The sequence below is a fragment of the Cajanus cajan genome, chromosome 9 (assembly GCF_000230855.2).
Source record: "Cajanus cajan strain Asha chromosome 9, NIPB_CcT2T_4, whole genome shotgun sequence".
In the NCBI taxonomy this organism is placed as follows: domain Eukaryota; kingdom Viridiplantae; phylum Streptophyta; class Magnoliopsida; order Fabales; family Fabaceae; genus Cajanus; species Cajanus cajan.
This window is the reverse complement of record NC_138525.1, coordinates 54,156,420-54,228,508: the sequence shown is the minus strand read 5'-3', so window position 1 is coordinate 54,228,508 and position 72,089 is coordinate 54,156,420. Positions and strand designations below refer to the sequence as shown.

General features: G+C 32.8%; 7 protein-coding genes across 9 annotated transcripts; 1 reads left to right on the top strand and 6 right to left on the bottom strand.

The window, feature by feature from the left end:
- Positions 1–19,085: 19,085 nt before the first annotated feature.
- On the bottom strand, positions 19,086–19,613 carry LOC109809412 (uncharacterized). Its single transcript, XM_020372723.2, has one exon. It carries the CDS (start codon positions 19,611–19,613, stop codon positions 19,086–19,088), a length of 528 nt encoding a protein of 175 aa, XP_020228312.2.
- Positions 19,614–19,670: 57 nt separating this feature from the next.
- On the bottom strand, positions 19,671–20,306 carry LOC145952179 (uncharacterized). Its single transcript, XM_083064402.1, has one exon. The coding sequence runs from the start codon at positions 20,304–20,306 to the stop codon at positions 19,671–19,673; it is 636 nt and encodes a 211-aa protein (XP_082920528.1).
- Positions 20,307–29,563: 9,257 nt separating this feature from the next.
- Positions 29,564–34,664, bottom strand: LOC109795242 (O-fucosyltransferase 7). Of its 2 annotated transcripts, XM_020354686.3 has the most exons (12): positions 34,324–34,664; positions 33,841–33,915; positions 33,524–33,623; positions 33,379–33,446; positions 33,038–33,126; positions 32,760–32,940; positions 32,527–32,655; positions 32,277–32,410; positions 31,965–32,178; positions 30,913–31,097; positions 30,716–30,811; positions 29,564–30,169 (listed from the first exon to the last, which is right to left on the bottom strand). In XM_020354686.3, the coding sequence occupies exons 1-12, from the start codon at positions 34,471–34,473 to the stop codon at positions 30,019–30,021; spliced, it is 1,572 nt and encodes a 523-aa protein (XP_020210275.1). In that variant the 5' UTR covers positions 34,474–34,664; the 3' UTR covers positions 29,564–30,018. The 2 variants fall into 2 exon arrangements, with proteins under 2 accessions (XP_020210275.1, XP_082919839.1); XM_083063713.1 differs by lacking the exons at positions 33,841–33,915; positions 34,324–34,664 and adding an exon at positions 33,723–33,749.
- An 8,700-nt stretch (positions 34,665–43,364) lies between these two features.
- On the top strand, positions 43,365–49,843 carry TL29 (ascorbate peroxidase 4). Of its 2 annotated transcripts, XM_020384671.3 has the most exons (11): positions 43,365–43,588; positions 43,839–43,943; positions 46,811–46,895; positions 46,989–47,023; positions 47,170–47,235; positions 47,328–47,368; positions 47,974–48,104; positions 48,291–48,397; positions 48,599–48,736; positions 49,283–49,417; positions 49,534–49,843. In XM_020384671.3, the coding sequence occupies exons 1-11, from the start codon at positions 43,499–43,501 to the stop codon at positions 49,642–49,644; spliced, it is 1,044 nt and encodes a 347-aa protein (XP_020240260.1). In that variant the 5' UTR covers positions 43,365–43,498; the 3' UTR covers positions 49,645–49,843. The 2 variants fall into 2 exon arrangements, with proteins under 2 accessions (XP_020240260.1, XP_020240264.1); XM_020384675.3 differs by lacking the exon at positions 43,365–43,588 and having other exon boundaries at positions 43,852–43,943; positions 46,795–46,895.
- A 1,439-nt stretch (positions 49,844–51,282) lies between these two features.
- LOC109806419 (uncharacterized) lies at positions 51,283–54,950 on the bottom strand. The gene is made up of 5 exons (XM_020368816.3): positions 54,791–54,950; positions 53,455–53,730; positions 53,261–53,343; positions 53,095–53,176; positions 51,283–51,555 (listed from the first exon to the last, which is right to left on the bottom strand). The coding sequence occupies exons 1-5, from the start codon at positions 54,830–54,832 to the stop codon at positions 51,502–51,504; spliced, it is 537 nt and encodes a 178-aa protein (XP_020224405.1). The 5' UTR covers positions 54,833–54,950; the 3' UTR covers positions 51,283–51,501.
- Positions 54,951–61,092: 6,142 nt separating this feature from the next.
- On the bottom strand, positions 61,093–63,315 carry LOC109809388 (uncharacterized). Its single transcript, XM_083064401.1, has 2 exons — positions 62,715–63,315; positions 61,093–62,051 (listed from the first exon to the last, which is right to left on the bottom strand). Exons 1-2 carry the CDS (start codon positions 63,313–63,315, stop codon positions 61,093–61,095), a joined length of 1,560 nt encoding a protein of 519 aa, XP_082920527.1.
- A 269-nt stretch (positions 63,316–63,584) lies between these two features.
- LOC109809379 (uncharacterized) lies at positions 63,585–63,896 on the bottom strand. The gene has a single exon (XM_020372678.1). The coding sequence runs from the start codon at positions 63,894–63,896 to the stop codon at positions 63,585–63,587; it is 312 nt and encodes a 103-aa protein (XP_020228267.1).
- Between the last annotated feature and the right edge of the window lie 8,193 nt (positions 63,897–72,089).

Below are 72,089 nucleotides of genomic sequence, written 5' to 3'. Positions count from 1 at the left end.
CCAGTGGCTCTCTGTCTCAAACGCGCTTAGCGCACGAGTCTACACGCTGAGCGCATATAGTCATAGGCTGAGCACACGTGGTGACGCGCTGAGCGGGCAAAGCCTGATAGGCTCCCAGTTTTAGTTACGCTGGGCACAAATACCACTATGCTAGGCGCATGGTTTCTTTGAGGAAAACGTTTTATAATTGAGTTTTTATGAAACTTTTAAATGTTGAATCATATCATCTTTGATGTTATATATTTGGTATGAATGTGGCATGGTTTTGGAAAAGATTGCATGTAATTATGGAATGTGCTTATGTGTGTTTGGTTTGGAAAGCTAATAGGACTTAGAGGAGTAAGGTTATGGTATGGATTGGAATATCTCTTAGTGAGATTTGGATATAATCTTTGGAAAAATATGGAATTTGGGAGTCCCATGGTGAGGATTCCAATATGGAACTTTTCCAAAGATTATATAATAAACCACTTCAGATGTTAGGTGGATTCTGAAGTACTCCTCTAAGTATTCTATTTGCTACCAGTATGGGGCAAGGTCGAGTCATACCGATGGATGAAGTGGCCACGATCACCAGGGTTACGTGACGACGTAACCCAACTGTATATTTTCCATAAGAGGTTAGGTGTGTGACATGAGCAGCTGACATGTTTACAAATTCAACACTTGGTTTGGATGTGTTGAGGTCAACATTTGGTTTGGATGTGTTGAGGTCAACATTTGGTTTGGATGTGTTGGCTACTTCATGGGATTATACAGTGGTGTGACTTTGGTTTGGATGTGGAATATGTATGCATTTGGTATGGATTGTATACATTGGTTATGGATTCTTTATTATCATCGAATATGTATGCATTGGAATGGATGTGTATACATTGGATTTTGGATTGGTTTATATTTGGCATGGAAATGACTTGTTATAATGTAGTCATTTCCTTGGTATGGATACATACTGTTGATGAATATCTAGTTTAATGATATTTCATTTTATAGTACTATGGTTGGTTTTATACGTGCTAACCCTTATATTTCCATGATGTGGACTGTGATGATCTCACTATGTGGGGGAGCAGATCAGGTGTGAGGCTTTGGAATGACAAAAAGTCTTTTTGGGTAGTTGCTTTGAGAAGTGGCTAGGCTTAGAGCTTGACCAGCACCTAGGGTGTCTTATTTTGATGTCTTCATGACGTTGTATATTCATTATCTTTTTGAATGATTGTATAACCTTACAAATGATGACTCTTTTATAAAATTATGTTTTATATTATGGAAACAATTTATACGTTATTGTATATTTACGCTCTAGTGTAGCTGGCCTTTGCTCTTTTTTCTTAATTATATATTATTTTATTTTAGTTGTCATATTGGTTATTGATGTGACGGCCTACGGCGGGTCGTTACACTTGTTGGTATCAGAGTTGGTCAAATCTCTTTAGGGTTTGTGGGAAATGGTCTTTTTATGTTTCTGTTGTGAGGAAATGGATTTTGGAAAGGAATTTATTATGTGTTTTGGTGTAAACTCATGGGTTCCTTGATCCTTTATCTTGATTAGGATGGTTGGTAGGGGAAACCATTCTAATCCTTCTTCAGGTGTGGATGATCGGCAGATTGCTCAGGCTATGGAGCTAATTGCTGCTGCTATTGGACAACAGAATACTTTATTGGCTCAGATGGAGACCAACCGGGATACAGCTGAAGCAGCTAGGGCTGAGGTACCTGATGAGTATAGGGACTTGTCAGAGTTCAGAAAAGGGAATCCTCTTCAATTTACAGGTGTTGATGAACCTGAAGTTGCTGACCAGTGGATTGAGGAGATGGAGAAAATCTTCATGGTGATGCATTGTCCTGAGGAGAGGAAGCTAGTTTATGCTGTTTATATGCTGGTGGGTGAGGCTAGCTTCTGGTGGAAAGATGCTCAAGCTATGATGGAAGCTAGAGGGGAAGTGGTGAATTGGGAAAATTTCAAAAAGGTATTCCTGGAGAAATATTTTCCAGATAGTGCCAGGTATGCTAAGGAAGCTGAGTTTTTGAGACTGCAGTAAGGAAATATGTCAGTGCAAGAGTATGTGGTCAAGTTTGAACACTTGGCTAGGTACTATTCTCAAGCTATCACTGAAGCCTGGAGATGCAGGAAGTTCAGTGAGGGTTTAAGGTATGAGCTGAAGAAGACTATTGTTCCTATGGGGATTGTGGAGTTCCCAGTTGTAGTTGAAAAGGCAAAAATAGTTTAGAGGTTTGAAGGAGGAAATAGAGTGACAAAGGGTCCAGAGAGGTCATCTGGATTTGGAAGGGGGAAACATCCCCAAAAGAGACCATCTCAGTTTCATAAGGGGAATGCTAATAAGAAACCAATGGGGACTACTACTACAGGAGCTGTTCAAAGTTTTAGATGTTACAGATGTGGAGGCCCACATATGATGAGGGATTGTCCTACAAAGGACTGTGTGTTTTAAATGTGGCAAGGTGGGTCTCATGGCTAAGGATTGCAATGTAAGAAATACTCAAGCTAGAGGAAACCAGAAAGTGGATCGGCCTACTGCAGCAGGTCGTGTTTTTGCTTTAATAGGTGCTGAAGCTGAAACGTCATCTGAGCTGGTAAAGGGAAAGGGCAAAGCTGATGGTAATGATATTTCTATTCTATTTGATTCTGGTGCTTCACATTCTTTTATTTCTTATGAATGTGTGGCAAGGTTAAATTTGGTTGAGTTCCTTGTGTGTGGATCTAGTCGTTTCTACTCCAACCTTAGGTTCTGTTTTGACTTTTGAGGTTTGTTTGAAATGTCTAGTGGAAGTGGAAGGGCATTTTTATAAAGTGAATTTGTTTTGTTTACCTCTATCTGATTTGGATGTAATTTTAGGGATGGATTGGCTTTCTGCCAACAGGATTTTGATAGATTGTTCAAAGAAGAGATTAATCTTTCCTACTGTTGAACAGAAGAGATTTATTTCTAGTGGACAGGTGGATGGGTTGTTGAAGGGTGGAGCTCTTGGGTTTATGATCCTATCTTTTATCAATGTAGAGAATGAAAAATTGTTGAATAGTATTGATGTTGTTAGAGATTTCCCAGAGGTTTTTCTGGATGATGTTCCGGGGTTACCACCAAAACGAGAGTTGGAGTTTAGTATTGATCTTGTACCAGGGGCAGGACCAGTGTCCATTCTCCTTATAGAATGGCACCAGTGGAGTTGTTTGAATTGAAGAAGCAGGTTGAGGAACTTTTGGAGAAGCAGATGATCAGACCTAGTGTGTCTCCGTGGGAGCACCCATGTTATTGGTAAAGAAGAAGGATGGTGGTGTGAGGTTATGTATGGATTACAGGCAGTTAAATAAATTGACAATCAAGAATAAGTATTCATTGCCAAGGATAGATGATTTAATGAATCAATTGAGGGGAGCTTCTATTTTCTCCAAGATTGATTTGAGGTTTGGGTATCACCAGATTCGGGTAAAGGAGGAGGACATACCAAAGACTGCTTTCAGGACTCGGTATGGCCATTATGAGAATGTTGTTATGCCTTTTGGAGTGAAGAATGCTCCAGCTATTTTCATGGATTATATGAACAGGATTTTTAGACCCTTTCTGGATAAGTTTGTTGTGGTGTTCATTGATGACATTTTGGTTTATTCTGGATCTATGGAAGAACATAGAGAACATTTGAGGATAGTTTTGTAGGTATTGAAGGAGAAACAGTTATTTGCAAAGTTGTCAAAATGTGAGTTTTGGCTATCTGAAGTTAGGTTCTTGGGTCATGTGATTTTTGCACAAGGAATTGTAGTTGATCCTACGTACTAAGGTGGAAGCGATTTTGAGGTGGGAGCGTCTGAAATCAGTTACTGAAGTTAGAGGTTTTGTGGGATTGGCTAGCTATTATAGAAGATTCATAGAAGGATTTTCTTAAATAGTTATGTCTTTGACACAGCTGACCAGGAAGAATCATCCTTTTGTATGGAAGGAGGAGTGTGAGAAGAGTTTTCAAGAGTTAAAGGAGAAGCTAACGTCGTCTCCTGTGTTGATTCTGCCAGATCCCGATAAATCATTTGAGGTTTATTGTGATGCATCTAATCAAGGTTTAGGATGTGTTCTTATGCAAGATAGGAAGGTTGTGGCCTATGCATCTAGGCAATTAAAGACTCATGAACGGAATTATCCTACGCATGATCTAGAGTTGGCTGCGGTGGTATTTGCTTTGAAGATTTGGAGACATCATCTCTATGGAGCAAAGTTTGATGTGTTCAGTGATCATAAGAGTCTGAAATATTTGTTTGATCAGAAAGAGTTAAATATGAGGCAAAGGAGGTGGATTGAGTTTTTGAAAGATGATGACTTTCAGTTAATGTACCATCCAGGTAAAGCGAATGTGGTAGCAGATGCTTTGAGTAGAAAATCCCTTCATATGTCTTACATAATGGTTAAAGAGATGGAGTTGGTAGAGAAATTTAGGGATATGAATCTTAACGTTGTGGTTGCCCAAGATTTTATTAGTTGTGGTATGACTACCATTACTAGTGATTTCTTGGAGATGGTGAAACAAAAACAAGTTCAGGATACGGGTTTGAATAAGGTTAGAGAGTTGTTGGGTTCTGAGAAAGCTGAAGGATTTGAACAAGATATGGATGGAGTTTTGAGGTACAAGGGCAGAATTTGTATTCCACAAGATGAGGAGTTGAAGAAGTTGATACTTGAGGAAAGTCATAAGAGCAAGTTGAGTGTACATCCGGGTATGACAAAAATGTATCAAGATTTGAAGAAAATGTTTTGGTGGAATGGTATGAAGAGGGAGATAGCCGAGTATGTTGCATCTTGCATTGTGTGTCAAAAAGCTAAAGTAGAACATAAAAAACCAGGAGGTTTGTTACAAATGATGGAAGTGCCAGAATGGAAATGGGATAGTATAACCATGGATTTTGTTGTTGGATTACCAAGGTCTGCTAAGAATTGTGATTCTATTTGGGTGATCGTGGATAGATTAACTAAGTGTGCTCATTTTCTTCCAATGAATTTAAAGTGGTCCTTGGAAAAGTTAACTCAGTTGTATGTCAAGGAGATTGTTAGATTACATGGTGTGCCCTCTAGTATCATCTCTGATAGGGATCCTCGTTTTCCCTCCCGATTTTGGCAGAGTTTGCACCAGGCGTTAGGGACTAAGTTGAGACTTAGTTCTGCTTATCACCCACAGACTGATGGGCAGTCTGAGAGGACTATCCAATCTTTGGAGGACTTGTTGAGGGCTTGTATTTTGGATCATCTAGGGAGTTGGGAAGAAATGTTACCTTTGGTCGAGTTCACTTATAATAACAGTTTTCATGCAAGTATAGGAATGACACCATTTGAGGCTCTGTATGGGAGGAAGTGTCAAACACCTTTGTGTTGGTTTAAAGAGGGAGAATCAATGATAGTAGGGCCAGAGATCATCTTATAGACTACCGAAAAAGTGAAACAAATTCAGGAAAGAATGAAAGCTGCTCAGAGTCGGCAAAAGTCTTATGCAGACAAGAGGAGGAAACCTTTGGAGTTTTCAGAGGGAGAGCATGTATTTTTGACGGTGACTCCTACTACAGGTGTGGGAAGAGCTATTAAAGCTAAGAAGTTAAATCCTAAGTTTATTAGGTCGTATCAGATTCTCAAGAGGATTGGACTAGTGGCATATCAGATTGCATTACCTCCATTCCTGTCTAATCTGCACGATGTGTTCCATGTTTCCCAGCTGAGGAAGTATATTCACGATCCGAGTCATGTTTAAGAATCAGAGACAGTGCAAGTTAAGGAGAATTTAACTTTTGAGAAACAGCCAGTTTCAGTGGTAGATAAGAAAGTTAAACAGTTGCGGGGTAAATTTATCAATTTGGTAAAGGTTATTTGGGATGAGGTTACTAATGAAGCCACTTGGGAGTTGGAAGATAGGATGAAGGATCAATACCCATATCTCTTTTTGAGTAAGTGAATTTTCGGGGATGAAAATTTTGTTGTTGGGGAGAGTTGTAACGCCATGAAAATACCGAGCTATTTGGTAGATATACTCTCTCTATATATATATATATATGTATGTATGCATGTATGTATATGTTGTTTAGATGTGGATTTAAAATGTACTTACCTCTGTGCATGTTGTATGTTGATGTAGTTTTTACTAGTTGTTTAAGCATAGTAGTGATTTTGTAGTATGAGATGAGATGTTGATGTTTTGAGATGTTGATATAGGCATGTGTGCGCATGAATTTAGTGAATGATGCATTGTACACCATTATACTGAATTGGTACTGAGAGGGAAGAAGACTGATCACCTTCCTTCTCATCTTGGTTAAGTGAAGTATTATGGCATGCAACTCATTATTCCAAGCATATGTATTTGAAAGTGATCTTTGTTTGTGTGTTGATACATGTTGCATTTCATATGGTGGTGAGTTGTGAGTATTGCATGGAAAGGAATAGGATGGGTAGGAGATTGAAGAATAGGAACATAAGATAAATATGGTCTTTTTGAGTGAATTTGAGGTTGTTTTAGAGCTTAGGGAGTTGAAATACTTCAAGGAATAGGATATTTGAGGTGAATAGGTGCTAAGGGTGAAATTTGGAAATTTTGGAAAATGGCTATATATAGGGACTTAGGACCGGAGGGTCTCATTTGTCAGACAGGGACAGTTCTAGAGAGAGAAAGTACAAAGAGGGGCTCTGGTCCGGAGGGAAGTTGAGGACACATTTGGGAAGCTTATCAAGCCAGGATCAATCTTCACAACTAGAGTATTAAGAGATTTAGCCTCTAGAAGCTTGAAAAGTGAGATTGAAGTTTGAATTGGGAATTTGAGGGTTTTGTTCAAATCTTGCATTTCTGAAGTTTCTGAGGTAAGGGTAGTACTTATAAGACTTAATATAATATGTATGGAGTTGAAATATCACATTGATTCCATGTTTTATGCATGATTGAGGCTGGATTGAGTTGGAGAGGGTTTGGTTAAGGTTCTTCATGATTTCCTACGATTTTCATGGATTAATGGTTAATAATTGTTTTTATCACTTAATATGTTATTTTTGGATGGTGTTTATACTCTATAATGGTTCAGAATTGTATAAATTTGGTTTGGGATTCATTTGGGATGGATTTTGGGGGTGAAAATCAGAGTTTTCGAACTTATGATGCACTGTCTGATGCATGCGCGCTGAGCGCACGCGACGACGCGCTGAGCGCACTAAAGAACAGAACTTTCTGTCAGGATGCGCACTGAGCGCATGCGACAACGCGCTGAGCGCATTGAAGAACAAAGCTTTATGTTTAGAGTGCGCTGAGCGCATTTTAAAAGGGTTGAGCGCACGAGTCTACGCGCTGAGGGGGCTGTTTCCAGTGGCTCTCTGTCTCAAACGTGCTTAGCGCATGAGTCTACGCGCTGAGCTCATATAGTCATGGGCTGAGCGCACGTGGTGACGTGCTGAGCGGGCAAAGCCTGATAGGCTCCCAGTTTTAGTTGCACTGGGCACAAATACCACTGCACTGGGCGCATGGTTTCTTTGAGGAAAACGTTTTATAATTGAGTTTTTATGAAACTTTTAAATGTTGAATCATATCATCTTTGATGTTATATATTTGGTATGGAATGTGGCATGGTTTTGGAAAAGATTGCATGTAATTATGGAATGTGCTTATGTGTGTTTGGTTTGGAAAGCTAATAGGACTTAGAGGAGTAAGGTTATGGTATGGATTGGAATATCTCTTAGTGAGATTTGGATATAATCTTTGGAAAAATATGGAATTTGGGAGTCCCATGGTGAGGATTCCAATATGGAACTTTTCCAAAGATTATATAATAAACCACTTCAGATGTTAGGTGGATTCTGAAGTACTCCTCTAAGTATTCTATTTGCTATCGGTATGGGGCAAGGCCGAGTCATACCGATGGATGAAGTGGCCGCGATCACCAGGGTTACGTGACAACGTAACCCAACTGTATATTTTCCATGAGAGGTTAGGTGTGTGACATGAGCAGGTGACATATTCACAAATTTAACACTTGGTTTGGATGTGTTGAGGTCAACATTTGGTTTGGATGTGTTGGCTACTTCATGGGATTATACAGTGGTGTGACTTTGGTTTGGATGTGGAATATGTATGCATTTGGTATGGATTTTATACATTGGATATGGATTCTTTATTATCATAGAATATGTATGCATTGACATGGATGTGTATACATTGGATTTTGGATTGGTTTATATTTGGCATGGAAATGACTTGTTATAATGTAGTCATTCCCTTGGTATGGATACATACTGTTGATGAATATCTAGTTTAATGATATTTCATTTTATAGTACTATGGTTGGTTTTATACGTGCTAACCCTTATATTTCCATGATGTGGACTGTGATGATCTCACTATGTGGGGGAGCAGATCAGGTGTGAGGCTTTAGGATGACAAGAAGTCTTTTTGGGTAGCTGCTTTGAGAAGTGGCTAGGCTTAGAGCTTGACCAGTACCTAGGGTGTCTTATTTTGATGTCTTCATGACGTTGTATATTCATTATCTTTTTGGATAATTGTATAACCTTACAAATGATGACTCTTTTATAAAATTGTTTTATATTATGGAAACAATTTATACGTTATTATATATTTACGCTCTAGTGTAGCTGGCCTTTGCTCTCTTTTCTTAATTATATATTATTTTATTTTAGTTGTCATATTGGTTATTGATGTGACAGCCTACGGCGGGTCGTTACACTAACACACAAAGGTGCTCTGTCTCATTCATGTTAGGCATGAGTAGATTGACATCAAGTGTGGGCGAGTCAAAGGCTCTCTACCTCAATGACGTTAGGCATTGGGAAAATGGTGTCGGGCGTGAGTTGTTGAATGAAAAATGGTTGATTATTTGACTAAGTGTTGAACAAGTGAATTGTAGAATGAGTTACTCACATGTTGTATGTTGTTTTATGATTCTAGTTCATTGATTATTGATCTAAGAGGAGGTATTTTGATAATTAAGTTGCTTAAAGTTATAAGTTGATGAAAGTTGAAAGTAGTAAAGTAGTAAAGTTGTATGTTGTGTAGTGTTGAAATAGTTGTTAAGGCATGAAGTGGAGTTGTGTTGGTTGACTTAGGATTAGAGGAGAGATGTTTTAAAATATGAATATCACATTGTGAGGATATGGCATTGTGGTGTTTTGCAAGCCTAGTTATTGAAAACCCTTCTTAAGAAGTTGACTCTTGAAGTGAAGTGTTGAGTCTTATCTAGGTTCTTAGTTAATACAATATGAGAGTCAAGTTGAGTCATACTAATTATAAAGTGACCAATATAAAACAATATAGGGGTTAGGTTGAACAATACTGATTATAAGATCGAGTTATACATGTATGAAGTGACTAAATCGAGTAAGGTATAAAGTTGAAGGCCAAAATTCCTAACTAAGTACTGGAACATGTGTTGTATTTGGAGAGTAATCAACAAAGTAATTCTATAATAGACTTAGTTATACATGCTAAGGCTATGGTAGACTCACACCCAAACTAATTTATCTCTGATAGGAATACTATATTTTCCTAGTTTAAGTAGTGAAATATGAGAAACCATGTTATGTTGTGGATTTTTATCCAAATTTGTCGTTAATCTAGCAAGCCCAAAAAGATTGTGTTGTTAAGTTCGTTCGGTAGGGTTAAACAACTTAGATTGCTCACTTGTGTTTTAAGAGATCTCTTAGTTGAATTGTGTGATTAGGCATTGTGTTATTGTGTTGGTGAGTTATGAAGTTGATATGTGTTGATATGTGGTAATGTTGCTTAAGTTGTTATGTTATGCACAAGATGTGTAGGAAAGGTGTATACTGTGTTGTAAGTTAATGTGTTGTTGTGTTGTTTAAGTTGAAAAACATGTATGGCTTGTATGATGTGGTTTATATGTTGTGTTGGTATATTGAAAGTTGTAATTTGAATATTTTTGTGCTGATTTCATAAATGTTGTTAGGTTGATGTTGATAGTAAAATTGTACTTTACTTCTATACTTGTTGTATTGTCTTTTGTAAGCTTACCTTTACATGTTTCTTTGTGATTGAACTATGATAATTATACTTGTTATGAGAGTAAAGAAAGAATAGACTGGAGGAGTACATGTTGAGAGTCATGTTCGGAGATGGCGATGTTACTTGGGCTATCCTAATATAGCTATTTTGTAATAGTTATTTGACTGACAACCTAAATTTATATTTTCAATTCTAGATTATTGTTTTTATATACATGTATAGTTATAATTATAATCCCACTAAGGCATTTACTTGTCATTTCAATTGATGATGAAAATTTATATATATATTATAACATGTATATCCAAAGATTGTTTACATATTAACCCTAAATAATTAGATGTATGTTTTTTACTGCTTAGTTATTGAGTTAAAAAATGTAGAAACCTATCAAATCGTTATAACAAACAAAAATATTCATTATTATTCTTTAAATATATATATATATATATATATATATATATATAATTACTATATATCATTAGAGATATTTACCATATGTATATTAATTTAGTTAACGGATCTAAAACTAGAACATATATATAAGATTATTACATTTAAAATTTATATGTTTTGTGTGTGTGTGTGAGTTTTCTTTTATAAATGGAAAATATTATAATCAAGGATGAACACGGCTCAGTTCAAATTGGATTTGTGTCATTTTTTTATTGGATCGATTAAAATTAATGGGATTGATTTGGATTAAATTTTTCTAAATTTTTATTAAAATGTAATTAAATAAATTTAATTATAATTAAATTGATTTAGATCGAATTGTTGGATTTATTATTAAAAAGTTTAAAAACTAAAAGTTAAAAAAAATTAAAATTAATGTCATATTCATTTTGATGCATTATAAGTATTTGGCATACCTACATTTAAAATCTAATCCTAGCAAATTGAAATGGATCAGTAAAAGTATAGGACTGTAAAACAATGTGCAAATTATGAACAGGACCGTATTTAGGAATTTCGGGGTCTTAAGCAAAAATTAAGACAGGGGTCTATATTAATATAACCTAATAATTTTTATGTTATTTTTCTGGCTTTTTGAGTTGTAAAATTATTTATTAAAGTTTTATAATCAAGTAATTATAACATCTCACTCTCAATAGATAATATAGCTAACCCATTCAATCTATCTTATAGCATATATAGCTAACCCATTCAAAATTCTCCATCTCATAAGTTGCTAAACACATGGCTTCACTTTTTATCTTAGGATCTTCACTAGTTTCGATAATTGAACAAGTGCAACCCTTATTTTTGGTGATTAAAACTTTATGGCTTTAACGTTTTCAGTTCTACATTCCCATCTTGTTTGAGATAGTGATTTAACTGAAAACTTATATACATTTTCTTGTAAGATTTTCCACCGTTTGATAGAAGAAGCAAACAAAGAATAAATATGTTGCAAAACTCCAAAAAAAGAAATATCTCTAGTACATGAATTTGCCATATCACCTAGAACTAAATTGAAATTATGGAAACCGCAAGGAGTATAATATGCTCTAGGGTTTATGTCCAGCAATCTCTTTTGTACTCCTTGATTTGTACCTTTCATATTAGACCTGTTATCATACCCTTGCCCCCTAATATCATTAATATCAAGGTCATATTTTTTCTAATACATGAGTAAGTTCCTCAAAAAGACCTTTTCTTGTTGTGTCATTGACTTGTAAAAACTCTAAAAAAATATTCTTCTATTTTGATGGGACAACTCAAAGTATCAACACATCTCAAAATAAGAGGCATTTGCTCTTGATGACTTATATCTGGAGTACAATCAAGAATGATAGAAAAATATTTTGCATCTTTAACTTTTTTTAGTATAATATTTTTTATTTGAGAAGCTAACAATTCTATAAGTTCATTCTGTATAGTCTTACTCAAGTAATGATTATGAAGTTTACCATTCTTTATACGCTTAACATGCTCTTACATAACCAGATCAAATTCCGCTAACATCTCAATCAAACTCAAAAAGTTTCCATTGCCTTTTTGGTATATTTTTTCATTTGTCCCACGAAAAGCTAAATTGTTTTTAGAAAGATATTTAACTATAGCTATAATCCTTACCAAAACCTTCTCCTTATTAATTTGTTCTTGGATCTCCTTATCAATTGTATTTTTCTTTCTCAATCTTGCTTCTAATTCAATCCATTTATCCATATTAGTTACATGTTCATAACTTGTTTCATGACTCTTAAGCTTGGACCCATGACAAATTCACAATACAATAGCTTCTAGAATCGATTTCATAGTTCAACTCTTATCTTACTAACTGGAATCAAAGAATTAGTAGATCTGTTCCACCCAAAATGGGAATGTGCTAGGGTTATGAACTTATAATCTAAAATCCGATGATCGAGTCGATTCCATGATTATAAGTTCATTCCATACTGGAGCCGGCCAGGGTTATATACATCATGCAAGAAGTGCACTACAATAGGTTGTCAATGGTGATAACTAAGAAACTGTGTTGATGTTATTTAACCAGCACCCAGAATTATACTAACTTAGTAGCTTAAAGAATCTTACAGAGTAGGAATCAACCAAGAAAAAATGGCAGAGTATGATTGTGTTGCTCCCAATGAAGCTCTCAAATTAGACAAGAAGAAGGAATTGAGAATGAGAATGGAGAGAGAATGAGAAAGAGATAGACTATAGAGAAAATAAAGAGGTTGAAAATCTATCATCTATAAAAGACAAAAGTAAGTAGTAGTGATTGTTGAGTGTTGAGTGACTTTTCATTTAATGGGTTGTGGTCTTTTAAGTAATTTTAATAATAAAAAAATAAGAGATATAAAAAAAGTAAGATATGTGTCTTATAAAATATTGGGCCTTATATCAAATATTATTAATTTTTTAAAAATTAATTTATATCAATTACTATTATTAAAAGAATTTGGAGACCTTATAAATTTGGGAGTTGTAGGCATTAGCCTTAGTTACCTTATTGAATGTTCAGCCCTGATTATGAACTGTTGATCGAAGTTTTATAATATTAAAATAATGAATGAAAAATTTAACTATCATTTTAGTTCAAACTCTAAATATTTTAAAAAAATATGTGTACTAATTATTAATTACTTGGATTAGATTAAATTGAATTTTCAAACATTGAAATCCGTAATTCGATAATAAAAAAATTAATTGAATTTATAATTTTTTCAATTCGATCTGAACTGATGATTTAAACTAATCCAAATTTTTTGATTTTTTAAAATGATTCGGATTTGTGGCCACCTCTAATTACAACAATGAAAATGATGATGAAACCCAATCATACATCTAGTTACCAACTAAGGCAACTCTTGCAAATATTTGTTGTTTTACTCATGTTGTTATCTTGTAAATACAGTTTTTTGTTGTTGTGCGAATTCAAATTACAATATTTTTTTGGTACGACTTGTATATATTACATACTAGGAAAGGAGTATTAAGAATATAGAAATAAAAAATAATAACAAGTTAAAAAATTTTCATATGCCTTGAATATTTTCATTATAATTTTTATCAATAATTATTCCTCAATCTATACCTAATGTACTCCAAGCAAAATCTTAGTAAATAATACAGTATTATTAAATTTTCTTGCTCGTTATAGCTAATCTGAAGTTTAAAAAATAAAATAAAAAGTAGGCCATAGTGGCGAATGACTTGGAATGTGATAGAAAAACTGATATTTCTAATTAGCAATAGAAATAAGTGAAGCCTAGGATTCTAAGAGTATGAGTATGACCAAATGGGGTCTGCTAAATCAACACGGACTAAAGTTAATTTTTGACGGATTCAAGTCTAGATTCGTTTTGTTTGGATTTCAGTTGTACCTTAGTCCTTAATTCTTAGTCATCTCAACACAGTTTGGGGTCTTTTATATATTTTCTTAAAAATAATAATTTTTTTTGACAATTATTTGTCGATAATTAAATGTTTTTATTTAATAGATAATATTCTGTATAATATAATATTTATAATTATTATACATTTTAAAATATATTATAAAATATAACTTAATTAATTTACATTTTGTACTTTTTGTATAATATATTAACCTTACATAATGTTAATATTAAATTATTGATATATTTTATTAGAAAGTTATAACTTAAGTTTTTATTCTATATATGCTAATTATTTGATAGACTTGATCTCAAATTAAGAAGGGAAAAAAAAAAAAAAAAAAGGTTAAGACAAGACTAAACATGTCTCATCTTCTCCCTTGCTCACCTCTAATAAGACCATCTCATATACTTATGGCTTAACTTACATCAATTTTATATCAAGTAAACAACTATATTAGGCTTTTATAACATCTAACTTATTTATGTACCTCTCATCTTATGTCTTTAAGTAGTAGTGATTTTAATTTCTATAGTTTATACCTTGTTTTTTATAGAGATTTTTTACATTGACCGGCTAATCAATTAGTCTATTTAGGGTTACGACATATTTACTAAAAGCTTTTAATTATATTACAAAGTCAAATCAAATTTTAAAAAGGATTAAATTTGACAAAAAAAATATTTGTGAAAGATAAAAAATTACACTTAGATCTTAAATATTTAAAATAAGGAGTGAATTGAATTGAGATTTTATAAGATTTTTTTAATATAAAAAAGTCTTGTAAATTTTAAAAGATTTTGTAAGAATTTAATGATTTTAAATATTTTTTTAGAAGACTTTGTAAAAATATAATAACTTTTGAAAAAAAAATTAAAAGACTTTCTTAATCAAGATTTTATAATATGAATTTTAATGAATTTTTATCTTAAGAACTTATAAGATTTGAAAAGATTTTATTAGATTTTAAAAGATAATATGAATTTTTTTAAAAAATAATAATACAATTTATCTACATACAAAAATGACAAGGTCTGGATAAATAAAATAAAATAAAATTTTCAATCTTTTAATAAATAATTGATTGTAATTTCATATCCTTTTAAGTAATATTTATTTGTATACAATTTTTATATATTTATATTTTCTCATTTATATTATTAAATTTGAATAATATATTTAAATTTATGATGTTCATTAACCAGTAAGATTATCAAAATATATTTTAATATATGTTTAAAATTTGGATATTTTATTATTAAATTTTATTGAAAATAATTATTTATTTAATTTTAATAATTTAAAAATTAAAACATTTAAATTTAATATTAAGGAATAATTTTAAATATTTAATGATTAAAAAACAAAAAATAATAAATTATACATTAATATTGATAGATAAAAAATGTAACAAAAAAATGTTGACAGATAACAAAAAGATAGGAGAAAAAAATAAAAAGAAGAAAAAGTAGAAGAAGAAATAAATGAGAAGGATGAACATGAAGAGAAAGAGAATATGAGATGGAAAATATATGGTAAAAAAAAAAGAGAAAGAAAAGAAGATGAGTTAAGGAAGAAAGAGAAAAGAGAAAAGAAATGAAGAGAGAGAAAGAGAGAGGGAGTTAGAGAGGAAAAAAGGGAGAAGAAAACTAGGCAAGGAAAAAAATATAAATAAATAAATAAATGACATGTAAAATTTTAATATTTTTTGTAAAATTGTTGGATAAATAAATTATATATAAATTTCATTAAAAAATCTAACAAAATTCATCCATCAAAATAATTTAATTGAAATATCTATATTTTTTAATATAAATAAACTTTTTTTAAACGAAAAAAGTTTTAATTGAATATTATCAAATTTTTACATATTTAAAAAAAATTATAATTATCTTAATTGAATATCACTAAATTTTAAAATACTGTTAAAAAATTGAAATTATCTTAATTAAATACATATAATTTTTTATATTAAAAAATTCTTAATTAAATATTATAGAAAAAGTTATAATAAAAAAATTTTAAAATCTCATTCTTGATTCAAACTTATTTAACTAAAGTCTTGTTCGTTTTTAGTCATTTCCACTTTTATAACAAATAAAGACTTGTACTGTTCCTGTATTCGGATACACACTTTATTTATTTTTGTTGTTGCGGGTCTGATCTTTGGTCTAGGTCTTCTCGTTCCTTTTTGGGTAGTCTTAAGTGAGGGAGGTGCCTGTAAAGACACTCTAACGCTCAAGTAAGTGTTCGGCGTATTAAATGCGGTAGTCGAAAATTAGTTACGTACCTTGTTGAGGTCCTATTTATAGTGATTCTTGTTAAGTCGTGATTAGGAACTGGCCCCGGAAAATTAGGAGACTAAACCGACACATTACATAAATTAATCTCTCTTTAATTGTTTGGTTTAGTTCCATGTTGTTATATGTTCGGAACAAACTGGTCGTTTAGCCGGCTTAGCCGGTCACTCGTGAACCGAGACCACCTGTTTATGGAGGATTTCGTTCGTAGGTTCTTTTATTCGAACTAGCACGAGTTCACGTTTCAATTTATGCGTGTTCGTGACAGGACATAATCGAAGACTTTTAGTGAAAGAATAAATCATATAAACAGCAAATAGAGTTAAATTAGGGTGTTGTTTTAGCACGTCAGAAGATCTATGCTCATTATTCGAGCACTTCAGAAGATCTATGCTGGTTTTAGCACTTCAGAAGATCTATGCTCATGTTTTCGAGCACGTCAGAAGATCTATGCTATTTTTAGCACGTCAGAAGATCTATGCTTATTTCAGCACATCAGAAGATCTAGGCTAATTGTATAATCAAATTCATGCATATAAGAATTAATGTGAATCGAATAGATGACATATATATTGACTGCAGAAATCATATCCTTCATTAAATGGTAACAGAATTACCATTCGTAAGGATAACGAAACATGTTCAGAATGACTACACTACACTAGGCTAGATTATGCTATGCTACGCTACTCCTAAAAAGGAAAAAGAAAAGTGGTCAAGAAATCGTACCCAAAGCTGTCTCGTATGCACAGTATGCCTTATGCGTAGGCTGCGGAGTGCGTGTGAGGTATTGTGGGAATTAGATTTCTGACCCTTTGCTACGAGCATGGCTCGTTTAATTTATAGACAAAGATTTGGGAAATGTAATTGTTTTTGACGTGCCCCGGAAGTGCATAACCGATCTAAACTTCCGCATCGTGGCTTATTCCCGGGCATGTCTTTGGATAACTTTTGGAACTGCTCATTAACTTCCCCAAACCGTTCTGCAGCCTTTGACACTTATCCCATGATTTACTTCAACCGCTCTTAAATCATGTCTCCTTTAAGCTCTTCATTCTGAGAGGTTACGAAGTGTATTCGTGTATGTCCGGATCCTTGAGATTTCGAGTAACCAACAAAAAATATACTTGAGTGTTTCTTGATTTTCCTTGTACTTTGAGAGTTTGCGAGGTTGTGAGCCTTTCTCTTGAGCAGCATCCTTCCCGGTTCGAGAATTTCGAGAGTTTCACGAAACATGTCTTCGCATATCTCTTGATTCTCTTCAAATTTCGTATGCCTTCTTCAGAAACTCCTTTGCCATTTTTCGATCACCTTAGATTTCGAGCACCCCTGTATTTCGAGTATCTCCGAATTCATTTTCTGGTACTAACAAATGCCCATGGAAAACATTTGTTTCGAAGTAACTGAGAAAGAATGTTTTTCAACGCCTCAATTCTCTTTCTCTGATAGGACCCTAGAGCATTGTACTCTTCGCGAGAATTAAATACCCCTGACATCTTTTAATTCCAAATTTCTCCTTTTCGTACCTGCTGCTCCGTCTTCTCGAGATATTATCGAAATTCGTGAATCAGCCTCTCCTCCTGAACATCCTGAGGTATGTTTTATTGACTTTTGATTTCACTTTTCTAGTCGTTCTCGAACCTGTGCATTGTTACAATGCTTTTCATAATAAGCAGTTTCTTCCAATGTTCTCACGGCCACTGTTCCTGTCACTGTGCCAACTGTTGAACCTCCCCCCCGGGTTCTGTGCAAGGTGATGCACCTTCCTTCAACTTCGACACAGGGTGTCCTCTAGACAAGGTGGGTAATTATTTCTTGGACATCATGTCATTCCACCAAAGAATACCTTCGACTTAACAAAATATCCCTTTTTCGTGCAGGCCTAGAGGTAACCTCTGAGGATAAACAAACTCCTCCCTCCGGTCAACCTGCGAGTTCGAATGATGTTGTCCCCTCCGACACTCTACTAGCTTCTATTCCTCCTGATGACATAGACCTCATAAGCTTCTTTGATGACGAAGCTGCTCAAGATGACATTTTCGAGGTGTTGGAGAATTGGGCTAGCGGGACTTCGACTTCGGGGAAGACCCAAGAAACTGTTGCGAGCTTCCAACCTCTATTATCTTCCTTCCTTTCGAAGGCCTATGTGGATCATCTCGGCCAAGCTCTCATGGACTCCCAATTCAAACTGGAGATTGAGCAGATGGTTGATGATCTAAATGCATATCCTGATCTTCCTCCGGAAGTAACCATAGAGTTAAATGAATATGCTCATACTTTTGTTGCAGCCTCCGAATTGCACACGAAGTGGTCCACTTCGAGTCAGGAGATAGCTCAAATTGAGGCTGATTCCTTGCTGTCCTGCAGTGAGAGCTTGATTCGATCAAGTAAACATGTTGCTTTGAAGCTTCAAAGCCAAGAGATTATGTTAAAGCAAAAGGGTTTGCGGGATGAAGGAAAAGGCATATCTCTTCGACTTTCAAAGTCGTTGGATCAAAAGAGAAGATTGGAGGTATTATGTGCTTCGCGGAAGCAAAGTCTCGACCAAGCCTACCTAGCATATGAAACACTCAAATCCAAATTCTGCAAGTGATCGAAAACCTGATGCCTATTTATAATTTAATGTTTATCCGCTTGTACCTTTATTGCTTATCTCTTTGAACATTCTTCTCAGTACATGCTACTTTCATGGAATTTCTTCAAGTATTTTCCGTTGATCACTTTACTTGCATTTCTCGAATTTAACTCTTTGATCAAGTATGCATTGTTCGAGTAGAGTCTTTCGATGATGAACGGTCCTTCCCAATTATAGGTCCATTTACCCCGATCTCGAGATTTTTGGTCCATTGGGAGGATGACTTTTAGGACTAAGTCTCCACTCGAAAATTGTTTGCTCTTAACCTTTTTGTTATAAACTCGAGCTATTTTTTCTTTCTAGTGAATGACATTTTGCATGGCTGCCATTCTTTCGTCATCCAGTCGAATTAGTTCATCATACATTAAATTCCAGTAATCCTCGATTGGCAACTCATTTTGCCTTTGCACTTGAACAGATTGTAAATTGATATCAATAGGCAAAACTGCTTCGTGACCATAAACCAACTTGTATGGCGTAGTTTGAGTGGCATTCCTGGGTGAATTTCTGTAAGCCCACAATACTTGCAGTAATGTTTCATGCCAGTTTTGAGGTTTCCCCGAAATATGTTTTTTTATCAAAGCTATGATCACTTTGTTAGCAGCCTCGACTTGGCCATTAGCTTGTGCATAGTAAGGTGTCAAAGTAATCATTCTGATTCCTCTCGACTGGGCATACTGGACCACTTTTCGACCTGTGAACACCGTTCCTTGATCTGTAGTTATTGTCTGGGGTATTCCGAATCGAAATATAATATGGTCTTCAATAAAATTTATCACCTCTCTCTGATCAACTTCTTTTACAGGAATTGCTTCCACCCATTTCATAAAATAATCGATGGCTACGATTATGTACTTATGGTTTTTTGCTGACGGAGGATGGATCTAGCCAATTACGTCAATTGCCCAACCTCGAAAGGGCCACGGCTTAACAATCGCATGCAACTCGGTTGCTGGTACTCTATGTATTGGGCCATGTTTCTGGCACTCTTCGCAACCTTTTGCGAATTCGATACAATCTTTGAACATACTTGGCCAAAAATATCCTTTTCTAGACAAAGTCCATTTCATTTTCTCTCCCGCTTGATGGGAACCACAAATCCCTTCATGTACCTCTACCATGACTATGTAGCTCTCATGATTTCCGAGGCATTTAAACAAAACTCCATCGAAGCCTCTCTTGTATAATTCATCATTCAATATCACATAATTGAGAGCTCGATATTTAACTTTTCTTTCAGCTTGCGAATTTGGATTTTGCAGATATTCGATTAGCTCTTTCCTCCAGTTCTGAATGGTTGAGGTATCAATGGTGAGGCATTCGTGCTCGTCACTCAACTCATTCCTTATACAAACAAGAGATTCGAGACATTCCCTGCTTATCTTGTACCCGGATGTAATCTGAGCTAGTTCATTCGCAATTTCGTTCTCGTTACGAGAAATATGTTCTAATTGGACCTCATCGAATGAATTTAACAAAGCTGTAGCTCGAGAATTGCATTCGAGTAACTTTTCATTCATGCATTTATATTCTCAAGTTAATTGTTTAATCACGAGTTACGAGTCACCTCGAATGATTATGTTCCTTGCCCCCAAGTCCTTAAGCAATTTTAGCCCAGTAATCAATGCTTCGTATTCAGTTTCATTATTTGAGCATTCGGATTTCGTTCTCAATAAGAATTTGGTGGGAATCTCACCCGGTGAAATAATCAGTAATCCGATTCCTGCTCCTAACTCGTGTTTCGATCCATCGAAAAATAGTTCCCATGATTTCGTGGTTAAATAATTAACCTGTTCAGTTAAATTCGAGTGATCCACGAGAAAGTCCACGATTACTTGTCCTTTTGTGGCTTTGAGGGGAACAAACGTTAACGAATACTCTATCAATGCAAGAGCCCATTTCCCAACTCGAGAGTGCAGGATAGGTTTAGATAACATATATTTAATCACATTATTTCGACAGAACACGAATACATCGTAAGGTTTAATATAATGCTTCAGCTTTGTACAAGCATAATACAAACTCAGACATAACTTCTCCAAAGGAGTGTATCTAATTTCTGCCTCGACTAACATCCTACTGATGTAATAAATGGCTCTCTCGATGCCATTTTCGTCATCTTGCGACAGCATGCCTGCAATAGTCGAATCATTGGCTGAGACATACAATTTTAGCTTTCCTCCTTCAGAGGGTGGCACCATCACTGGAGGGTTGATCAAATAATTCTTGATCTCCTCGAATGCCTTTTGATGATTTTTGTCCCATCAAAATTCTTCCTCCTTTTTCAATCGTAACAAAGGGGAAAACACCTTAGTCTTTCCTGATAAGTTCGAAATGAATCTTCGAAGGAAATTTATCTTACCTAACAAACACTGTAACTCCTTCTTATTCGAAGGAGGCTTAGTTTCCATGATGGCTCGAGTCTTGTTCTTATCTATTTCAATGCCTTTCTGGTGTATGACGAACCCTAGGAAATCCCCCGCTGAAACACCGAAAGCACATTTCAATGGATTCATTTTTAGCCCATGTTTCCTCATTCTTTCGAAAGACAATTTCAGGTGTTGTATGTGATCTACTTTTCGTTTCGATCCAATCACTATGTCATCAATATAAACCTGCATGAATTTTTCGATCAAGTCATGAAAAAATAAGTTCATTGCTCTTTGATATGTTGCACCAGCATTTTTCAAGCCAAAAGGCATTACTACCCATTCGTAAGTTCCCAAGGCACCTGGGCACCTAAAGGCAGTTTTCGACACATCATTGTTAGCAATATAAATCTGGTTGTACCCAGAATAACCATCTAATAAACTCAAAATTTCATTACCTGCGACGACATCAATTATTGTTTCCGCAATAGGCATGGGATATGCATCCTTAGGCGTGGCTGCATTCAAATCTCGAAAATCGATACATACCCTCATTTTTCCATTCTTTTTTATAACAGGCACAATGTTTGATACCCAATCAGTGTACCTCGAAGTACGAATGAATTTGGCCTTCAGTAGCCTCTCGATCTCTTCTTTGATTTTTTCAATCACCTGCGGAGCAAACCTTCGTGGGCTTTGTTTCACTGGTTTCTTCCCCAAAATCATAGGCAACCTATGTTCTACTAAATTTTGATATAAACCAGGCATTTCTTCATAGTCCCAGGCGAAGCAATCTTTATATTCATGCAAGACCTGCACGATTTGTTCTTTAACACTCTTCTCCGCTAGTTTGCTAACATAGGTGATTCTCCTCTTTTCGATTGTACCCAGATTGACTTCCTCGAGAGGATCCTGAGATTCCACTTTAAGCCCATCATTCTCCATTTTCTCGAATCCTAGAGGAGCATCGTCAAAGACACAATCAAGTCTTTCTTTGATTCCTTCTGAATCCCTTTTCTGCTCATCCTCGAGTCTTACTCTGAGAGACTCTTTCTCAGCTGTTCCGATTACCTCTTTTTGGTTTTCTGCTTTTTTTCTCGGCCTGCATAGCCATTATAGTTTTGATCTTCATCGAATGTGTGCCCCCTTGGGCTCTTTCGACTTCACTATCTTCCTCGGTCTCGTTGGCCGTTCTCTCGGCCATGTAGGCCGAAATTCGAGCTAATAATCTCGAAAAATGATCTTGTCTCATCATTCTCGCACTTGAGCCGACTCAATTTCAGCTCTGTGGATAACAAATCCTCTTCGAACATCCCAACAGAAAGTCTTCTTAACACCTTCTTCTGCCTCCATGACATATAGGTCTATGGCATTGAAAGGCTTAATTTTCGCGAATGCAGTAATTTGTTGATCCGCGAAATACATTCCCGTCTCATACTCTTACTGATCTTCATCCAACACTTCTAGATGTTCATCATCATTCCAGAAAAATATTTTCTGGTGCACTGTCGAAGGTACTGCTCCCATTCCGTGGATCCATTCTCTTCCTAACAGTACATTAAAGTTAGCTTTCGAAGGAGTGACAATAAACATGGTGGTCCTTCTCACACTACCAATTTGCACATTTAGCAATATCATCCCTTCTGGTTGAGAAGATTTTCCAGCATAATCAGAAATAAGGATATTGTGAGGTTTCAGATCTGCCAAAGTCTTCCCAAAACATTTCAGCATCGTCTGTGGGAGTATATTTATAGCAGAACCTCCATCCACTAGGACTTTGTTGATTTCAACTCCTTCGATCATAAGAGTCAACAATAAAGGTTTCAGATGGTCCTTCATTTCTGTGGTAGGCGAGTCGAACACTGCTGAATTAAACTTTGGAATGACTCGAGATATTTGATTCACCCATACTATTTTTGATTCATAGTTGGGGTCACCGAAAAAATCTTCACGGTGTATGTCTTCCTGTTCATTCACAGATTCCATTGCTTCAACGTATTCGGAAGGTAGGATCGATACCACTCCACAAATATCTTCGAGGGAATCCTCGAAACCACTTTCAAAACAATCCATAATCAAATCTTCCTCATCCTCTGCGAATTTCTTAGATGCCTCACTTTCGTAAGGTACAAGAATCGAAAATTGATTACCTTTGCGTCCCTCAAAAGTTGCCTTTCTCATTCTTTGTTGCCTTCTCCACTGAGTCTTGGTGAGGTCATTAAAAGGACATTTAATTCCTCTTCCAGAACCCCCTTGCATGTTTGACACAAATCTGGGTCCTCCAGAAAATGGGTTTTTCGAGTAGTTCACAATTTGCTTTCCTCGACCCATTCCAACATTGGGCCTTTGCGGAGAAGTCCACTTCCCAATGGGAACATGCGCATTTGGCAGGTATGCATTACCAACTCGGGAGGAGTTGTACACCTCCATCTTTCCGATGGGAGCCATAGGAGCATTGCCTTGTGGCATATGAACTTGACGCATCACTATGCCAGTATTCACTTTCGACTTTCCTCGAGCCTTCTCAGCTTTATAATTTTTCATAATTTCAGATTCCTCGAAAGCCTTAGCCACTGATCTATCGAACACAGCGCTACATCTCGGGCAAAGCATAACTTCCCGATCATCATCTTTCTTCCTCGAAAGGAAATCGAACAAACTATCCCCCTCTTTCGGATAAATGGGCTCCTGTTCTTTCGCGAACTCCTCTAAGAGCTCTTCCAGCTTTTCATCCGTAATAGGTTCGACAACTTCCTCTTCGTTCACAACCAGGTCAACCATATCAATTTCAAGCACATTGATTCCCATGGGTTCCACATATCCTGCTTGTGCAGCGAATGGATCAGTATCAACTTTCATTTCTTTCTCCTCGAAAGCCAAGCGACCATCAGTAATCGCCTTCTCGATCATGTCCCTGAAACGTACACAATTGTTAGTCCAATGACCATACATGTTGTGATACTTACAAAAATTTTTCCCTTTTCTTTGTTCAAAAGGAGAAATTTTGTGATTTTTCGGAAGTATAATTTGTTTATCTTTCAGTAAAATATCGAATATTCTATCAGCTTTCGTTATATCGAAACTATATTTTCTATTCGATCCGACCTCTATATTATTTTTCCCAGGTTTTAATAATTGGCATTGATATGTTGGCCCGGGTTGCAATTTGCTAAGTTCACTTCCATTTCTTCATTTAGACATTTGAAATTATCATCATTAAAGTCCATATTGTCTAAATATGCCACTTTTTCTTTTTGAACGAACTTGTCAAATTTTTTCAACCTTTCTTTCTCTGCTCGAATTTGTTCAATTTGTCTCACTTTCTCTACTAGTTGAGCCATATCTCTCAATTGTTCATTCACAAGTTTCTTGCGAATCGAAAAATCCAACCCAGTGGCTGCAATTTTTACCAACTCATGCTCTGGAATATTCGTGTAACATCGAGACTTTAGTTGCCTAAATCTATTCAAATATTCGTCCAATGTCTCATGATGTTGCCTCTTTATATTCATCAAATCAACTATGCTCACCTTGGTTTCCTCTCGAAAAAAGTTTTCATGGAAACTCCTTTCTAATTGTACGTGCCCAAGTAATAATCGAATTAGGTGGCAAAGTCGTAAACCACGTAAAAGCATGTTTGGTTAGTGAACTTGGAAAATATTTCATTTCCAGATATTTATTACCCACTAGGTCTCTGCACTCAACTAGATATCTCGCTATGTGCTCTACGGTGGATTCACTTAACTTTCCTGCGAATTTCGAGAATTTCGGGACTTTCATCCCCCTAGGTAGCTCGGATTGGGTAATATAGTCAGGAAAGACAGATACAAAGTATGGGTGCTGATTTCGCCCTGTTTCAAATTCATGCCTATTCAGTACCCTCTCGACTATATGATCCAAATTTTCCTCGACATTTCTCAGAGGTCCCCCTTGATTGAGATTGATACGATTTCTAATCTCTCGAATATTCGTCTCATTGACGGTTGGATTTTCGAGGCCGTTCAGATTCACACTCGTATCTCTCGAGAGCCGATTATCATTAATTTTATCACCTATTTTGCTCATCAGCTCGTATAGGGGTGTGAGTATGTTGTGCATTTGTGTAGACAACAAATTCACCATATCGTGGTTACTATGATCCATTTGTTGTCGAAGGGCTATCATGGCTTCATTGCTTATACATGTGGGTATATAATTACTTTGTCGAACCAACGACCCTTCATGCTAGTGAGGATCGTGCATGATAAAGCCCATCCCATTTGGGGCTGCATTATACCCATATGATAATATTTGCATTTGAGGATTGTGCCCAGAATATGGTATTGGCATTTCTACGCTCATGGGTTGGGTACTTCTCCAATTCGGAGGCATCCCCCATGGGTATTCGCGGGTAGCGTTCACCATTTCTTGTGACGCATTCAAAAATCCCGCGTAGTTCGGAATATTTACAGGAGGTGGAGACATTGCCCCCCTAGTCTCATTTGGCACATTTTCTTGATTTGTATTCCGATTTTCTCCATTACCCTGTTCTTCATTAAGCGCATCTCTTCTGCTGGATGTAGACATAGTTCTCCCACTTCTAAGTCTTATAAAAATTAAACACACACAAAACTAGTTCACTTAGTTCGATTAAGCTCACCAAACAAGTCCCACCGGGCGTGCCAATTTGTTTATGGAGGATTTCGTTCGTAGATTCTTTTTATTCGAACTAGCACGAGTTCACGTTTCAATTTATGCGTGTTCGTGACAGGACATAATCGAAGACTTTTAGTGAAAGAATAAATCGTATAAACAGAAAATAGAGTTAAATTAGGGTGTTGTTTCAGCAGGTTAGAAGATCTATGCTCATTGTTCGAGCACTTTAGAAGATCTATGCAGGTTTTAGCACTTCAGAAGATCTATGCTCATGTTTTCGAGTACGTCAGAAGATCTATGCTATTTTTAGCACGTCAGAAGATCTATGCTTATTTCAGCACATCAGAAGATCTATGCTAATTGTACAATCAAATTCATGCATATAAGAATTAACGTGAATCGAATAGATGACATGTATATTGATTGCAGAAATCATATCCTTCATTAAATGGTAACAAAATTACAATTCGTAAGGATAACAAAACATGTTCAGAATGACTGCACTACACTAGGTTAGATTATGCTATGCTACGCTACTCCTAAAAAGGAAAAAGAAAAGTGGTCGAGAAATCGTACCCAAAGTTGTCTCGTATGCACAGTATGCCTTATATGCGCAGGCTGCGAAGTGCGTGTGAGGTATTGTGGGAATTAGATTTCTGACCCCCTTTGCTACGAGCATGGCTCGTTTAATTTATAGACAAAGATTTGGGAAAGGTAACTATTTCTGACGTGCCTCGGAAGTGCATAACCGTTCTAAACTTCCGCATCGTGGCTTATTCCCGGGCATGTCTTTGGATAACTCTTGGAACTGCTCATTAACTTCCCCAAACCGTTCTGCATCCTTTGACACTTATCCCATGATTTACTTCAACCGCTCTTAAATCATGTCTCCTTTAAGCTCTTCATTCTGAGAGGTTACGAAGTGTATTCGTGTATGTCCGGATCCTTGGGATTTCGAGTAACCAACGAAAAATATACTTGAGTGTTTCCTGATTTTCCTTGTACTTTGAGAGGTTGCGAGGTTGTGAGCCTTTCTCCTGAGCAGCATCCTTCCCGGTTCGAGAATTTCGAGAGTTTCACGAAACATGTCTTCGCATATCTCTTGATTCTCTTCGGGCTTCGTATGCCTTTTTCAGAAACTTCTTTGCTATTTTTCGATCACCTAAGATTTCGAGCACCCATGTATTTCGAGTATCTCCGAATTCATTTTCTGGTACTAACACCACCCAAGCGGTCGTGCTCGGCGTGATCGTTCTGATCGGCCAAGCCTTGTAATCGGTCAGGTCGGTTACCTCCCAGTATATGTACATTTTCTCCCTTACAAAATGTGAATGTCGTTTGGGTTTTAAAAGAATGTTCTCGAAATCAATCTTCGAATCTAATATGCGACTGCAACATCAAACAAAATTTTCTCCAGGTTACGAATTTCACGGTGACTTTGCAGTAATTTTAAAATCTTTGCTCATTATTTATATACTTGGTCATGATTCGTGAATTTATTGTTAGAGGATGAGCCTTTAAAGTGTCTTGGCTCAATTATGATTTTATTCAACAACAAAAAAAAGAAAATCTTGATCTTTCTATATGAACACTCACTGTTAATTTTTTCTAAGTAATAAAATATTTTTATCAAATAGTTTAGTTTTAGAATTTAATTTTCATTTTTTATTCCTTTAAAATGTATTTGAAGTTTTTTCTTTTAATTTTATATAAATATTTCAATGTTATAAGTTTCTTACTTAATATTTTTTATCTTGATATAAACTACAAGTATCTTATAAATATAAACCTTATATATTAAGTGATTACGTGTTTCACGGATCTTACTTGGTACTCTTAAAACAAGAGTTTAAAAAGAAAATTTGTGTTATTTATAAAATGAACAAACAAATAACTATTTAATAATAAAATATTTTATAAGAGACTTATTTAAAAAATATAAATTATAAATTTGCTAGATAACTAAAAACTTAATTTCGATCATAATTTTTTTTTTGTTGAATGGATTTCGTTCACACATGAACGGGAAAGGGCGAGCCATTTAATTACTTAAAATTCATTTTAATTGTAAAAATCCCTTTTTATTTATATTTAAGAAGAAAAAAAATAAGAATTGGTCCCCTAGATTCTTTAGACCAGGGCAGTTTTCAAGACTAAAAATTAAAAACGCGCATAGAAATATTTATAGATTAGCTATGAATGTGAAGAAGAAGACCTTAAATCCAACTACGCGACAGCTTGTAAACCGTTGGTTCATATAATTTAGTCCTCACAAATCGCAATTTTCCTTCTTTGCATGCCTTCTAAATTCTAATGTTCAAAGTTGTTGAGTTGGCACCATAAAGATCCAAAATCAATGAGAAATCGGAAATAATTACGAGAAAGTAGGGAGAAAACCCGGATGGCCTAGGATTGTTGAATTAGAGTAATTAAAAATATATATATATTATATAATAACTTATATAATGTTATTTTTGTGTTTATCTCTATCTATCATTCATAATATCTCTTTTCATCATAAATAAAATGATAAAAGGGAATAAATACAAAATTAATGTTATACAATTTTTTGTTGTATGTGTAACATTACACATTTGGATAGTTAAACTAGTATATCTAGAATTAAAATTCTATTATCTCACACTCCCTCTAAATCATAATTTTTATCTTTTTAAAGTTTTTGCATATCTCTTAATAAATATGTGAATATTAGTATATTGAGTCTAAAAATTTATTAAAAAATATTAAATTTAAAATACTCTCATTTAATATTTTAAAATATGTAGAGTAAGAATAGTTATGGAGTAAGAATATTAATTATGAAGAAAAGGTACATGTAAAAAAAGTAACTATCACTTGAAATGTGTAAAACATCAAAAATTTGAAACAGAAAAGTCTAAATCATCAAAAAAATTATGGTTCCAAAGGAATAATATTAATTTGAATTGTTATTTTAATAAATTATTAAATTTAATTATATATTTTACAAAAAATGTATCAATTGAGTAAATGGTAACTTGATAAAATAAAAATATTTTAATTAAATATATTTTAAAAATCCTTTTATAAATATTTTAAATTAATGTTAAGTTAAATAAACTAAATTAAATATTTTAGTATAAAAAGAATGACATCTTAATACTCACATCTCTTAACAAAGAAAAATATATTTTATTTTGCATGCTAACATATGAAAGGACAGCAGTAAATTATTGATCTCTAAAAAAAGTGTAAATCATCTTAGTGAAGTTAATTTAATGAATTAAATTATATATTTTAATATAAAAGGAGAGATAGTGTAATACATTTCTCACTCTTATATTTTTCTTCATTACAGTTGTTTTGTTTTTAAAATAATCAATTAACCAATATTAAGTTTAAATTAGTAATATAGTATATTATTTGAATACAAACTTAAAATCACTTCCAAAAATTTCTTCATTAAAAAATACTCTATTTTTAGTATAAAAAAAACTTTTAAAAATACTCTAGCAAGATTCCTTGTACATACAAGTATACAACTATAATTGCAAAAATACCATGTTAGAATTGAAACTGGAAAAAAAAAAAAATCGAAACCATTTTCTTTTCTAATTTACCCTGCAGGCTGTTATGACTCCTGAGGAAGTCTGCTCTTCAACAAATTTAAGTTTCTGTTTGCAAAAGATAGATAAAAATATAAAATTATCTGCATTCTTCCAAACGACAGATAAAGTTCTGCCGCATTTTCCCCGCTCTCCCCAATAAATAAATAAATAAAAGTACGCCAGAAGTAAAAATAAAATAATGCTAGATTTTGTTGTCTTACAAAAATGTGGAACTATGTAAGATTTCTCAAGAAGAAATACAATAACGGGTGATTGAGATCCCTGGCCGTATCTGAAATCTCTACCTGTCTTCATAATTAAGTCATCTTCAAATAACAAACCAATCCAGTCATCTCAAATCTCCATCCTACCCTAGACCCAAGAACTACTCATCCCAATCTATAATTTTTTTATATCAAAACCCAAATATGGTTTTGTTTTTTTTTCCTTTCTTTTTCATTTCCATTATTTTTACCCCCCAAATTAAAGGGTACGTGTAACAGGGATACCGGTATGTACACTCTGCCACCACAGTACCACACCTTCCCGCTGCACTCATCAGATCTTTTGCTCAAACTTTGCTAAATGATTTACACGTGCGCCACCATTTCCAAGGAGAAAGTTCAGCAATATCTGATCTATCAAACAGTACGAGAAATGTTTAGAGGTGGTGGTTCTGTCTGGCATAAACAATCAGGCAAGGGATTAGCATAAAAGGTCTCTTCTGAGCGAAACCTTTCCATGCCCTTTGTTCCAGAAATTGGCCCCTTTCTCTTCCTGGGAGAGCCAAGTCTGTGCAACACATGTAACAAATGAAAAATCAAATAGAGGTTCACCCTGTGATCAGTATATATATTATAAAAACAAGAAATGTAGAAACAGATTCTTTAATAGGTTAAACGAGGAACAAAATCCACATGTCATGTACTTGAATGACCATTTCCCAGAAGAAAAAATATATATCATTCCTGCTAACCTGCCGTCAGTGATTGGCTACTACTCGATCAATGAAGCTTGATATCAAGTTTCTTAAAATAGACATAGCCTAGGTTGTGAGGATAGTTGGGTCATGTTCCATACAAAGCAAATCAAATGACCTGTTTTTACTAATGGTCTATGGAGAGGACATGTGCCAAGAATTACTAATAATCATGGCAAGTAGATTTATCATTTATGATTATGATATAATACAATCGTGTAAAAAGGGGAGATGTAGAACAACTGAACAATAATTACAAAATGTGAAAGAATCATAAACACAAATATATACTTATATACATATTTTGACATCCATAAAATTAATTAAAACCTACACTAAAGGCTTTTCCAATCACATACCGTCTTCTGTGGAGATCAATAATCCTATTTGATAGTTTCTTCCCCTCAGTCATTATTCCCTGATCTAGTTTATCGAACAGACGAACAAGGGCTTTCCTAATTAAAATGAGAGGACAGACAGAACAGATTTGTAAAAGATAAATACATAGATAAATAAATAGAAGTTGACTGCAACTTGAAGAAAATGACAGCCTTACTTGTCTGGAGATATTGTTCTTCCACGTCCAAGAAAACGTCGATGACCCTCAACAGCCTTTGCCATGTTTCCAGAATAAGAAGGTATAAATACATCACTTTCAATAGATACAATATAGTCAAGAGCAGCCATTTGGGATGCATGGTTAGAAAAGGGTTCAAGCTCTTCTATGGATGCCAATTTTTCCTGAAAATAATCACAGGTAGGTTAGGTTACTCAACACGATACTGATGCTTCTCGGCAAGCTTCTATTGCCCAGAAAAGCAGGATTCAGCTTTTTTATTAGGTTAGTTGATCATAACAGTAAACATTATCTTCCTCTTTAATTGACTGTTATTGCATGAGTGAGTAAAAGAAGCTATTAGAAACCAAGAAGAGAAAAGTAAAGTTTTTTAATCACAAACAATGGAGCAATTATTTTTCAGTAGTTTTTGTAATAACAGAAAAGTTATGATAATCAGTCCTTTATAATCCAGCTCAACCCTGGTGCTTTTTAGCACTGTATTATGGCCGTAGACTACTCTAGAAATTGTTTACTCATAACGAATTAACATCAGACAATTTAAACTTGTTGCCAAAAGGTCAGTGCCTACTTTTGATAGAATATTTCCCCCATAAAATAGAAACCTCTGATTGAAATCATGATGGCATCTATGTAATTTAATATAAGCATGAGCTTAATCAAACACTATATGTTACTAACCATATAGTGTCCTACTTATGATGTAAAGCTTCCAAGTCCCCAGGCATTTAAACAACGTGGGAAGGGATGATCTTCTTATTTTAGGTTTCCTAGTCCATACATCTTATCATTTTGACACTGGTTTCTTTTCAACTAAATAAAGGTAAGGGATGAGAACATGACATTATATAACCTTCCCTGAAAAACCTTAATTTATTAGTTAATATATCATCAACTTAAGTTACAAGCTGATCTTGATCAGAAACAGAAAATACTAATTTTGATCAGACTTCATTACTAAAAATGATTGAAAAAGAGGAGCCTATATCAAACGTCAACATTATAGTGAAACATAGTATTGCATTTCCTACCTTGCTCATTAACAATGGATAGCGGGAACGCAGTTCAACCATATGAGACTCACCCCCATATATCTCTCCAGCAGCAATGTATATTGGAGTTGTTGATGGGTATCCAAGGGCAGTGAGAAAAATCCCAACTTCCTTTGGAGTTAAGGGGCAAAGCCCTTTGGACCTCTGTTCTATTGGATCAATGTCTTTTATTTTCCAATATGAAATGTTCTCTCTACATGTTTTGCACACAATAATTTTCAAATATCATATTCAAAAAAGACATTAGACATGACATTCAATAAATCATTTTGAAGTATCACAGTTTCATACCTGATCATCCGTAGCTCTTCAGCTTCAACAGGAGATAAATCATGTGTGCACCCACTAAATGCAAGCATATCCTTCTCGTAACGCAAATGCAATGCAATATAAGGACCAAATGACCTCATCCTCTCCACCAACAACTACAAGAACCCACAAAATATAAAAGAATGATAAATAAAAAACAATCCTAGAGTTCTGGCTCAAGTAGGAGATTAAAAACAAAGAAACCATTAAGAGTTAAGATCCCTTTATATACTTTTCCCATTTGTTCAATGTGAGGAGAGAAGCGAAGAGCTTCATAACAAGCTCGGCAGCGAAGCTTCTGAATGTCTGGAGGTAGATTGTTGTTTGCTAATCGTGAATCAGATTTAGAAGCTCGAATAACCTTAAGATGTTATAAATAATTAGATGATTTCACAATGTTACAAAATAAGGCAAATAAAAAGAAACTTAGAACTGCATAAAACAATAGACTTCCAACATACATACTTGGTAATTTTCCCACAAGCTAGCAATCTCATTCTCATAGTAATCCATGCCAGACCAGCTTATGAATTGCTTGACCACTCTGGTTACATTAACCAGATCTTGGGGAAGCTTCTTAATGATTTTTACATCATTAGCTAGAGAATACATAAAATGCTCTTCATCAAAAATATCAGAGAAATTGCTGAAAAGAAAATTATAAAATTCAATTTAGTGAAATCCAATACAGAGAGAGAAGGCATAAAATTAAAATAATAGTAAAAAGCAGAATTGAAAAATACCTAGTATCTTGCCAGAATGATCTTTTATCAAGTTCTGGAATAACAAGAGTGGCATTTATGATACGAGCTACTGCTACCATATCACATATCTGCGGTAAAGGGAACAAATCTTCAGCTACTAACAACAATGCAATGGGACATCTTAAATTGACAAATTCAATATTCCATGGTCCTATTTCGAATATATTTCCATCCATCAGCATAACAATCAATAAAGCAAGAAAAATTTTCAACATAAAATAGCATTCAATTAATACTAATAATATTTTCAACATATAATAGCATTACCTTAATACTAATAATATAAATATAATTTAATGTAAGAGAGAGAGAGGTCTGACCCCAGAACGCATTTGGTTGAGTCCACCATTTGTATGAACTAAAAGATATCCTCGCGACTTGGCAGGAGCTGAACAAACATTTATCACTTTTAAGTACCACAATAATTCGTTCTTGCAACCAACTAGGAAAGTTCAAGTTCCTTACTGGTGTAATTAGGTGTAGGATTTGTACAGGGCAGAAACCCACGATTTGATGGAGGCTTCCACAGCTTCTGATAATCTAAAGACCCTCTTGAACCATTTAACTGTCAAATCAAAAGGAGCGAAAACATAAATGGCACATAACTGCTTCGCAAAATTCAAAATTTTAAACATATATCTTCTTATATACATAACACACTAACCTCTCTAGACATGTGAAGAAACCAAATCAAACAAGTTTTTACGTCACAAAATTACACATTATATGATATTCATAAACATTAGATATGAGCTCAACAGTGTTGGCGTGAAGCACAAAACCTTGGGAGTAGGAAGTGGAGCCTTGGATAAATGAGGTGGAGCGAGCTCTCGCGTCCAGCTTTGCAGATCCTGAGGCTGTCAAAATTTGAAAATCAAATGAAAAATTTAAATCACTAAGGTTAGTAACACATCAATTGATATTACCAAATACAGAATTCCCAAAATATACTCCGATACACACACAGAGACACAAAAAATAAAAATAAAAAACATAAACCAAAGTGCTGCTTTTAGATTAGTTACTCTAAATGGATGTCTTCAAGTCCACAAAGTACTGAAAATAACAGTGACAACAGAAAAACCCTAAAATAAACCCAAATTGTACCCGTAAATTAATAATACTTTGCTGGTTATAATAATAATAACAACAACAACAAGTGTTGGAAAGGATCAAGGAAGAAAAAATCAAAGAACTACCAATGTGACCCTAAAGTTATTTATTGAAAAATTTGATGAGGGAAATGAATAAGAAAAGAAACAAACCGTGGAGATCTTGTCGTTGAACCTGTGATCCTTAGAGGAAGGGACAATGTGTACGCGCGCAGAGAAGAGAGCGATAAACGCTATGAAGCATATGGCTGCAATGAGGAACTTTCTGAGCAGCGCCAACGGAATCCACTTGCGTCTCTGCATTCCACACCCTCTCTCTCACACTGATTTCACCCAAAGTTGAATACAGTGAATTAGGGAAAGAAAAGAGGAAAACATGAAATTGTGTTGTTTTGTGCAGAGCACGACTGTCTTGTTTCGTTTTCTGAATGTTGTTGTACAGTCTGCCGTTGTCGGTCCTTTTTTTCCTTCGGATTGAGACGGAGCACTCTCACTTAGTATTAAAGACAGAATTTAGTGACACTCTTTTTTGGGGTCTGCTAGATTTTTTTTTGGTAACTAATATAATTAAAATTATATTCAAATTCAATTTTAATTAATCACATGAAATTTGGATTTAATTCAAAATTAATATTCTTGATGTCTGAATATACTATACCAGAATTTTGTTGTTATTATTTATTTTATTTTTTTTCTGATCACGGAATGATACGTTGTTACATTATAACAGTATCTGTTTGTAGATTTATAGTAATTAATTAGTTAAAATCTTCCTCAGATTAATTATCAAAGCGACATGCGTGATTATGTTTATCCCCTAAAGAATTTAGACATTAACTGCCATTCCTTGGCTTAATTGTGGTCCCAATAATCCATGCTGTACAATTTTTTTTTTTAATTGTTCAAATTTATTTGCTTAATTTTTTTTATATTAAGCATGTTTGATTCATGTATTAATTAGTCACATTTACTTCACTCTTAAATGACATAAATGACCGTTGTTATTTGTTATAAATGATACTGTTGTTATTTGTTATAAATGATAGTTAATACTTAATAGTTTTAGTTTCTTGATAATATGTTTAAGGTTTGAATCTTAAATTTGAGTATGGAGTAGATTATGTCAAGAGGAAAATATTTATTTTGTTTGTGTTGATTATCCCATCAAAAATTAGTTACTATTTCGGTGAATATTTTGTACTAATATCATAATTATAATATTTTAAATTTTTAATACAATATTTAATTACATTATTAGATAAATAAATAAACATCAATAATAATTAATTATTATGAAGTATTAATATTGTTTTATAAATATATCAATATATAAAAACATATATATAACTATTAAAATAGAAACTCTAAATATAGTAGTAATTATAATAATAATATAATTTTGTAGAAAAATTTCTGCTACAAGATTGTTTCAGTAGAATAAGATAATGTTTATCCAAAATATTTAATGTAGAATAACTAGCTCATGTAAATATAAAATAACTAAAATATATATCATTAGAATTCAACTAATGATAATCATTACAAAATTGTCCATAAACAGGCATGGGTGGGGACCATTAGATTATGTGAAAGAATGAATGAATAAGAGAACATAAGAGAGAGTGAAAGAGAATTAAGAAGAAAAAAAAGAGAAAGAAAGAACAAAAGGAAGAAAAAATGGGAAAAAATTTATTTTACTCGGTTTCACTTTTCTATTAAGGTATAGAGAAGAAGACTTTTATCTCTTTAAAATTTTATATTATTTTAGTTGTCTACTTTAAGTCATTCTTATCTATATTTATTTGTTGAGGTATCATAATTTCATCTTACTTATTCAATGTATGTTAATTTTAACTTTAATTAATTAATGAGGTGTCTATAATTCATTTTATTTAATTATTTTCTATTAATCTTAACTATCATTGTTTTAGTTTAAATATATTTCTAACTTTATTATCTAGTTACTATTATTTAATTGATTATATATATATATATATATATATATATATATATATCTTTAAAGAGGGGTTATAATAACACCGGTGTAACTTTTACTAAGTATTACACTGCTTAATAACTTTATATTAAATGCGAATTTTGTAAATCCAACCGTTAGATTGAAAGTTCATATCTCTTAGATCATATATACAAAATTTTATATTAATCCAAGATGATTTGATACTTCATTTTTATAAAAAAAAATTGAAATAATATATTCATTTCAAAATATACTAAAATATGAACATTTTGATCACCTTCAAATTGTTGTTCAATTTTAACAAAATTTGATATACACATATAAAATGATATGAACTTTCAATCTAACGGTTGGATTTACAAAATTCACATTTAATATAAAGTTATTGAGTGGTGTAACACTTGCTAAAAGTTACACCAGTGTAATTATAACCCCCCTCATTTTTAAATAGTAGTAAATGTAAATTTTAATTCCTTATAATAAATTATCAATAGGTTTGAATTAATTTATAGTTGGAAGTTTAATTTTGGGGATTTAAATGAATAAATATTTAAGATGAAATATCATTGTATTATTTGGTACCGTGATTAAGCTCATTTATCCAGATTAACCACTACAAAAACAATTCAAATCCCTCCATAGAGTAAAAATTCTAAATTAGTGATTTATAGTGATATCCAAATATTTGTATATATTCTTAATTAATTAATTTTATTTGATAAATGTTCTCACTACATTATTTTGTGTTTCTTGTTTATTTGTTCTTAATATATGTACGTATCTTTTAAAATCTTAAAGAAATGGATCTACCAATTATACCTGAACCTTTCACTACAGTTACTTTGATTGTATTTCCTGGTATCAATTGGACGATAGATGCTATTGGAAATTTAGTGATGTTCCAGAGCATTGAGTTATCTTCCTTCGTATTTGTACCAAATCAACAAGTTTCGATATATATATATATATATATATATATATATATATATATATATATATATATATATATATATATATATATATATATAGGGAGCATATCAAGTGAGAGGGAATTTCTTATGAGAGATGAAAGGGTTAAAATATAACCCTTAGATTAATTTCCTCTCACTTGATTGAACGCCAAATTTTCTCTCACTTGATTAATCTAAAGGTTATATTTTAATCCTCTAATCTCTCATAATAAATTCTCTCTCACTTGATATGCTCCCTATATATATATATATATATATATATATATATATATATATATATATTAATGGTCCTATGGTAGTTACATATTATCTATCCCTACTAACCATGTCAATCATATAGTAACTCTATATCAATCTGGGATGTAAATCTGTTAGTATAAGTAAAAAGAAAATTTTGTATTAAAATAAGAATTTTTCCTCATCTAGATGTCAATATTAGTTATATATAATTTTGATGTACAAAAAAATCACTTTTTGTATGAATATATCTAACTTTAGTGTGATTACTTTACCTGGTATGGTTTCAAAATTTAAATTATAAATGATAAGAATTTTATAATAATATTTGTATAGCAACTTCAAATTATGTAATAGGTATACAAATATTGCTCGATGAATAACTTGTTATATATTAACTTGATTTTATATAATAAAAAAATCATTATTGTACAAAAAACAATCCAATAACCAAGATAATTAATTTGGTTGATTTATGAAATAAATATTAAATAATTAAGTTGAGAATTAGGAGAAAGACGTTTCAATAATAAATTGTAGAATTTTTTTTATAATACCTAAAAAAATTGTTACAATTTACGACTAGAGTTGTGATAAATTAACAAAAAAGTTTTTAATATTTTTTATAACAATTTGACAGGTCATTACACTTACTATAATTTAGCTATTACACGACGGAAAGATTAAACAACATACAACTAACCTAGGATTATCATGCAACTGTTATATAGACAATCATATAATCTATACATGTATAGAGTAGAAAATATAAAACATAATCTATATCAGATACATAATTATTGTATACAAAATAAACCCTACTTGTGACCAGACATCTATACAAAATCAAGCCACCACCAATGTGACCCTCCACCAACTAACCAAGTCATCCTACTAATCATATCCTATTCTCATGCAAAGTATGATCATTGCAATTTTAACCACAAGGAAAATACAGGATAAACTTGTAAAAGAATTCAACATGTACGACAACAACTTAAATAACAACAGTCATTTGAACAACACAACTTCAACTTATATTCAATTTACCACATATCACTTACAATACAACACATCTTTAACAACTTCAACATTACAACACCATCAACATAGACAACAATAAGCAACTAATATGTCATCACGTATATCAACTACAAAGATCTCTTACAGTAAAAGTGAGTAGTTTAAATGACTAAACACATCGAACAATAACGTTTGACCTATTATAAACATGTTAGGTATAGACAAATTCAGGCTTTTCAAAAAAACCTACTTAACAACTTATTTTGATTTCTCAAGTGTTGTCACTTAAATTAAGAAGTCTAGTACTTTGTTAAGGTAGAACAATTTGGGTATGATCCTACTACGACATTAGCTTATAACATTAAGCTACCTATTGGATTAATCCACTAACTATTATCCAAATATTATGCTCCTCTAATACTCGGTTAGGGACTAAGTCCCTAACCTTACCCACATATAGATACTATATAAAATCTAGAGGGGACAATTTTAAAAATAACTACTTATTTAAAACTCAACTTACTTACTAGTTTCAATTGAGCTTTTAGAGCACCATAACTTATATTCACACCATTAGATATTTTAATTTCTAAAATATTTTGACTTTCCTCTAATTTTTATGTATCTTAACAAAGACATGTATCAATATCACATGCTTAACAACTTAACATCTTAATCAACTATAGTATCATACAACTTCACAACTTATACATCTATCAACTTACATCTTAATAGCATAAACATCATTATACATTATCTCAAACCAATGCATAATGAGCTATCCTCATACAACATTTCATCATCTGTCAACATTAAATCAACTTAACATCATCTTTCAAATCAAGCAACTCATGCCCAACGCCATCTACCAGGTGCTCGACACCATTAAGGTAGAGGACTTCATGTCTCGTCCACATTTGACGCCAAACTACTTGTACCTAACGTGGTTAAGGCAAAGAGCCTTCCATTCTCTCGTGCCTACTATGGCAAAGCTCATGCTTGATTCCAATCAGGTAGTGGGTCTATGCTTGATTCACGCCCGATGTCACTCCATTAGCACTTGATGTGGATCCATGCAAAGATGATTCTCTCTCATCACACCCAACACCATTCAAATCTATGCCCGACGTGATCAAGTTAGACACTATTCCCTCTCCTCACACTCAGTGCCACCAATCTTATGTTCGACATCAAGAAAATGAGAACCTTTGACTTCGAATCACGCCTAATACCATGAATATGACACTCTCTACCCCAACATACATATACAATAATTATAAAAATAAAATTCTTCATCACTGAAAAAACAAATCTCCAACCACATAAGGGTAAAGAGTTCACATTCATAAACTTAATCCAAATAACATGTTAGTGAAATTATAAAGAAATAAAACTGAGTTTTCAAATAGTTTAATGGAAATATAGCATCCTAAACTAAGCCTAGCTATGCTCCGATGTCACATATCCTATCAAAGCATGCCCAATTGAAGCCTAAGCCTCATCACCAACATCCTCATGCTGATGATCACCTACAACACAATTTAAACACATACAAAGAACAACAAGGGAGTGAGAAACATCTCACTTAGGTTCAGGTGTAGAAATAAATGTTAGATAACACACACAACAAACATAAGGCACAAACACAAATCACATGTAAACAATACACATACACAATCAATATCACATGCACACTCATTTATCATGTAATGATGTCATCTCGACTCATAAATGCATGCATGTGGCGCCATACGAAAGTTTCACATTTCTCATCATTTCATCACTGATGACCTAAGGTACACCGAGAATAGTTTGTTACATCACTGGTATGGGGCCTAAGCGACACACCTAGAATAAGTCATTTCATGACATAGCTTGTTACATCACTAGTATGCGGCCTAAGCAACACACCTGGAATAAATCATTTCATCACATAACTTGTTACATCACTAGTATGCGGTCTAAGCGACACACTTGGAATAAATCATTTCATCACATAGCTTGTTACATCATTGATATGCGGCCTAAGCAGCAGACCTGGAATAAATCAATTCATCACATAGCTTGTTACATCATTGGTATGCGACCTAAGCGGTACACTTGGAATAAATCATTTCATCACATAGCTTGTTACATCACTGGTATGAGGCCTAAGTGGCACACCTGGAATAAATCATTTATGCACATGATGCATGTCACACATTCATATTATTTCATCGACTCAACATTTCACTTATCATGTCATATTCACATCATGTCTCATGTCATTTGTTCACATTTCACATAGTCATACTCATAATTGTTCCTCATAAGATTTCGCACAGGAACCCACAGAGCACTCTAATTCATATCAAAACTTGTTTATTTTCAAAATTAATCACATATTCATACATCACATCCAACAAGGATCACAACAGAACAATTAGAAGGCAAAACAGAAAACATTTATATTTTGTCTGTTCCTAGAAGCATACATCAGGCAAGAGATTGGGGGTCAATCCTACTACCCAAAAATTATTCTCACACCCCCGAGCGAGGTTTCTCACTCCTCCCTTACCTGGATAAGCAGAAGACGAAGCTAGAGCAGAATCTGATTGATCTCCTTCTCTTCGTTCTCCTTGGTCTTCAGAGAGTGTGTCTAGGAACAATGCCAGAGTTTGCTATTTATATATTTAAGAAGTGGCCAGAATGGTTCGTTTCAAATCCGGAATGGCCCGTTCTGGACTCATTCGTCATGTGTAAAATTTACATCTAGAATGACCCGTTCTTAAACAGAATGGCCCGTCCTAGAGTTGCGTTTTAACACATAACGACCATGTTTGGAACGACCTGTTCTTAAACCAGAACGGCTCGTTCCCAACTAGGGCTATAAGCCTTTTTAGTAGTTTGGAACGGTCCGTTATAGTTTGGGAACGGCCCGTTTTGGGCTACTAAATCACCCTTATTAGGCTTTGAGCCTTCATATAATATGTGAAAATCAGAGTGTTACAATGAAGGCACACCTAACATGATATCAATTTTTGCACTTATGCAAAACTTGATTTTGTCCAATCTAGTTGAAATGTAGAAAGAATCCAACATGCATTCCAATATATATAATAAATACCACAAACAACACTAAAACAATTTAAAACACATGCATGCAACCATCTCAATATCTAGATTCAACCAATTAACCCAAGAACACCATTTAAGGTTACTCCTTTACAACAAATTTAATTCATAATCTTCATTGATTCAAACATACAATTGATGAATTTAGACCATAAAAATAAGCATTTAACATCAAAGATTCAAACCATAAAACTTCCCTTACCAATAGTCACTCCAAAGATAAGAGAAGAGGAAGAAGAAAAAACTCTCCACATAGTTCCAACTTGAGATCTTCAACTCCTTAAGCTTTGAATATCGTCCTAGTCAAGTGATTCAGCTACAAGACAAGGGATAATAGAATGATTTTAGTTTAGAAAAATGGGGAAGCTCAAGAAAACTCCTCACTAATTTATCTCTAGGATTTTCTAAAAACATGAACTTATGAAATTCATATCTTAAAAAAATTTTAATATACCCTTTTATGAGCTGAGTCAACTTATATAGCTATGTTTGAGACTATCTCAGAAACACCCTAACCCTTAAAGTCTGATAACTTTAAAGTTCTAAAACAACAACACTAACAACTAAAAAAAATAATTTATATAACTAAATTAAAACATAAAAAATTCATAGTGTTGCATTTTTGTCTTTTTTTTTAAGTAAATATATTTTAACCTTTATTGTTTATGATTTTTTTATGTTTTATATTTAAAAAATATATTTTTTATATATATTTTTCCTTTTAATTCTTCATTGCTTCATAAATTTTATCTTAATTTAAATATCTTTTATTCATATGATAACATTCGATTTGATTTTAACAACAATAATAATAATAATAATAATAATAATAATAATAATTATTATTATTATTATTATTATTATTATTATTATTATATACATTAAATATTATTTTCTAAAAAATAAGTTTACAAAACATATTCAAACAAAATTTCTAATCTACATTTTCTAGTACATCGTAAAACTTTTATTTATTTATTTTTAATTTAATTATATTTTAAAAAGTATTTATTCTTCGATAAGAGTATTTTGGCATTTTTTTTATAACAAAATTATTTTTAAGAAATTTCTTAACTTATTATATTTTTAATACACACACATATATATATATATATATATATTAATTTTTAACTTATATTAAATTTATTTTTAAAAATATTATCAATAGTTAAAAATAATCTTATACCATAATATTAATTTTAATATAATTCTAAAATATAATTTATATATTTAAAATATTTATTTATTATTAATTTTAATTATAATATATTGTGTGTATATATATACATATATAATTATTTAGATAAAATTTAATCACATATATATAAAAAAGCATTCTTCTGTAGACTAAATTATCTGTATATTTTAAAATTTTATATTGAATATCTTTTAAACAGTGTTAAATTAAACAAATTAAGTGTATAATAGTGAAATTTTTTTTAAATATATTATATTATTGATATAAAATATTTATTACTTTTGTTAATAATTAATTTTTATTAAAAAATTTGGTTGATCACCTTTAGTATCAAAATAAAAGAATATATTTTACTTCCCCAATATAACACTTGCATCATTTAATAAAAAATAAGCATAATTTATTCTTTTTCTAAATAAAATGAATACTAATATTTACACATCATTTTTATTATATTGCTGTGTATCTTTTAACACAATTATTGTATATTATTATCATTATTATTTTTTATTTGTCTAGAAATTAAATATTAAAAATGAATGAAATATAGAAGCGAATCTCATGCAGTGTTTTGGTACCTAGTTTGGTCAACAGTAACATAGTTGGGTTGGTTGGAAAGGGTGAAAGATTTGTGATTGGGTCAGATACGAGACAATCCAATGGTAATAGATTTTCTGGATAACGCAGATCAAGTGTGACCTTCTACACTCCACATAACTTAAAGCTTCCATTTTTTCTGCTTTTGCATCTCTCTCTCTCTCTCTCTAGAGACACCAAATTACGTAGTTGTGACTTGTGATTGCAGCAATGGGTGTCTCCTTCCTCTCAACTTGCCCTTCTCTGCTTCCACTTGTGGCTTATGATGCACCACCCTCCACCAGATACCAACCTCGTTCAGTAAGTTTCCACTTTTGCAAACTCTACTTGTCTCTCAACACACAATGCAGTTGCAACTCTTGGTTTCCCCCAATTCACAGATGCTGCTATGTTGCATTGTTCATGAATACTGAGAAATGGATTTGGAATTTTGCATTTATTTGACAAAAGAAATGCTCAATCATTTAAGCAATTCAGCTTCAATTGTTGCTTACTTATTTTAAGTCAGTTATTATAAACTTATACCATTGTTTGTTCAATGTGTTCATAGGTGTCCATTTATTGTAGTAAAAGCATAAGCAATGTTAGTGATGAAGAGCAATTCCATTGGAGAAGGAGAGACATTCTCCACTGCGTTGGAGCAACCGTTGGCTTGGTAAGAGCCATTCTACAACAATTTTTTTGGAAAATCCCAAGTGTTCCCTATTTCTTTTCTATTTATTTCTTTATTACTTTTTTTTTGGGTAATATTTCTTTATTACTTTTGAAAGTTCTACCCTTGCTATTTGAAGAGTATGCTTTACAGTGGCCGCAAGTGGGAAACTGTTAAGTTTATGTTCTTACAATGTCATGTTTTTTACATGAATTAACTAGGATATTTGTTCTCATTTAACGATTTAACGATAATGGGATTCATTTGATAATGTGTTATGCTTCCAACTGTTAATTCTGGTCTTGAAACCATGTTATTTGCATTTTGTTCTCTCTTTTTTATTTTCCATATTTGAGGGCTTGCCAAATTTTCTGTGGTTGATGTGGATGGGCTTTAATGGTTCCAGCAACAACGTTACCTAAAATTACTCAGGGTTAGGTGAACTGTGTTCGCTATTTAATTTTCCCAACAACTGTTTTTAATAGCTTACAAAAAGCTCATCCCACCTCCTAGTGTTGGTGGCAGAAGACCTCAGAAGGAGACACCCAATGCTGCAATTACAACTTTCGCAAATACAGACTGAAAGAGCAACTCTGATAACTATAAGATAGCTTTAGCTTATGTAGAGGATGAGTCTCTTATTAACAAAGTAAATAATAAGATCCAGATGTTAGTTAGGTAGCTCATGATGGAGGAAAGTCCAACATAATAACAAAAACTCAATAAAAGTAATATCGCTGTGAAAATTAAACCCCCTACTTGCAAGATCAGTGAGGAGCACCAACAAAATAAAGCAAAATTAGATAATCTAGAGTCTAAACACTCAAGAGACACAGATTTTTAACATGGAAAACTCTTTAATGTAAGGGTAAAAATCATGAGTTGTTCAGACAAAAAAAAACTCTACTATGATCAACAAAAAGTACAAAAAAGTCTTCGAAGAACGCGCCAAACAATGCTTACAATCAGTCAAAATAAATCAAACACAATTGCTTACAAATGAGAAATAAGATGAAAAGTTCCAAAATCTGAGTTGTTTTGTGAGACGTTTTTCTCCCATTCCAGACCTCTTTTCGACGATCCAATCGTTGAAAATAAAGAATCGCGTCCTATGAACCTGCTGTAAAAAATTCAATCTAATCCAATGATGAACTAATCTTTGGTTGCAAATAAAAAATTGCTGTCAGGTGGGTATGCGAACTCGACAACAGAACTTGCCCTCATCTCTGTATATTTTGATGTTGTTCTTTCTTAATGATGAGTCACACTCTTGTCCCTAATCTGATCCCTCTCCACTTGGTTAAGTGAGACATAATAGGCCTACATATTTGAGACTATTTTATACATAGGAAGCAGACCAAAACCCAACAGCTCATATACCTATTAGATGTTTAACAGGAAGCAAAATACAACTAATAAAGGTAAGTCCGATGGATGACAAGTAGCTTATCTGTGCTATGAGATACCTGATGTTAGAAAACAAAAATGAAAATTGAAACACACATCAAACTATAAAAACCTATCAAACCAAAAATGAGAGATAAACAGAAGAAAGTGCTTGCACAAGGAGTTTATTATTTTATACATGTTTGATTTGTAACTTGGAGGCTACATCTAGTCCCAACCCAATGTGGGGTTTTTCCACTATCTTATCACTTAGTGGTCTTTGAATCATCTAGCCTTACCAATTAGTTGCACCATAACTCTTCACCTTGAGCCTCAAAGTCACTCTCCAAGACTACAACCAATATCCCTAGCTCACACTGATGTGTAATAGAATGGAAAATAAATCCAAGAGTGCTTCTCTGGCAGGGTATCTCCTGATAAACCTACAGTACTCCTCTTTAATGTGGCAAAATATATTGTCTGGTTTGTTTTCATCCTGTTCAAGTAGTGCTCATTTATAGAAATTGGACAGTCATTCCAGCATTTTTTTTTGGTGGCTGTACAAGGACAAAATCCAAAAATGGAAGTCTGTCCTTTAATGAGATATTTTCCAAAAGATAGCTTATTAATCTGGCTGCCTTGCTTTTTTTGTACAATATTTAAACATTTCAAGATATTTTGGAAGTGTTAGAGATATTTCACTGGGCTCAAAACTCATTTGGATAAAGATTTTTTTACCAAGAAAAATGCTTATCAGATAGTGCATAGTCTTATCAAGTATCTCATCTAAGTGTTTTTAGACAAAAAATTGCTGCAACTCATATCAGCACAAAGTTGTCGACTCTTGAGTAGATTTATTTCTTACTCTTAGCCATATTTTGTTCATTTTTGTTATCTAATGTAATCTTCTATACATAGGTCCAGCAACTGTCTTTGAAAAGATGCCTGTTTCATTCATTATAAAACATTAACTGATATAGCTTCATTTCTCTTTGATTTGTATGTCAAGATTGTAGTTGCTCATCCTTGAAAAAATGAACATCTCTTCTTCCCATAGCTTCCAGTTTTTCATCTTCTATTATCAATAGATAACTTTGCATAATCTTGCACAGCTATGTCTCAGGTCAAAGATCAAGTGAAATTATCAAAATCCATCAAGTTTTATGTGCTTCTGACCTTCTGTTTTTAGTTCCGAGTTTTGTTTGTTATCATCAGAGTAGTTCAAGTAGGAAGGCTAACACGTTGCACCATCAGATTTGCCTCATGACCAATCCGAATTTTCTGCAGTCAGCATGGAATCCAATGGCTCTTCATATTTGTTGCCTCATTCTGTCTCTGTCATTCATATACCATTGTTTTTTCGAATATCTAATGCAACACTAGTTATTCAGATATAGATACTTAATGGAATACAATATAAGATATGTACTTTGTGGATATGATTGATGTGATGATGAGTTTCGATCAGTTGTATCTGTTTGTAGGAATTGATTGGAAGCTCAGGTTCGCTTGCTGGAATGGCTAATGCTGCTGACTTGATACAGCGCAGGCAGCGTTCTGAATTTCAATGTAAGATCCTTTTGGTCTACATGTTCTTGTGACTATCAGTCATGTCAAATTCTACTGATCTCCCTTCTTGGCTGAGTTTTTCTATTCTTACAGCTCAAGTTAGGCGAACACTTTTTACAGCCATAAAGGTATAATATGCTGACTTACAAACTGTAAAAATTGTTTCTTTGCAGACGATACATTTATCAAACTCCTAGGTGCATTTATTTATTCATCCAGAAAATATAACTCCTGATATGGATATAATCTAATTTAACAAAGAACTGCTTTTCAGGGAAATCCTGATCTTACTCCATCCATACTGAAACTGGCTCTAAATGATGCTTTGACATATGAGAAGGTGAGAAAAACACACAAATGTTTTACCTATTTACCATAATTGTTTTCCATCATTTAAAATGAATATTGATTGGCGTATGCTCAAGTCTGTAGGCAACAAAATCTGGTGGTCCAAATGGCTCTATACGGTTCAGGTACTTCTTTTCGATTTTAAAATTGATGAGATTGTTCCCTATAACTAATAGAACCTAAGGGCCATTTGGTTTGAGAAAATTTTTTTATTTTACTTTTTACTGTTTTCTGAAGTGTATACTGGAAAAAAGTGAAAACAGAAAATGAAAATAGAAAACAATAAAAAAAGTTATTTTCACTATTTCTACACAAAATTCTGAAAAAATGGAAATAAAGTGAAAATATAAAATGTTTTCTTAAGCCAAACGACCCCTTAATAGTTAATATTTTACATTTAATGATGTTAACAAATAATCAGAGGTGGATTCTTTAATTCTCTTTATGAAAACAATGTCTGCTAAATAAGGTACACTGAGATGGTTGTTATTTCTGCATGCCTGCATCCATTAGTCCTACTTTTTTAGGTCTCTCTCTCTCTCTCTCTAAGAATTTTTTTTTTTTGTACTTTCTAAGTTGTGCTTTCTTATTTATTTGTATTGTATCTTAAATTCTGGTTTCGCTAGCAATTTCTGGTTTCCTCCACTTGTATTCATCAGAAATTTCACTTCATTTTACTTACTAATAATCTAATATTATCTCCTTTTTATTTTTCTAATTCTGCCTGAAGTTCAGAAATAGGTAGACCAGAAAATACAGGGCTTTCTGCTGCCGTGAGTTTATTAGAGGAAGCAAAAAAGGAGATAGACTCGTATGCCAAAGGTGGACCCATTTCCTATGCAGATCTGATCCAATATGCAGGTTATACTTTTTATCATCACCTAGTAGAAGCTTAATAGTTATTAACAATATTTTTTTTTCATGTGTATTCTATGTTTCTGTTAAATGTGACCATTTATTTAAAATTATTTTTGATTATGGTAGGTGTAGAAGTTGTGGTTGTGTAGATATGTTCTGATTCCCGACTATTGATTTAATTATTTGTAGCACAAAGTGCTGTCAAGTCTACATTTTTAGCTGCTGCCATTCGCAAATGTGGTGGAAATGAGGAGAAAGGGAATATACTGTACAATGCATACGGATCAAATGGGCAGGTTTGCATATTCTTTACTTATAATCTGCTTAATATCTTTACAGTGGCAATCCTCAAGTGTTTGTTCGATAATATGCTTATAGTATCTTTACTTTAACAAGAAGAAAAATGCTAGTAGAGAGTGTTTTAAAGAATGTGTTAAAGAGAATATACTACTGACATATCTCATTTGCTAATGCATGTGGTTTTTGCTGTGGAACAGTGGGGTTTGTTCGATAAGCAATTTGGTAGGGCTGATGCTCAAGACCCAGATCCAGAGGGGAGAGTTCCAATATGGGAGAAGGCAAGTGTACAGGAAATGAAAGACAAGTTTTCTGCTGTAGGCTTTGGTCCTCGCCAGGTACTTCACATACTTCATCGCTGTTTTTCCTAACTGATATGTAGAAAGGCATACAAACTAAAACATATATGCAGAGTAAAAATTGTGATCTTGACTCATTGGTTCGTATTTTATTGTTGATGTGAAGATACCCTTGTTCCATGACTCAATTGGTTTTATTTTTACCATTTAATGGCCATACAAATGTTCATATATATTAACAATTTTTTTAGTTTCCTTTCCTTCCATTCTTAACGCCTTCAGCTTGCACTAGCTAGTCTTTTCACATTCATTCATGTCATCCTTGCATGTTAGAACTTCTTACTCAAGCTTTGTTCCTTCCCACCTTTTATTGAACACTTCATAGACCCGTTGTGTTTTCACTTTTCTTATTATATTCTTTCATACGACACCGCAGCAGACTTTTGGAATGTCAAAATGGACACTAGACTAGAGGGTTAAATAAATTGAAATGGAAAGTAGTGAAAAAAACATACATCCTTTAGTGCTACCTGTATCATAAAAGGGAAGTTGATATTACTAATTCATTTTCTTTTTTTCGTTCAGGTGGCTGTTTTGTCTGCATTCTTAGGTCCTGATCAAAGTGCAACAGAAACCTTATTGGCCAGTGATCCTGATGTTGCTCCATGGGTTCAGAAATACCAAAGGAGTCGTGAAACAGTCTCTCAGACAGATTATGAGGTAAATTTTTCTTTGTATAGCTCCATCCATGGCAGCAAAGAAGTTCTTGGAGCTTTTGTTTGATTTGAAAATTCACTTTGTTGTTTTCTTTGGTTTCTTTTCTCGATTTTTTTCAGGTTGATCTGATAACCACTTTCACAAAACTGAGTACCTTGGGCCAACAAATCAACTATGAGGCATATACATATGCTCCACCAAAGATTGACATTACCAAACTCAAATTGTAAAACTTATAGTAGAACCATATAATCTTCCTCGGAACAGACCTTGATTTTCTTGTTTTTTAACTGGAAACTTTGACTTTGAATTCATGCACATGGAGTGACTAGTGAGAGAACAATTTTTTTGTTTAAGAATCGATAGCCTCAAAAAATGAATTAACTGTTTGCTGAAAAAATAAAAAATAAAAAATTGTATTTTTGTTTATTTTATTTGGTTTTCATGTTCAAAATTGAATTAAACTGCAAATATACTAATTAGTTTTCTAATTTTATCCCTGGATAAATGCTAATCTTATGAACATATATTTGTATTTTTTTTACGTATATTCCCATTTCTTTTGACAATATTAGGAAATACATGTCATATTTGCTTAAAAGCCTAATATGGAACTATAGAAACTCAGTGTTGAATTTGTTTTTATTTTTATTTATGATTAGAAAATTATTTTTTTGTGTTTCTAAAGTTCTGTAAAGAAACACATTAAAATCTATCATAAATATAGAATCACTGTTTTTATAGGGGGAAAAAAAGTGCACTCATCAAGTTGCGTTAACAGTATTCTCTAACGGAGCTACTACAATGGTCCCAGAATTACGAACCACGAACAAACTGTTGTTTTCAAAATGAACGATTAAAGTGAACGATTCTGTCCTATCTATGATCCATTCGTCGTTTTTTAATGGTGACAACTACAATGGTCCCAAAAAATAAATATTTATTTTATTAAGTAACCAAAAAAAAAAGGCGGTTCTACTACTCTTTTTTTTTTTACTACATATAGCAGAGTTAATCACCTATACACTACTAGTATAAAGTTTTTTTATAATTATCTATACACTGTCAGTATAAAGTTTTTTTTACACTGACAACCAATTATATCATTTAATTATGTCATGTCACTGTTAAAAGTAATTGTGTTTACAGTAACATGACACAATTAAATGATATAATTAATTATCAGTGTAAAAAAATTTTACACGGACAATGTATAGATAATTAACTCTAAAATTTACCCTTACAAGAGAAAACTCAAATTTCATGAATCTAATTTACTCTAAAATTTTACCAATATATTCATCTCATTTATTTTGTATAAAACTTTCTTTTTTATCTTATTTTATTGGATAAATAATACACTATATTACTCCTTTATTTTCTTTCTCTCCGTTAAACAATTAGATAACGTGTATATATATATATATTCTTCCTTTTTCTCTCTATTAAAACTTAAAATTCTGCACATTTATTTTAACCATTTTTCTCCTCTTTTATTCTCTCAAACCTATTTTCTACCTTCCATCTAGTTCCTTTTTCCTTCTAAATAAACATTGTTTGAATACTCTTATTTGGAGGGGTAGAGGAATAATAACTTCCCATAAAATATTTGTTTTTTACAAGTTCACAGAAAAAAAAAAAACAAAAAGTCTTTCGAAAATAAGTTAAACAAGAAACTACAGCGAAACTATTTTCATGCATATTTGAAAAAGATTATTTATCAAATATTTGCATAATTTTAAAAACTTTTTAAAAAATACTGTCAAACAAGCGTCCATTTTTTTTCTTTCTAAAATAACATGGATTTCATCTTGAATACCGGCAGGGGGAAGGGGGTAAGATTATAGAAGATTAAAACTATCAATCCCTTTGCGTAAAGAATCCAGTTATATTATAACATATCTCTGGACATTTCACCAGAAGTGTTTCCTGAAAATTGTTCAACTCAAGCTTATAGTTTAAATAGACAGCCAAAATTTCTTATTAAACCAATGCGTACATCCCCAAATGTATGGGAGTTTTATCTCTAGAAATTTTAAATGTAAATACTGCAAGTGAATTGTGCAGCTATTTAAGATATGCACCACCTACAGTGGGCCTGGGAATGTTCCATTCTCCCTTTGCTCATTCCATCTGTCAACCTGATGCATAGACAAGTTAACGAAAACGGGCTGTTAGCACATGTGTAATTTCAAGATCGGTAGCAGCAGCAGAAAAAAAAAAACTAAAAGAAGATTTGCTTTTGTGAAATGTACTAAAGACATTAAGAATAAAAAATGAAACAAATCAAAATTATATGTATATTTGACCTGATGGCAAATGCTAATGAAAATGTATTCATCAAGCATTCATTTAAAATATCCAAGTTACAGTATACAATAAATTCTACCGAGTGGTTTCTTGTAAGGAAATTCATCTTTTACCCATGAAAATTTTGTACTTTGAAGCCAAGTAACTCACTTTTTGGTTCTAAATGTGAAACTTGAGGTTGGCCTTCACACGTGTTAAAAGAATCAAGACATTTGCCCAAACCACCTAAGACAAGATTCTACCATATTTTCTACAATTGGTAGAAATCCCAACTTTCTCTAACACATTCGTAATTAATCTGAAATAGAATTTAGGTGGGAAAGAGAGAAACAAAAAGACAGAAAGAAGAAGAAAGAAAGGGGAAAAAGGAAGAACAGAAAAGAGATGATAGAGAGAAAGAGGACAGAAACAGAGATCAAAGAAACCGCGCACTGTACTTCTATTATCATTCAGTCTTTTCTAAATAAAAAAGCCATGCTTTATTTAAAGGCAGCTACCCAACAGCCATAAAATCCTAACAGACAGTAGCTAACTAACTAACAATCTAACATTCTTTTCTTATTTATATTTACATATTAGAATCATATCTATCAAGGATTCCCACTCATTAAATGTTATCTCTATTACATTGAGTTTATTCTGTTGTTAATGCTTCACAAGCCAATCAAGTGTGGCTTTTCTATTCAATAAACAAAAAATATGGTTCTAATCATTTAATAAAATGAAGATCTTCATATATAGTACTTTATCAGGTAACTGAAGCATGGTTTATCTGAGAAGGAATATTGAACATCTCAAAGATCTCATAAACTAAATCCAAGTGGTTAAGCCACACGAGTTGAACAATGAAGGAATAATAAAATGTTAAAAGATGGCACGGAGATGAAATAAGACGACAGAAATTAGCTTTTACATTTATAATTTAAAACTATGAGGGTCCAAAGTATCATGCATCTATCAATATACAGGAACTCCCTCTAATCTCTTTATACACAAGAAGAACTTCCTCTCCATAAGGCAACCATACATATTTAATAAAATAATAACTATAGTTATTTGTCATTTTTCATAGATGTTTCCTATCTTTCAATATTTCTGATTTAGAATTAAGACAAATATCATGAGAAGTGGATAAGAAGCAAAAAAATTCTAAAATTGTAGCATACTAGATGAATTTCCTTACAAGATTTTATTTTACTAGTAAAAGCAATTCCATTTCCGTGAAAAAGAACACAATAGGACCATAAACGGATGGAAATTTGACATTAGCAAAAAGATGTCAGTATGTAAATAAATCTTATTAGACAAGCAGACCCTACTGCTTAGCACTTAGCAGATATTCCACAATGTTCAATGTTTAAAATACATACCCATTCACCGGGGCAAAGAGAACGATAATATTTAGCAAACTTGTCACATTCTGATGCACCGTCTCCCTTGGCAGCTATACATCTGCACAAGTGTTTTGAAGCTTAAAATAAAGGAATAGTGTGTGAACAACGAGCTCAGTAGAAATAAAAGCTAAGTATGACTTACCGATGATATTCAATGTAACGGGTAAAGCAATGCCTGGTTTGATTTGTAGTTGGAAAACGGAAATCGGCTGGGGCAGTTTCAAGCTGGAAAATAATAGCACAAATATGAACAAATTGACACAACAAGTATCAACCTTGCTTATCATGTTCTCAAGTACCAATTCTAGACGAGTGATTCAATTAAATAAATGTCACCTTAATTTCAGGGGTCTCTTCAGCTGCATCTTCATTTCCAGAATTTTCTTCAGCATTTCCACTACTTTGCTCTTCGGTGTTTTCTTCAGCAGCAGGAGGAGGGGTGACTTCACTGCTTTCCTGAGCAACTGCAGGGGCAACAGGAGTTACTGCTTCCACAATTTTCTCAGCCACAGATTCCCCAGAAGCAGCCTCCTTTGGGTTTTCAACTTCGTTGACTTCAACAGGTTTTTCAGTCACAACTGTCTTCTCCTGCTTGTCATTCACATAATATTGCTGCAAAGTCAAGAAAACTTTTGTCACTATCTTCATCTCACACTCTATATGACAAACAGACCCATAATCAAAGTGTTAAAGAACATCAAGGCATAAAACAATATTTTTTGAGCTGAAGAAATTGCAGGAAAAGGTCAACCCAGCCTATCCAAAAAGAAAGAAGCTAGCAGCTTATCATACCTCAGCAGTGTTGTACCTATTGAGTTTTCGATATCCATGACATGGAGTTCATATAAATGATTTATCATCCACAATGAATAACACACTGACAACTTCATTATTTAAATGACTAAGCATACATACATGAAACCTGCAAAATCCCCAATGTCGTATTCTCTTCCTAGTATCAAGTCCTTTTGTCATTTTCATATAATATAAGCCGAATAAAATCATGGCAGATTGAAGTACAATGGAACGCGAGATTAATAACATTTCGGTTGATTCAAAATCCCAATAGCAGCGACTAAAATTCATCCCTACCGTATTTACTCGTTTAAGGGCTTTTTTTTTTTTTTTTTTTTTTTATCCAAAATCATTCTGCACATGCCAGGATTGATTGAGAAAATTGAAAAATTTTAACTCTTCTGTTGACAAAAACTGGCTCTTTACGTAGACAACCATAAAACATATCTATAATTACAGTTCAAAGTGATTTTACATTATCATCCAAATAAAAATGAATTCTTACATAATAAATCAATTTTAAACCTCAATTCCACCAAAACCTAAAACAAAAGACCCTAGAATAACGTTATTCGACCAAAACAGAGGCTGAATTTTGCGCCCATGATATAGATCAGGCTTAAAACTTTCGGTAGATATAACATATAAGAAAATGTGAATAATTCCATTAAGCTCAATAAGGCACATTAAAAAACACTACGCTACCATAAAAATGAGTACAGATTGAAACCTAATCAAAATTAGGTTGAAAGTACTCCAGTCCAGATTGTGAATTAACTAAATCAAGGTCAGATTTGTAATTTCCCTATAATGAATGAAATCGAAGATTGTGGAAGCGGAATTGAAAGGGGAAAAGAGATAGGAAGAATAACAGTACCTCGGCGAGAGATTGAGATTTGTCGGCAGCAGTTTCCGCCATTGATGGTGACGGCTGGCTACAACACGAGAAGAGAGGATTGGAGTGTTGTAGGTCAAAACTCTGAAAGCTATGATGCTTTGTGTTCGTGCCCTATCGTGTATTTGTGTAAGATTTCCGCTTAAAATATTCCGAAGGGTCCAGAAAAATATTAAATTAAATTATTTTTATATTTAATATTGTTTTTCGTTCAGGAAAATAAATTATTCTTTAATTTGGTTCTTACATTAAAAAAAACATTTTGATTTATGTGCTTATAGATTTTCATGGTAGATCCATCGTATTTGGTTATAAAAATATAGAATATGTTCACGGTAAATATAAAGTAATACGGTTGTGTGGTTAGGAAATATGATGTACCAAGAAAACAAATCAATCTTTTACATTCAGTTTGATTCAATTTATTGGTTTACTTAACAAATTATTTTTGTGTTTTTTAAATAAATAGAACCTAATAATCAACGAGTTATAATCAGTCTTTGAAAAATGATATATGATGATAAATAATATAGTAAAAAGAAGCGACACATGCCTCTTAAAAAAAATTATTACAAACATTCATGGTTAATCTCACAAACTCGTACTTTAATATTGGAGAATTTATAATTTATTTAGAATAAAATGTCGTATTGTATTTTTTTTATTTTATTTAGAGGAAGAAGACTTATTTCATTTTATTTGTAATAATATTGTAAATACAAATTGAAATATGTTCGAATAATTGGTACTTAGCATAAAACTTAGATGTCCTAGTTTTAAAGAATGGGTTACTTTGTTCATTTGACTCCTAACACAACTCACCATCGATTTTGGAATAGAAATTAAAATATTTCTACATTTTGCCAAAATAAAATGGAATTCAAAACTTCCTTGTCTGTTGAGAGAAAAAAGTGTTAATGACTGATTTGCAATCAACCTCAAAGACAATAGAATGAAAATTCAACTCAATTGCACATTATAAAGCTTGTAGAAAAATTCATGCCTTTGCACAACATGTTTTGGCCAAAACAAAACGTTTGTAATCACCCTTTAAACAAAATCTAGCTCCAAAACAATTTTTTTGTTTAAAAGTTGTGCCATCAACATTGCACTTCAAAATCCGTTGAGCTAGTTTTTTTTTTTTTTTTCATTGATCTGTTGTTGCTATATTCAACTTCATTATGGTAGGAACGTGGTTTCGTGAATGTAGCCACTCATTGAAGAATTGAAAACTGAGTGATATAAATACTTGATGTGCTTATTTCTGTCCTCCTTGACTTTATCATTTCGCCTCTACCATAGACATCAAAGAACCATTGCAAAATCCCCTTTAAGATCAATAATCAAAGATTCTAGCATAGAAAAAAATATGATTAAAAGTAGATTCTACGCTTTAGAGCTTCACCAAAATGAATTCTCAAAGGCTAGACGATTCCCATAGAATCTTCAGCTGTTGTGCATGTCCAAAGAAAACATGTCATTCATTTTCAAGATTATTCTCACAATAATAAGCAATAGGACATGCAACACCTTTTGATTGAAAACGTAACCTTGTAGGAAAACATTCACGTAGAACACGCCTAAGGAAATGCTTGACTTTGGTGGTATATGTAGATCTCATAGCAGTAACCAATTTCCAGCAATTTTGAACGTCTCATTGGAAAGAAAATTGTCCATTAAATAATGGTATGCATACTTAACATTGTATTCACCATTAGATATGAGCTTCCAAATGATTTTATAACAATTTGAACTATTCATCAAAGGCAAAACTTGATGTTTTGGATATAACATTATTATTAAGAATTAGTTCAGTAATATCTAATCTCCATGTTTGATGAGTGGTTGATAAAAGAGCTTACAATGAGATGTTGTAATCCATGTGGTGTGGTGTTGAAACATAAGTCATTTGTGCATTTTGAATTTAAGGTTGTGTCCAAATATTAACATTGTCCATTTTCAATTCTTCATCTCATACCTTCCTTGATCAATACTTGTGAAGTATGGATGTTATGCCTTGTAAAACTTGGATTATGCCCTAGTTGGACATTTCTAAAATCCCCATTTGGAAAATATTTGACTTTGAAGGTTTTTGTAACTATAACATCATTGTTGGTAGGAAGTTTCCAACCTTGCTTCCTTAAGATAGCCAAGTTGAATTCGTGGAAATGTTTGAAGCTCAATCCACCAAATTTCTTTTTTATAGTTAAGCCTTTTCAACTTAGCCGTTTTATACTTTTTGCTGATATATCCATTGAGTTCCACCAGAAAGAATTTATCTTTTTTTTAATCTCAACCATCAAAGTAGAGGGAAGCAAATAGACACATGTGTAATAAAAAAAACTGCTTATGCATAAGTCTTTAATGGTATGTTTAGAGGAAGTGGTTTAGTAAATATATAATTGAGAAGAAAGGGAGAGATTATCAAAAAAAATTATAAAAAAAAAATGTGTGGTTGGAAATGATTTTTAAGTAGGTTTGTAAGGAAATTCTGGTGGAGTCCATATGGATTTAATTTCACTCTGTATGGGTGGATTTATGTGAAATTTTCCACCAAAAATACTTAGACAATTACCCCTATACTATTATCTAAATAGTTAGTTAGTAAAGGGTAAATATTATGTAATTGTCTAAATAATATATTTTTACATAAAAGTCTAACTATATAAAATATAATTTTAAAATATTTACTTCTCACCTAATTTTACTTTACCAAATAACTACAAATTTCACACTATTTTTTATATATATTTCATATCAAATCAATTCTCGCCTATTCTCTTTCATTTCTCTTAATTCTTCCCCTTCCCTCAAATAAAACATTAGAGAATTTTCTTATTTACATGCTTTAGATAAGTGTTTCATAACCAATGATTAATATGCTTCTTCAAAATTCCAAAAATATTATATCATTAAAATAAAAACATACAACTATACCTATATATTATTATTTAAGAATGTCAAAATGGATTAATTTCAACAATTCACTCAACTCATCAACTCACTAATACAATAGGTTAAAACTTACATTAACCTATCAAATTAGTTTTTCTTTTTTAAAAAAAAATCAATTGTATGATTGAAGTATTTTTATTAAACATAATATTTTATGAAATATAGTGAAATCAGTGTTATTCTTTCTTACTTTACTCTATATTCATTTAACTTGTGATGGTAACTTCAAAAAAAATACACTAAGATAATTTAGTAAAATAATATATTTGTGATTGAAATATTATATTTAAATTATTTATATTTATTTAATTAGTAGGTCAATTTTTAAGTTATGTATTTTTTTTATAGTTTTTGTTTATACATACATACATACATACATATATATATATATATATATATATATATATATATATATATATATATATATATATAAACTTAACCCACAACTCACTTAGGTTAGGTTGACATTTTCAACCTAATCTTAAAATGTTTGGTAATGGTATATAAAGTTTGGTGAGTAAAGGAAATCATTTGGCATGTTTTGGTGTTTAAAATTAACTCATGTATATGAGAAAAAGGTGGTGTTGTCCTACTCCTTTTTAACCACATATTTTGATGTTTTAGTGTTTAAATGTTGCATAAAAGTTTGCTAATGCTTGCCACTCTATCATTATTACTTGATGACGAACTTATTTATACATACAATTTATTTTTAACCACATATTTTGACCTGGTATGTGTAATCGCTCCCTATTACGTAACGCGAGTAACTTCTTTAACTATTTTTAACTTTTGATAACCAACCATTACACTAGTCGATCTTTGAATATTTGCTTCGAGAACAGTTAATATAATGTATAACTTCCTCGATGTTTACACGTGTAGGTAACTCTTCTGAACCAATCATAACCACCGGTAACCCCTTGCCATTTTCTCCAACCTTCAGATATATCCTTAAAAGTTCTTTCAAAGTCTTCATTTTCGATAAATACATTATACATTGACTTTATAGGGTGTAACTCAATCTTTGCGTAATTCAAGTAACTTTCTTACATTGTCTATAATAGTTCGTCTCAAATATTCAAGGATTTTTCGATTACCCCAACAAACATTAATAGAAAAAGAGCAAAGATAATATGAAAAACTTTATGTAATTTCATCCATAAAGGAGGAATAGTGTTATCCTCAATATATACGCACAAGGAGATAATTAACCTAACAGAATTTGTTACATATTGACCAATGAAAATAAAACAGGTGTAGAAAAGAAAGAGAAAAGAATAAAAAAGAATCTTCAGGATTGCAAAAGATTGTTACGCACCCTCTATGCACAGGATTGCAAAAGATTGTTGCACACCCTCTATGCACAGGATTTCAAAATATTGTTATGCACAGGATTTCAAAAGATTGTTGCACAGGATTTCATTGGTCAATATGTATAAATACATTATACATTGACTTTATAGGGTGTAACTCAATCTTTGCGTAATTCAAGTAACTTTCTTACGTTGTCTATAATAGTTCGTCTCAAATATTCAAGGATTTTTCGATTACCCCCAACAAACATTAATAGAAAAAGAGCAAAGATGATATGAAAAACTTTATGTAATTTCATCCATAAAGGAGGAATAGTGCTATCCTCAATATATACACACAAGGAGACAATTAACCTAACAGAATTTGTTACATATTGACCAATGAAAATAAATCAGCTGTAGAAAAGAAAGAGAAAAGAATAAAAAAGAATCTTCAGGATTGCAAAAGATTGTTACACACCCTCTATGCACAGGATTGCAAAAGATTGTTGCGCACCCTCTATGCACAGGATTTCAAAAGATTGCTATGCACCCTCTAGGGTGTCCTCCTTTTTCCTCTAATATCCCCCCGCAAGCTGGGAAGTAGATGTTAAGAATTCCCAGCTTGGAAACAAGGGAACGAAATTGACGAGGACCCAAAGCTTTGGTGTAGATGTCTGCTAGATTACAAGAGAAAGGAATTGGGAGTAGCCTTAGTAGCCCATGTTGTGCCTTTTCTCTTACAATGTGACAATCCAATTCGATGTGTTTTGTTCGCTCATGGAAAACAGGGTTTACAACAATGTGTAATGCAGATTGGTTGTCACAATATAGGAGAGCTAGAGCCTTAAAAGGAATCTGTAGATCTTGTAAAAGAAAAGTCAGCCACTGAATCTCACAAGTAACAGATGACATTGCCCTGTACTCAGCTTCACAAGAGCTTCTTGATACTGTGTTTTGTTTCTTGGACTTTCAAGATATGAGAGAAGAGCTAAGATACACACCATATCCTGTGATTGATCTTCTAGTCTCTAAACATGAAGCCCAATCACTGTCAGTGTATGCCTTTAATTGAAGAGAAGAATCTGAAGGAAAAAACAGTCTAAGACCAGGAGCATTCTTGACATAACAAAGAATTCTCAAGGCTGTATCATAGTGAGCAATAGATGGTTTAGAGAGAAATTGTGCTAAGTGGTGGACAGAGAACGTGATATCTGGTCTTGTGTTTGTTAGACACATAAGTCATCCAAGGAGACGTCTATAAGTAAGAATATCAGAGAAAGGTTCCCCTGTAGTAGTTGAAAGTCTCTTGGCATTGTCAATAGGAGTAAGTGTTGGTTTGCATCCTAGAAGTCCAGCTTCAGCTAGCAATTCTAATGCATATTTCCTCTGATTCATCAATATTCCTTGCTTGGTTCTTGCTATCTCAAAACCAAGAAAATATTTCAATTCTCCCAAATCTTTTATACGAAAAGAATTATCAAGAGCCTGTTTAATAACAAAAATTTCTTGATCATCATTCCCAACTAAAATGATATCATCCACATACACTAAGAGTGCTGTGAAAGAATTGTGAGAAGATTTGATAAATAATGAATAATCATGAGCAGATTGAACAAATCCAGTAGCAAGTAAGAATGATGATAATTTAGAAAACCACTCCCTACTTGCCTGCTTAAGACCATACAATGCTTTGTTAAGTTTACAGACTTGTCCTGGAAAAACAGAACCTAGTCCAGGGGGAGCTATCATATAGACTTCTTCCTTCAACTCTCCATGCAAAAAGGCATTATTAATGTCTAGTTGTTGAAGTTTCCAGTTAAGCACAAAAGCAAGAGACAAGATCAATCTTACTGTTGTTATTTTTGCAACAGGAGAAAAAGTATCCAAATAGTCAATACCCTCAATTTGAGTATACCCTTTTGCCACCAAACGAGCTTTATGCATTTCAATGGTTCCATCTGCCTTGTATTTGATCTTGAATACCCATTTGCAACCAATAAGGATTTTTCCTTGTGGTAAATTTGTGACAGTCTAGGTCTGATTTGCATTGAGAGCCAATAGTTCAGCTTGAATAGCATTCTTCCAACAGTCATGTATAACAGCTTCATTATAATCCCTTGGCTCAACATGAGAAGACAAAGACATGATGTAAGATGTGTAAGTGGGTGACAGACATTTATAGGATAAAACAGAAGAAATTGGATAAAAATTTGGTGAAGATGAAATAGTGCTAACATTACAATAATAGTCTTTTAGATACCCAGGTGGTCTTCCCATTCTAATATTAGAGATTGGTATGGCAATATCAGCAGGGTTATCTTCATTGGATGAAACAGCCACGTGTGTGTTTGGATGTTGAGGAGAAGAAGATATATTAGTCCCATCATCAGTAGGATGATGAGTACAAGTGATTGGTTCAAGGTCTAAAATTGAAGAATGACCCTGTTCTTGGGGAATGTTGTTAACTTGATCATTTTTCATTTTCAAATCAAAATAAGGAAACACGAGTTCATGAAATATTACATTTCTTGATACAAGCAATTCTCTAGTCTGAACATTTAACAAAACAAATCCCTTAGTCCCCGTCTTGAAACCAAGAAAAACACACTTGCATGCTCTTGGATCAAATTTTGTTCTATGAATAGGAGAGCTACTTGCAAAACACAATGAACCAAAAACTTTTAATTGAGAAAAATCGGGTTCAGATTTGTAAAGCATTTTATGTGGGGAAGAATTCTTTAAAATTGGAGTAGGTAACATGTTGATGATGTGGGCAGCATGGATAACAACATATGACCAGTATATTTTTGGCAAATTAGATTGAAGCATCAGAGCTCTGGCTACATTCAATAAATGACCATGTTTCCTCTCCATAATGTCATTCTGTTCAGGGGTATAAGCACAAGAAGTGTGATAAATTATTCCTTTAGAAGCATAAAAATCATTCATACAAAACTCAGTTCCATTATCACTTCTTATGACTTTTATAACTGAATCAAATTGTGTTTTAATCAATGAAACAAAATTTTGTAGAATTTTTTAGCTTTAAAGGAAAGATTATGTTTCAAATTTTAGCTTTAAAGGAAAGATCCAAGTATATCATGAATGGTCATCAACAATGGTCAAGAAGTACTTGTTTCCATGAACAGATGGAATGGAGTAAGGTCCCCATAAATCAACATGAATAAGATCAAAACATTTATTTGAAATAGAATTGCTAACAAGGAAAGGAAGTTTTCTTTGTTTAGCTAAATGGAAAATGTCACAAACATAAGATTTTTCATGGTTCACATGAGGGAACTTTCCCTTTATCACATCAAGACATTTATTTGAAACATGACCAAGACGAAAATGCCAAAGAGTGGAACCATCAATAGAAGCCAAGTTAACAACAGTGGTTGTATGGGATGGATTCTAAGTATATGGTAACAATTGATAAAAAGGGACCCTGAGTATGTAAAGGCTATCAAGAATGTTAGCTATACCAATCGTCTTCAAGGTAATCTTGTCCTGTATTTGACAATGAGTAAAATCAAATGTGAGAATAAAAGAAAGGCTAGCAGTTAATTTTCCAATAGATAGCAAATTAAAACTAAAACTAGGAATGTATAAGAAATTATGAAGAACATGATCTAATGTCAAAAACACATTACCAGAATAATTAGCAACAACCTTGTTTCCATTTGGTAATGTGACATGAATGGGTTTAATTTTATGGTAAGAGGTAAAATGAGACAAACAGTAACAAATGTGGTCAGTAGCACCACTATCCAAAACCCAAGAACTAAAAGAAGAAGAGGTATTACCAATTTGTCCAGAATGATCAAAAGGTCCAAGTGTGGCCGAGACTTGGTTTGACACATGACTGCTGTTAGAAATTTGTGACTGCTGCAAGAGTGCTATTAAGCCTTGATATTGTTCCTCAGTGAAACCAAATTGCTGATGTCCCAAATGTTCCTTCAGCAGTCCAAATTCCTTTCGATCTGCATCATCATTGTGGACTGAATCGTTCACATACACTTTATTCTTATTTTGATTCTGTTTGGTAAATTTGAAGTGAGGTGGAAATCCATGTTTCTTGTAGCATGTATCCACTGTATGTCCTGATTTTCCACAATGACTACAAATTTTGCTGTTATTACCCTTACCATTATTTACTCTGCCTCCTTTACCAGCAACAACCATCACTTTAGACTGCTCAACTGTGTCACCAAACATTTGCCTCTCTTGTTGAACCACTAAAGAAAAAAACATGGTTGAGAGGTGGCAATGGATCCAAGAGCATGATTTGGGATTTTATAGTAGAGTAGCTTTCATTCAACCCTCTAAGGAATTTGATCACCTGATCCTAAACCTTATACTTGTTAACATTGACATAGGCAGTACAAGAGCATTTGACAGCACAACAACAAACAGGTAAGGGTCAAAAAATTTCTAGCTCATCCCAAAGGATTTTCAACTCTGTGAAATAATCAGTAACACTTAACTCTCCTTGTTTCAGGGATGAGATAGTGTCTTGTAGGTCAGCAATCCGGAATGTCTCTCCAAATAACACTCTGTGCAATGGATGATGAGAGTGATCGAATGATCCAAGATACGACCATCATGTTGGCTCTTTCCCAAGCTGGGAAAAGAATATTGGAACGAGCAGGAGCAACAATGGTTCCATCAATGAAACCAAGCTTGTTCTTGGAAACAAGACTCATACGAAAGGAACGTGACCATTGATGATAATTTGGTCCATCAAGAACAAAAGAAACAAGAACTAATGAAGGGTTTTCTGATGGATGAAGATAGTATGGTGAGGTGGGATCTTGAGAAGGGTCAATATTCATTTATGAATGTAGCAAACAGAGCTCTAAATTTCAGAGCTCTGATACCATAATAGAAAAAGAGCAAAGATAATATGAAAAACTTTATGTAATTTCATTCATAAAGGAGGAATAGTGCTATCATCAATATATACACACAAGGAGACAATTAACCTAACATAATTTGTTACATATTGACCAATGAAAATAAAATAACTGTAGAAAAGAAAGAGAAAAGAATAAAAAAGAATCTTCAGAATTGCAAAAGATTGCTACGCACCCTCTAGGATATCCTCCTTTTCCTCTAATAAACAGATGAGAGGAATCCATAAGCTCAATTTATATTTAAAATGTTAGAATCAAATGTATACATAAAGGAATAAATTGTTTATGACTCATTTTTTAATGTAATTTATAATAAGGAGTTTTATCAGAGGTGGAAAAATGGATTGAATAAATTTTGATCCATATTATAATAAATACATTAAATTTAAAAATAATTTAATGATCTATTCATATCTATTAACATTTTATTAAAAAAATTAATTCATTTCATTCATAATCTATTTAATAAAATTTATCTAATTCATTCGTTGACAATTTCTTTTAATAGATGATTCATCAAATTGTTTTTAAAAATTATATTTTAAATTTATAAATTATTTAATATTAGCTTCTTCTTCTTCTTCTTTTTTTGGTTCACTTCAGCTTCTCCGACAATTCGCCGGAATTTCGCTTGTTCCGGTTAAAATTGCGATTCCAGAACAGACCAACGCATGTAATTCTTTGTGACTGATTTTGATTACTAAATGCTAATGGATTAAAATTTTGGAGATTTTGTGCGACTTTCGGGAATGTGGGCTTCGATTTGCAACTAGAAGCCCATAAACAAAACCCAGCCCGATATAAATTGAGCATGAAGGTTAGATGATGTTCCGTTTCTATATTGTGTTTGAACTTTGAACCAGTCAAAAATATCACTTAGGTATTCACCGTATTACGTTGAGCTAAAGATGCCACTCAATCATTCCATCAAACCATTTTATAATCTTTTTTTTTTTTAATAACCATTTTAATAACCGAATGAAATGAATTAAATTTTACTTAGATAGATTGAATAAATCACAAATAGATGGTGTTACTCAATATACACATATATGATTTGAAACTTATTCATATTTGTACGTCAACAATCAACCTTTCAAGTATAAATTTCTTCTACATGTTGATCTCACTCACTGTTTTTTTTTTTTCTTCATGCAGCGTGTGCATATGCATGAGAGATCTTTTGATGTTCTAACTTGAAGAACACGAATATTTTAACATTTTTTCAGACAAGTAGACAACTAAAAACAATTAATAAGAAAAAGGTGGAGCAGAAAAGAATGAAATTATAGTTTTGCTATGTTTGCATGTGTGAATGATATTGAATGTATGATTGACCATGGACATAGATGGTTGAATTTAAGAATTGTTAATTGATTTTGTGCGGTGAGCACTGGTGAGGTCCCTAACAACCAAGGCAGTATTCAAACATTATTAGAATGTGCACTGTACCAACTTTGACTAACCAGAGGCTGTCGGTGACTCAAACTCACACTCGCCCTGCCCCGTCAATTACTCCATCTAACAATTAAAATATAATTATTTATAAAATATATTTTACTTTTTATACTTTTATTTTGTTTATTTTTATTTTTATTTTTATAGCATAAAATGTATACTTATTTTTTTTAATATTTTAATTCTTATAATATAAAAATAGATTTTTTTAATTCATATATTTATCTTTATAAACTTTTTCTATATCTATTGTTAATTTATTTATAATATTTTCTTTTATGTAATAAAGACCCTTAATTTTATATTTTAATTACTGAAATTTATTTTTGTTGAGATTATCTTAAAATAGACATATTAACACTTCATACATTTTTTAATTTATTTTTTAGTTAAGATGTCTGATGTTATCATATTTTGATGACTCATTTATGATAATTAACTCCAATAATATTATTTGTGAAAAAACTATATGTCTGAATAGAGTGTTGCAAGTGAAAATAAAAAAGAAATACAAGATATTAAGAAGTGAAATTTAAGATAATTTTAATAAAATAAATTTAACATAAAAATATACAGTTGAAGACCTCTGTGACATAAACAATATTAAAAAACATTATAGACAATAATTAAAATGGATTTAAAAGATAAGTATAGAGATTAAAAAGATTTATAATTTATAAAACTAAAAAGTTAAAGAAAAATAAATATAAAGACAAAAAATATTTGAGAGATTTATGGAAGAATAAATGAATAAATATAATACATAATGTGATAAGAAAAATAAGAAGAAAAGTAAAATAAAATAAAAATGGAAACAAATAAGTAAATAATAAATAAAAATAATCTCACCGAATAAGAGAAGTTTGACCGATAGATTCTTTCGGATAAGATTAACAGTTAGGATATTCCTGCACGTTAACTCATAAAAAAAAAAAATTAAAACTCATAAAAATAAATTCGTGCACGTTAGAACTGAAAAGCTCAGCTGCTCAGGCCACTTCACAGTTTAACGATTAGTAAGTTGTCTGCAATAGTAATGTCTTTTCTTTTAATCAAATAATATAAATAAATAAAAAAGTATCGAACTATCTAAAAATTCATAAAAAATAATTAATAAATAACTGATTATGTAAAATTTTACATTGTATTATTATTAAATTCATATGTGAATGGGTGGTTATATAAAGTGCAATTTTTATTAATTGATTGCATATAATTTTTTTTTACACAAATAGTATATCACTGTTAATTTGTGTTTGGATATACATTGATATAATTAATTTTCAATCAATATGAATTTGTATAATTGATTTTGTGTAAACATAAATTAAAAATAATATAATTTTTGTTTACATGATAAGATATGAATTTAATTTTTATATTAAATTTTATTAAAAAAATTGTTATTAAAATTGATTTTTTATTTATTGAATTATAATAAAATACTAGAGTTCAGATCTATAAATTTATACATATTACTTCAATCTCTACTAGTATGCTGACTTTCATGATTTTGTTTGATGGAAAAACTACTAATAATTGTTAGATTGGATCAAATCAATTTAATAATCCAAATTGAAATAATTAAATTGGTTTAATTTTTATTTTTATTCAAGTCCAACTCAAATCAATTAAATTTAATATTGATTGTTCAAGTATCAAATTTACACATTTAAATTCCGAATTAACCTAAATCAAACAAATTAATCTATATATTTTTATTTTGTTAAAATTAATATGTATCATGTATGTATATATATATATTTTTATTATTTTGAAGATGTTTTTGTATTACAATATATAGTTTTTTAATTTTATTTTTAAATGTTTAAAGAAACCAAGAAAAATTATATTACAACAAATTGAATTGCATTTTCACACACTGCAGTACATTTAAAATCTTTAAATAGATTAATAAAAGAAATTAAGAGAAACTATATTACAAATTTATCAATTTAGTTAATTTTTGACAATATAACAATTTAGTCAATATTAGAGAATCAATTTACTTTGAGAAAAAATATTTAATTAAATTTTTTTAAATAAATTAAATTGATATTCGATGATCCAAACCAACTCAATCAACTTGATTGGATTCGGTTCGTGCTAAACAAAAATTCTTATTAAATCTAAACCATTTAAATTTAATTGGTTTGAATTGAATTTTTACTCAAATCTAAATCATCTTACTACTAAATTAATTACTTATAAATGGATGTGAAATTTTACGTCTTTAAATCAATTTTGCTAATAGTCAAACATATTAGAAACATAATTCTAAAACCTTAAGCCCTAAACCAAATATATTCTTGATATCTTTTTGAATTACTTTTATTTTTTTTACAAGCTTGATGAATTACTTAAGAGCGTAAATTATATCGATATCTATTTTTCAAACTTGAAATTTTATTTAAAAAGAACCTTCTTCTAATATCTACAACAAGAAAAAAAAAGTATCAGATCACTCAAAATTTGAGGTCGGCAATCTTTTTTCTTTCCATATTTTATTTAAAAGCAAAAGTCTTATCGTTATTTATAACTAAGCAAAAAAACAACTCTTAGTACAACAAAATATATATATATATATATATATATTCCAAAGAAAAAATATTTTCAACAATTGCAAAAAGTATATTGATTTGGCATCTAATTAAATTATAAAAATAAAAATAAATTTCCTTTATAAATTATAACAACTTTATAATTTATTGAATTCGAATTTTAATTGATTGTTAGGGTTTAGGGTTCTAAGTCCAATACGCATAGGTTATTTTTATTTTTCAATGTTTTTTTCTTTAGAAAACAAAAGCTAGATGTTTAGGAAAATGGATTTTCAATTTGTTAACTGAAAGTGATATCATGAAAAAAAAAACTGCAAGTTTTAATCTTCTTTAAAAGTTAACATTGTGTTTGGTTGTGATAAAATAAATGAAAAAATAAGGTTGAAAGAAATAAAAATAAAAATAATAAATGAATGAATAAAAACGAGTAAAATAGAGTGAAATTATGAGTGTTTGATTTAAGAAAAATAAGAAAAATAAAAAATTTAATATATATATTTTTTTTCAAATTAATATAAATATATTTTTAATTTCTTAAATTTAAAATTAATATTTTTGGTTCTTATAATTTAAAAAAAATTTATTTTAGTCCTTATATTTAATATTTTTAATAAAAATATGTTAAATATTATTACACAAAATCTATTTCTACTTATTAGTGTCTCTATTAGTAAAATATAATATTAAATTTAATTAATATTACATAATTGTTTTAATTTATTATTTTCAAATTATTGATAATTTGAGAACTAAAACAAAATTTATAAAAATTATAGGTGTAACATTGTTAAAAAAAAAAAAGAGGTTGATTCAGTAGCCCAGAACGGGCCGTTCCCAAACTGGAACGGGCCGTTCCAAGCTACTGAATTGAACTACATATTGTAGTTGAGAACGGGCCGTTCTGGGAAGGAGAACGGACCGTTCTGGAGGGAGAACGGGCCGTTCTGGAGGGAGAACGGGCCGTTCCGGAGGGAGAACGGGCCGTTCCGGATGAGTCCCGGAACGGGCCGTTCTGATTTCAGAACCGGCCGTTCTAGGCGTTAATTTTGTGCGTGATTTGGGAGTTCGGAACGGGCCGTTCCGAATTCGGTACGGGCCGTTCTGGGCCAATCCGAAAGTCTATAAATAGGGGGTTGGGGGCCTTCAGGAGTTTTGGAGTTTTTAGAGAGAAGTTTTAGAGAGAAGGTCTCTGGGTCAGTGAGCTCCTTTCTCTCCCAAATTTCTCTGTTTGACTCCTTTTCTCCTCTAGATCACTAACTCCTTCTGACTTTTCTTGAAATTCAGATTAGAAAGCTTGTTTTGGGAGGACTGAAGTTCCGAGTTGAGCCTCGAGGGGAAATTATACTTTTGTTCAGTCTTTGGCTATCTGAGCCAATCTTCAGGTAAGGGAAGCTAGAATGTTTGTTATTTAAGTTGCATGTGAGTTTAGAAACTCAATTGATGCATGGAAGTTGAGGATCCATGGCTGGATCGGAGAATTCGCTAATTGTTCAAAGTCTTGGAAAAAAAAATGGGGTTTCTGGTGAATTTGATGCATCAGATGGGTGCATGTTGATTCTAGGTTTATTTAAGTTGTATGGAGCCTATGTATTGTGTTTTGTGTTTGCATGTGACTGGATTTGTTGGTTTGGATGAGAGTTTGTGAACTCTGTTACTGGAATTTAGGCCGGGCGCAGGTTGAATGCGCTAGGCGTGGATGAGTCTTGGGACTCTCAGGCTGGGATTAGGCTGGGCGAGCTCAGGCTACGCCGAGCGTGAATAAGTTTATGAATGAATTGATGCTTATGCATGTTTAAAGTTAAAGTTTTAGATCATGTATGTATGATATATGATGTATGGTGAGGTGTGATTCATATGTATGCTTTGTGATGATACGTATGAATGTTTGAATATGATATGACATGCGTATATGTTCATATGAGTATGATTGTTGATCATAATGGTGGGCAGACCATTATGATGTATGATGCATTATTGCATGTGATGTCTTATGACATGTGTATGATGTTGATCATAATGGTGGGCAGACCATTATGATGTATGATGCATTATTGCATGTGATGTCTTATGACATGTGTATGATGTTGATCATAATGGTGGGCAGACCATTATGATGTATGATGCATTATTGCATGTGATGTCTTATGACATGTGTATGATGTTGATCATAATGGTGGGCAGACCATTATGATGTATGATGCATTATTGCATGTGATGTCTTATGACATGTGTATGATGTTGATCATAATGGTGGGCAGACCATTATGATGTATGATGCATTATTGCATGTGATGTCTTATGACATGTGTATGATTGTTGATCATGATGGTGGGCAGACCATTATGATGTATGATGCATGATTGCATGTGATGCCTATGGCATGAGTCTAGCCTAGGACTTGAGGAGAGGAAAAATATTTTCGAACTGGAAGAGCTCACATAGAGTCTCTTGAGAGTGGTGCTTGGATAGACCACTGATATATGAGAGTGGTGCTCTGGGAGGCCACTGGATTTGGGAGAGTGGTGCTCAGATAGGCCACTGGGTTGGGTGAGTCTCCTCTAAGTCCTTAGCTAGTGTTGGAGCGGGGTATGAGGTCGAGGGTTATTCCCTTAACCAAGTACTCGGGAAGGTGCGTGGATCCTTGCGGATAGTCGGTGGGCGAACTCCACAATTGACTTGGTTAATGCATGCTAAGGTCGTGGTAAGCCCGTACCCAGCTGTGCTATACCTGACGGTGGATCTGGACTTCCAAGTGTGTAAGTGACATCATCCGAGTAAACCCGAGGGAGGATTATATCCTGTTTAGCTGTGACCGAGCGGGCGCTTTGGGCGTGAAAACGGTTGGGGTGGTTTCGGTAGGATGGAATGTCACTTATACAGCTCTATTGTTGTGGAGATCTCCTAGGTGTATGCGTGACGACGCATTAGATGATTGATATGCATTGATATCTGTCATGAGATGCATTTATTGCATGATTATTAATATGATGAAGTGTGGTGTTTGACTTCATGATTGGTGGATTGTATTTTATGCATGAGTAGTATTGGATAGAGTGTATGGTGTGACTCTATGAATACGATTGTGTAGTATAGATTATTATGATTCATTTGTGAATTCTAGCTTACCCTTCTGTTTCCATGTGGTGAAACTGCGATGATCATACTTGGTATGGGAGCAGATCAGGGCTAGCTTGGAGTCGAGGTGACCGCTGCGAGACGAGGAGTTTGATCCTCGTGTTAGGGTTACCATTTTGGGTAGCGATTTTTGTCTGTTTGACCGGCACTAGGAAATATTATTTTTGGGATGACTGTCCATATATGACATTTTATTTTGTATTTAAAGAATTTGGTTATTTTTATTCTTATCTATACCTGTATGTATGAGTTATCCAATTTAATATTTTCCTTAGTTCACTAGTAGTAGTGCGATTCCACTAAGTGTAGAGACCATGGCGGGTCGTTACACTTTTATGGTATCAGAGCCGGTCGAGTCTGTTAGGATGCTCTGTGGGGAGTGATCTTTCTATGTTTCTGTTTGTGTCATATCTTTGATATGTGTTAATTTTGGTGAGTTGTAGTGGTAAAGTGTTAGTAAAAGAATGTTTGAATTCTTTTAGTATGGTGAGGTCTCAGTTTGATCATATCGCTAGAACTATGGAGATGATGGCCATAGTGATGCAATAGTAAAGTGCTTACTTTGCTTAGATGGAGGTGGGTAGAGCTGCGGTTGAGGCAGCTAGACCGGTGGTCTCTCAGGCAGAGTTCAGGAGATGTTAGCTTCTTCAGTTCAAGGGGGATTCAGATCTTGATGTGGCATATTAGTGGTTGTGTGAGATGGAGAAGATCTTCAGTGTTTTGAGATCTTCTGAGGAAAGGAAGTTGGCCTATGCAATATGTATACTGGCAGGCGAGGCTGAGTACTGGTGGAGAGACACCAAACAAATGTTAGAGAACATGAGTGTACCTGTTGATAGGGATTGCATTAAGAGAGCCTGTCTGTTCTAGATTATGCTATGAGGTTTGAGCATTTAACTCGTTTTTACTCTCAGGCCATATCTGAGGCTTGGAGATGTAGAAAGTTTGCAGAGGGATT

Bases quoted from the DNA above. Each gene is read 5' to 3' on its own strand.
- LOC109806419 (XM_020368816.3), bottom strand. From the start codon at position 54,832: ATGGCGGAAACTGCTGCCGACAAATCTCAATCTCTCGCCGAG. The intron at 53,731-54,790 runs GTACTGTTATTC...TTGACTTTGCAG, and splicing joins AATCTCAATCTCTCGCCGAG to CAATATTATGTGAATGACAA. The intron at 53,177-53,260 runs GTAAGTCATACT...ACACTTGTGCAG, and splicing joins CGTTACATTGAATATCATCG to ATGTATAGCTGCCAAGGGAG.
- LOC109809412 (XM_020372723.2), bottom strand. From the start codon at position 19,613: ATGAAATGGGTGGAAGCAATTCCTGTAAAAGAAGTTGATCAGAGAGAG.
- LOC109809379 (XM_020372678.1), bottom strand. From the start codon at position 63,896: ATGAATATTGACCCTTCTCAAGATCCCACCTCACCATACTATCTTCAT.
- LOC109795242 (XM_020354686.3), bottom strand. From the start codon at position 34,473: ATGCAGAGACGCAAGTGGATTCCGTTGGCGCTGCTCAGAAAGTTCCTC. The intron at 33,624-33,840 runs GTTTTGTGCTTC...TTGATTTGACAG, and splicing joins CTCCACTTCCTACTCCCAAG to TTAAATGGTTCAAGAGGGTC. The intron at 33,127-33,378 runs GTCAGACCTCTC...CCTTTACCGCAG, and splicing joins TCAACCAAATGCGTTCTGGG to ATATGTGATATGGTAGCAGT.
- LOC109809388 (XM_083064401.1), bottom strand. From the start codon at position 63,315: ATGTTTTTTTCTTTAGTGGTTCAACAAGAGAGGCAAATGTTTGGTGAC. The intron at 62,052-62,714 runs GTAATGTGTTTT...AATTTGATTCAG, and splicing joins GGTTGTTGCTAATTATTCTG to TTATAAAAGTCATAAGAAGT.
- LOC145952179 (XM_083064402.1), bottom strand. From the start codon at position 20,306: ATGAATGAAAAGTTACTCGAATGCAATTCTCGAGCTACAGCTTTGTTA.
- TL29 (XM_020384671.3), top strand. From the start codon at position 43,499: ATGGGTGTCTCCTTCCTCTCAACTTGCCCTTCTCTGCTTCCACTTGTG. The intron at 48,398-48,598 runs GTTTGCATATTC...GCTGTGGAACAG, and splicing joins CATACGGATCAAATGGGCAG to TGGGGTTTGTTCGATAAGCA. The intron at 49,418-49,533 runs GTAAATTTTTCT...GATTTTTTTCAG, and splicing joins TCTCTCAGACAGATTATGAG to GTTGATCTGATAACCACTTT.